The following is a 72,089-nucleotide window of genomic DNA, read 5'->3' on the forward strand; positions in this document are numbered from 1 at the left end:
CATGGACGTTATATTTACCTGCGAACAATATTGGAACAAATACAGAAACAGATGTCCCATTTTGATCATGCAGAAATCAGCATGTCAGGGAATGAATATGGATGCACTGCAAATGGGCATTTCCTGCACTAAAATGGTTGACTAAAAATAATACTTCTGTCTCACTGGACCCTGAACATAATTTTCCAACTGAGCAGTGTTGGAAAGAGATTGTTTACATAGACAACAAATTTATAGTAAAATGTCCTTTGCAGGATTTGTATCTGACATCATGACCTTCTAGGACTTATTTTTCTTTCCTCTTTCAACTAAGTGGTCCACATTTTAAACATATTACTTCGATTTTATTTTACCTTTAATGAGATTTAATGCCATCCCCTACAGCTGAGCAGCAGTAATACAACGTGAAATCAATTTATTGTTTTCTTAGGCATTTAGAACATAAAATGCCAAAGGTGTTAATGTGCTTGGAAAATGTCTTATGGTTTCACTACTAACAAAGTGCAACAATTCCTGTTTCAGTTTTTTCTCCCAAATACTCAATTTCTCATGTTATTTTTGTTCTCTTCTCCAAGAAGATGAACTTAAAAAAAAACCAAAAAAAACACAAAGCAAAAAACTAGATATTTTTTAAGGTCTTTCAAGTGCTCCGAGGATCCTGACATTTATATATTTACTTAAGAAATTAAGGCTTTTTTAGTAATTTAGCATATGTACAAAACAAAATTAGTATTAAAATCTGACAACTGTGGTGACTATTAGACTCATCTTCTCAGTGCCAAACAGAAAAACTCCACTTTTCTCTGCTGTGTTACTATGAAATCTTGTACAAAATTGAGACATATACTTGCACTGATCCCTGTGCAGTTTTCTTCCCAATCATATCTCAAACTACCAAAGGATTTGAATGTTGAAATGAGTGATAGTTAGATACCAGGGTACTTGTAGAAGGCTGGCTCTAAACACTTGGCAGTTGCAAGCCTCTACTATACAGCAACAAGGATAGATCACCTTAGCCACTATCCTCTCTGGGAGTGTTGGCATTCTGAAGTCACAAATCAGGAATCTCAGATGAGAGTGATATAAATATAGCTCTTTGTGTCAGTAACCAGGGGCTGAATTTGTAAATAAAACTTCAGAGGGTATCCTGGTCAGCAGAGAGGGATCACTGTCACTTTCTCAGCAAAAGGAAACAGATGGTTTTGTCAATAGCAAAAATAGGTACCTCACACTGAAATTATTGCTGACGAGTGATGGCAATGACATGTCTGCCTGTCTATCCAAGGAGGTAAATGCTTCAATGTGATAAACATAAGGGTAGCAAGTATGGAGACAATCTGTCTGAGATTAGACATGAATTTCCCACAAAAAAAATAGGGAGATATTAAATTGTACTGGTATTTTTTATGGACTGATGACTTTATTTTCAGTTTCCAAGTATTTGATATTACATCACCATTTTAAAAATGACAAACAGAAACTAAAAGCAATACTATCCATTCATTTGGGCTAATTTAAGTAACCTGAAATATTTTTCAAAATTGACCGATCGAGACCATTTTTCTTCCCAATGCAGAAGTATTTTAAGGGCCAGGGTTCAGAATTCTTACCATAAGCACAAAATTATCAAGCATCCAGTTTTAGGTGATCTTTTTGTCCAATAACACAGTGTATCTCAGTGGCAGATTTAGAGAAAAACATGCTGTTTTTCAGGCCAGCACTTTATTATGTGTAAGATTATGGCTTCTTTACTTGTAATTCCTGCTTCATTCTGTATGCTCCTGACACCTTTGGTGACATAGTTTCACCCCAAAGCACAGTCCAATCTAAGTGTTGAATGAAGAAGCAATCACTGCTTCTGGAAAATTAGTCTTTGAGCACATAAAAGCTGGAAGAGCATCAGATACAGTACACTTAATTTTGATTGCATTGGAAATGCATTGAGCAAACATTTCTAATTCTCAGTTCATTTAAATAGCTGTTTTTAAAGTTTCCTCTGAGACATTGTGGCTGGAACAATGTAATATGTCTAGTCTTTGTCTTTGATTTTATGTACAAATTCAGTTTTACATCTTTTCATACTCTCCTTGCAGCCGAGCAAAATTTCATTGAAGGAAGTATTTAAAAAGAAAGAGATTCTTGCCATTTCCCCCCTCCTTGTTTCCTTAGAGGGTAATTCTACTGCTAAGCAATACTTTAAATCACCTTGACTAGCAAACCAATAGATTTTTGCATGCCATAACAAAGAAGTTTTACTGTCACAAAAGAATGAGTCACAACAAGCCAAGGGGCTAAGAAGGCTGATCATGAACTCACCATAACCTTACACTCCTTTAATTGATTTAATGGAAAATGTGTAAAATATCTGTACCAGCACAGCAGGAAATACTGAGGATCATCAGTGGTGCAATTAAACAGAACAAATCACGTTAATTGATTAAACATTCATTTTTACTTGCCTAGTGTTTCAAAATAATGTTAGACTAGGTCAATCTGACACTGTTAGGTATATATAAAAGATACAGGCAATTTTTATTTTTATTCCCATTTTTGGATGAGGCAATATGTTGGCACAGAATATTAAAACTGATAAAGAATATTGATTAACCTGTAGTTTCTCAGTAGAAGCAAAGGAATTTGAATAACCAATTTCGTGTTACTTTTTTTCTCTCATAATTTATTTAAATAAAATTTTATCTAAAAATTGTCTCTGTTTTGAAAATCAGAAGTTTAGAAACAGAATAAGAATGTATTTCAATGTCGAATTTGCTTACACATGTACTAGCTGTCTGACATTCAGAATAACAGAACCTCAGAAAATTACTAATTGGAAGGCACTATTGAGTCCAACTCCTAGCCCTGCACAACATCATCTCCAAGAGCCACACCATGTGCCTGAGAACATTGCTAAACACTTCTTGAACTCTGTCAGGCTTGGTGTGACCAGCTCCCTGGGGAACCTTCTCCATCACCCAACCCCACTCCTGGTGAAGAACCTTTGCCTAAAAACCCAACTAAACCTCTCCTGACCCTTTGGGTCATTCCCGTGAATTGTGCCCCTGGGCACCACAAAGAAAAAAATCAGTGTCTGCCCCTTGTGAGGCAGCTTTAGTGTGCAAGGTCTCTCTTCAGTCTCCTCTACTCGAGGCTGAACAGACCAAGTTAAGTCATTCCTCATACAGCTTCCCCTCAAGGCCCTTCACCATATTTGCTGCCCTCCTTTGGATACTCTCTAAGAGTTTATTGTCTTTCTTATATTGTGGTGGCCAAAACTGCATAGAGGACTGAAGCTGAGGACACACCAGTGATGAGCAGAGTGGCACAAGAATCACTGTTCAATTTTTTTCCTTAATATTTTAACCCTAATGAAAATTCAGTTTCTCTCCAGCTAATGAGTGTCACAGAGGTGTGTCAAATTAACTTTTTTTTTTTTTTTTTTTTTTTTTTTTTTGGTGTGTGTGTGTGAACAGCAAATGGGAGAGAAGAGAGAGAAACAGCAGGGAGAGAAACAGCCCTGCAGACAAGATCAGTGAAGAAGGAGGTTGAGGAGCTTCTTCAGGCATGGAGCAGAGATTCCCCTGCAGCCCATGAGGCAGCCTATGGTGAGGCAGCTGTGCTTCTGCAGCCCATGGAGGTCCATGCTGCAGCATTTATCCACCTGCAGTCCAGGGACAAACCCACACTGGAACTGGTGGATGTATGAGGAAGCCAGAGATGGAGCCAGGGTCCTGGCAGGACCTGCAGCCTTGTGATGATGAGCCCACACTGGAGAAGGTTTGCTGGCAGGACCTGTGAGTAGTCATTCTGGAGCAGACTGTTCCTGAAAGGTTGTACTCCCACATGGAAGCAGTTTGTGAAGAACTGTCTCCTATGGCTGGGACCCTACACACCAGGAGGGGAAGAGTAGGAGAAGAAAGGAGTGGCTGAGAAAATATTATAAACTGACCATAGACCCTGTTCCCCATCTCTCTGCATTGTTGAGGGAGAGGAGATAGGAAATCTAGGAGAGAATTTGAGCCTGGAAAGAAGTAAAGAGAGGGAGAAGGTGTTTTTAGATTTTATGTTAGTTCTTGTTTTCATATCTTTTAAAAATGGTAATTAATTACATTAATTTTATCATACAATTATATAATTATTTGTGTTGGAAGGGACTCCTAAAATGAACAGGGTCATGTTGAATAGATCAGGTTGGTCAGAATCCTGCTCAACCTTACCTTGGTTGTTCCAAGGGGCATCCACCACCTCCCAGGGCAACCTGTTCCAGTGTTTCACTGAATTTTCTCCAAGGCAAGACTGTTTTGCTGTGGCAATAACTGGTAAGGTATCCCCCTATCCTTATCTCAACCAATGAGCTTTGCACAGCATGTTTTACTCTGTCCTATAAAGGAAGAAGAGTAATCGAGTTACTTGGTAATGTTTCACTGTAAATATTTTTATTTTTGTAAAATAAAAAGTGAGAAGGAAGAGAAGATATGGGGAGCTATGGCTTAAAACACAGAAGACTGGACTTTTCTTATGTCTGGCAAAATCAAATGTGAAGATTATTCTGTATTTTCTCTCTCTTTTTTTTTCTTCTCCCCCCACCCACCCCATTAATCAAATCCCTTTCCATCACACTTAGAAAATAATTATTTTGTAGGTGCATACATTGCAGAGAATCATTGACACCATGTTGGAACTAAGAGAGATAATACCACTAATATTTGCATTAAGAAGACATATTTTTCCATTAGAATTCACATTGGATTGTGAACTGGTCTGTAAAGACTAACTCCTCTCTCCTGTATCATGTATCCCAGACTATTTCCTGAAAATTTCAGTACTACAGGTACCACTTGCAAGAGAATTTCCAAAGCTTTGATGTTATCCAATACATTCAGGACAAGCTTTTCCACTTTCTCTTCATTCATATTTGATAGTCTTAACCATAACAAATAAAGTCTTCCTTGGTTTCAGCAAATGGATTTTGCCCACCAAGGTAACAGATGGGGATATTAGCATACCCAACACATAAATACATAATGACTCATGTTTATTGTTGGCCTTTTGTCTTTGCAAACCCTATATGGCCTATCTGACAAAACTCACAAAGGCAACAGAGCTTAGAGGAGATACTTTATTTTAATTAAATCATTCTACAAAAGGTTTTGCAGCCCATGTGGCCTTCTGCTCTTTTTCATATGTTATGGAGAAAGACTTGTGTTTTTATTTCCCTATTTTTCAGGTTTTAAATTAACCCCATAGTGTTACATTTTTTCCTCCATTTCTTTCCTGTGATTCTTAAAGTATGTGAGAGACAACCAGCTGCCTGAGATTGTGGATTCATACAATCTGCCAAGAGCAGAGAAAACTGCCCATGGTGAACATTCACTTCCTGCTGGTTTGAATCCTGATTTCAACTGGGAAATATACTGCATAAGCAAACAGCTGCTTTTTAAGGGGAAAATAAGTGCATCACTTTACATACTGATTGTGTCATTACATCTATTTGTACAATATCATAGAACTTAGTGGCATATACACTGTTGGTTTGTATTTTTTCTCTTCTAGTCACTTTAATTAAAACTAAATCTCTCTATTCCTTTCCTTTCCTTTCCTTTCCTTTCCTTTCCTTTCCTTTCCTTTCCTTTCCTTTCCTTTCCTTTCCTTTCCTTTCCTTTCCTTTCCTTTCCTTTCCTTTCCTTTCCTTTCCTTTCCTTTCCTTTCCTTTCCTTTCCTTTCCTTTCCTTTCCTTTCCTTTCCTTTCCTTTCCTTTCCTTTCCTTTCCTTTCCTTTCCTTTCCTTTCCTTTCCTTTCCTTTCCTTTCCTTTCCTTTCCCTTTCCCTTCCCCTTCCCCTTCCCCTTCCCCTTCCCCTTCCCCTTCCCCTTCCCCTTCCCCTTCCCCTTCCCCTTCCCCTTCCCCTTCCCCTTCCCCTTCCCCTTCCCCTTCCCCTTCCCCTTCCCCTTCCCCTTCCCCTTCCCCTTCCCCTTCCTCTTCCCCTTCCCCTATTTTTTGAAGTCTGTTTCATAAATCATATGTATATATTTTTGAAGACTGTGAAAAATCACTTGGCAAAGGCCTGCAGAATCTGTTGGATAGCACTGTGTCTCAGAATAAATGTTCTGATGTCTATCCTAATGTATACTGACGGTGATGTACTTAAAATTTTATGTTTCAACTCATGGCTCTAGATGGTACAAATTTGTGGCAGGTGTCATGATACATAATTGCCTTTCACTAGTGTTCTGTGTTATGGACATTAGCTTAGCTTATGCTATTACTTCATAGGTGATAACAGAGCCTCTACATTTCTAATTAACTCCTGGACTCTGAACTGCAGTCATTAGCGAAGCAGCAGAATGGAAACGACTGGTGACAGACAACAGTCATTTCCTGACCAGGTTCTCGCTCTCTGTTGCACTCCTGTTGTCATACTCTGCTGGAGCAAGGATGTGGGAGCAGTGTCAACAGAGATGGCCTGTTCTAGTTAACTGCAGCTGCTGCAGAGCAGGGTAAGGATTGGAGAGCTCAGGAAGCACTCTGGGTTTCAACTCAGAACATTTTTTTAAACACAGTTTGGGAACATTCTATAAAACAGAGAAGCAAATAGAAGCTGAAAATCTCATTAAGTTTGAAAGATGAAAATGGAAACTGTCTGCTAACGAATTGTTCTGTGGCCAGAATTTCTTACTGCAAACTGGTATGGATGTTTCAATGAGATCGGATGAGCAGCTCCTGCTCCATAACTTTTTTAACAGAACAGATAAGACAAAGCATTTACAGAAGGGATTAAATGTTGTTCTCTACTTTCTTCTGAAAATGGATAACTTACTAGGGAGAGTGGGAGGAATGGAAGAACCCTGAAATTGACAGTTGATTATGTTAATACCCTTAATACTATGGACATATTTTCTAAAAGAGGGTTAAACTTTAAAACATTGCTTTACATTTGTACTCAATCTTTACATTGATCTCAGTGTGAAGTTTTGAATGCTCAGCAGGCATGTAACTCTGAATTTAGTGGTCTGAATTTGAGTGCAAATGTGACACTTTTGTCCTTTATTTTTATCTCAGCTTTTGCTCCATTTGACTCCAATTTCAACATTTATGTCCTTTCATTTCATCCATTTATGATCAGTTAGAGCTTTCAAGCCCCCAACTGTAATGAAGAACTCTGAACCCTTGGTCTGTGATATTCATAAACATTTCTTAATCTTGTTCCATTTTTCACTCACAGTACACAGCATGAGAATACAAAAATCTGCAAGGTAGAAAGAGTCAATAATACCTAGCTGCAAAAGTGACTTTTGTTTGACAATTTTCCTGAAGACTGGAGTGATATATAAATATACAGCAGACAAATGGGATCTACAGGGACCCCTTTAAGATCTTTATGAATATTTGAAAGGGCACCTGGAGCCATGGCTACACAGGGCAATCAATTGCTATGAATTTTTATTTCCTCAAGTACTCAAAGGGCCTGACAGGTATATGTACTATCAGTAAGATTAATTTAAAGAAATATGGGGCTTATTTTGATAGGATCAAGGGGGAAAAAACATCATTCATAACTAATCTCCTTTAGATTGAGGTTGGCAAAGCTTATTACTTAATTATTGGAATTATTGTAAAACTGAATGCTTCCTATTCTTTTCAGATGCTGCATAGTCTTTTTTGAATTCTAGTACTGCTTCCTTAGAAATTTCAAAAGCAATCTCAGGAGCCTGCCAAAATTAATAATGAAAAGAAGCACTTTTTTTTTTTAATAAGAATTGAAAATCAAATTAGAAGTTGGAATTTTTGAAAGTGTCTGTCTTTCCTTTCTCTTTAGAGACTACTTTTCAAAAAATCTTCTCCTCCTTCTGAAGGAGAAGAGCTCAAACCTTTAAGCTTATATTTACAGTCATTAAAGTATTTTAAAATTGCATATTTTATCAGAAACAATTAGAAAACTATTGTGTCACTGGAAATTCCATTGTTACTGTCATTTATGTATGTCTTTTGTGATGCACATATGAAATAAGAAAAATAATTATTCATGCTTGTATTAAAGCTGTAAGAAAAAGCATTGTATCTATTTAAACTAAACTATAGAGCCATCTATTTATGTTTGGTTTTTTTTTAGAGGTCAGGCCAAAATGTTGCTCTCAACAAAGCCCAAGTTCAAATGACGCAGAACTAACTTCAGTAAGAAAATTTTAAAAAAGAGGAGGTATACTGCAGAAATATAATACTGTACACCTGGTATAGAAATTAAGACTGTGGTTTGCTAGTGTGCATACTCAACCAAATGTGTAATCATAAAAGTGATGGGTAGGCACCTTGCTTCTTTGAGATCCTAAATTCATTCTCAGAAATCTAGCTATTTAAACTTCCATTACATTACTGGCTCCTGAAATTATTTGCGGAAAAAACAATTTGAAGGAATTGAGGCAGAAGGTGTCACTTATTTTAAGTTACTCTAAGACACGTGCTCCTTAGTTTTGACATTTTTCAGTTAGCTCAAACTTTTAGGAAGAATAAAATACAAATCAGGTTGCTATAGTGTAAGTTGCACACAGTAGAAAATAGTTGGTAAATTCTAAGAAGCGTGTGGGCAGGGATTAATACATGAAATAAAATATTTTCTTGGTGATTATTCAGGGTCCTCAGGGCATAAACTTTTTTTCAAAAAATCTATCTGAAAGAGAACTGTTTTCTCTTTACAGTATTTCATATCCAGAGGCCGCTGGCCATAAAAGGTGTTGAATCCATTATAAGCTTGCAGAATTTCTGAAAATCATGTCACAGCTGAGTTTTTTGCCATTTCCTCAGATCAATTCCATAAGTACTAGTTCTGTAAAAGTAATTTTTTTTAATGCCTAAAGCTAAAACACAGCTATTATATACATAGATCAGTGATCATTGTTTAATGGGAGAAGAAGATTCAGTTGTGTGGTTGTTTTTGAATATGGTGTACTGAAGTGTCAGCTCAAGCTGCTTCTGATCTACAGGTAGCCATTGACCTGTGTACACATGAAAACCTTGTTCAATATTCAGGTATATGACTGAGTCAGAGGTCCTCATGATTAAATAACAAATGAACTAAAAAAACCCTCAATATCAACTACAGAAACTTTTAAACACCTATTCTCTTTCCCCTGCAGGCAACACAGCCATTTAAACAGGAACTTGGCAACCAACCTTGTTACTCTAATGTCTCTACACTCCTTACTGTAGGTGAAAACTGTATTTTTCAGCTTGTATTTGTCCTTATTTTCAGATCCTTGCTTTCTTCTTCCTATTCTACATTTAGCCTGTTATTAGAAACATATTTAACTCTCCATTTCAATTATATTGATATATGCTAATTAGTCAAATAGCCATATTGCAATTACACTGCATGGCAGTATTTCTTTTCATGGCTTCAATTAAATCTTATGCTATAGAGCTGAACAAGCAATTTTCTTCATTTCAATGTATGTAGGGAACAGCTACAGATAACAGTGATTGATTCATATTGTTCTCTGGAGGCTAAATGTGTATAAGATTCAGGCCTTAGGACATTGTTCTCAGTTAAGGGCATGGAAACAAAAGGGTGTTAAGATTAACATAAACAGAACAAGTAAAAGTGCTAAAATGCCAAACTTTCTGAAAGTTTGAACAGCAGAAAAAAGATGTTCATAATGGTCTCATCATTTCAGGCAGTCAAAACCAACCCATAGGCCCATAGACTAAAAGCAGACTCAAGATGTTTCTGCCATGGAACGCTGAAGGCAAGACTGGAGATGCCTTTCCAGGGCCCTTTATCTCACTGGTTTTGCTCTAGGCTCTCTGTTCTAGTTTCATGCAAGATGTCACTGATTTACCAACCTTTCTGAATTCTCAGCATTTAGTCAGCTTCCCAATCCCTTCATTGCTCTGTCTTTTCTGATAGAAGTTTTCTTAATCCTCTCTTCCAAATGAGAACATGAACAATAGAATGCTGCTCTTGTCTGGAGGATTTGACTAGAAGGTTCCCTGTGAAAATATACTTGAATATAGCAGATTTTTTTCCCTTAATTTAAAACACCAATAGAATACAAAACAATGGGGTAAAGACACTGGAGTGACATTTTCACTATCTAAAGTCAAATCAATTGACATTTTAGAAATGAGCAATACCTAAGTAAATATATCAGAAGTTTTCCTGGCTCATACTAAAATCTGTGATTTGCTGTAACTGACTGAGAAACTCAGACAAAAAAAAAAAAAAAAAACTCACAAGGATAAAGAAACCATAGTGATACAGGTGAGTGATCACTCCTCCTTTTAAGGATGCTGTTCTGGCTAGAGGTAAACATGCAGAAATTTTATGAGTTTACTTCTCATACCCAAGTGCACATATACTAATAGAAAATTACTACATGGTCTGGTTCCTCCTTAAAAAAAATCTCAGCTTTTATAATTGTGATGTAGCTTCATTTGGTGAAGGCAGTTATCTGAAAGCCACAGTAAAATACTTGTTGTGGGACTGTAATAACACTGCTTCTTCATTTATTTAAGTAAGACAAAGGATCTCTACTATACAGTTGTGTAATTAAGGACATCAGTAAATAGGATCCACCTGTCTTAACAACAGGCATTCTAGAAGAAATTAGTTTAGGAGCTGAAACACAGCCAAGAGGCTCAAATGGAAAAACAATACATTTAAATAAATTTGCAATCCAGAAAATACTAAGAAGAATAAATTCCACCTTATTTCCAGGGAGAAGTTCCTCAAAAATGGATAGGAATGCAGTTTACTTGCTAGTTATACAAGTGGACTGTTTTTTACACACATGAGGGGATAATGTAGCATGCCTTGCCAGAATACAGACGGGCTTTTCATTAGATTTTGCCTTGCTCATCAAGTGGACATGTCGTGTCTTTTTGTTAGACTAAACACAGGGAAATGTTGTACTGATATGGCTGTAATACTGAGTAGCGCTGACTGGCAGGAAGATAAAGATCCTCGGATTTTTGTTTTTCAGTCTGCATTTCATTGTTGCATTTGAATGTTCCTGAAAGCGTGTCTGGTCTTTCAAGGCCCTGAAAATCCCTCTTCTGCAAATCACCAGTCTTTTCATACTGTGAAGTTTTATGCTCTGGCTTCAAGATTGTTTTCATTGTCCCTTTTTTCTCTAAAATAGTTAATGCGAATCTATGCTGTATGCGATCTGACTGTTAATAAACTCTCTGGAGTGAAGAGAGGAAAAGAAAGAATTCATTTGCCCTGCTGAGGAACCATCTTCTGCCTCCGAGTTCCTTCTGTTAAAGCATACAGCTTTCTGCTGTCAGCCCTATGCAGTCCTCATCACTCCCTCCTGGTTTTCATCTTAAAAAAGGAGTAGCAGAGAAGTGCTGCACCAGTCAGGTGCAAATGTCAGGAAGGATCTGCGACAAACCATATACGTAAACTCCATACACACAAAGTCTGCGGTTCAGGAGTGTGTCTGTGTCAATGTATAAATGCACACATATCATATTCATGCACACAAAAAGATAGGATGGTAGAAATGAAGAACAAGAAACAGGAAAAAACCCTTAGGATCTACACACAATAAACACAATACATCACTAATTTCTTTGCTTTACATATCCTGGCAAGAGCAGCCAAGTCACCACATTGACACTACACTATAGAAATCAGTGAAGATTTAGATAATCATTACCACAAGCTATGTTTTAGGGTTTTTTTAGTCCACAAAAAATGGTATTTTTTGTGTATTTATTAACACTTCTATTGTATCAGTTATTTTTAATTTATAGTTAGTCTCCAATAAATGATTTATTCTAACAGGAAATAATTAGCTGTGTTACAAACCATCAATTTCCATGTACAAAATCTACAGAATCTACATGAATAATTTACAAGTCTAATGCAAGTTCTAGATTTGTTTTCTCTATCACCCTGCCCTGTTTCTGTCTTATTTACAAGCATTTTGCTTGAATTAATAAATAAACAATAGCTGAAATCTTTCATATTAATTAGCATAAAATGGCATTTGTTATAGCAATATTTAGCAAAACAATCTGATGCAGAGGATTAGCACTGAAACTAAGATGTGAATAAATACATGGTAATTGAAACCAAATTCACTAACCACACATAGGATCACACTTTTGGATAAAGGTCTTGCATTTAATATGAGATAGTATAACCCTGCTGTGTGGACTATGATAAATTGCTCAGTTCATGTCTGCTGGGACGTGAGACGACAGGACATTATTCTTAACCCCAGAACTGTCAAACACGATTATTTCCACAGAAGCTTGACAGCACTGGGAGTGATAAAAGGAAGTCTCTGTAGGGAAGAGGGCAGGAAGGAGCCTAGAGGAACATTCTGCAGGTGTTTTTCATTGAATCATAGAATCGTTAAAATTGGAAAAGACCTATTGAGATCGTCAACTCCAACTGTTAACACTGTCAAGTCCATCACTAAAACCAAGTCCCTAAGTGTCACATCTGCGTGTTTTGAATACCTTTGTTTCAACCACTTCCCTGGGCAGTTGGTTCCAATGTCTGACTACCTTTTAGGCATAGAAATCTTTCCTAAAACCTTCCCAGTGCAACTTGAAGGCATTTCCTCTTATCATATCACCTATTATTTCGGAGAAGAGACAAACCCCCACCTCATTACAATCTCCTTTAGGTAACTGTAGAAAGTGAGAAGTCTCACCCTGAACCTCCTTTACTCCAAGCTAATCAACCCCAGCTTTTTCAGCTTCTCCTTATCCAACTTGTTCTCCTGATCCCCCACCAGCTTCATTGCCCTCTGGACATGCTCCAGCACCTCAATGTCTTTCTTAAAGTGAAGCACAAAAAACTGAACACAGGATTTGAGGTATGGCCTCACCAGTGCTGAGTACAGAGGGACAATCCTTGTTCTGACCATACTATTGCTGAAAGAATCCAGGATGCTTGGGCTTCCTGGGCCCACTGCTGGCTCATGTTCAGCCCTGCCAACCAACATCCCAGATCCTTTTCTGCTGGGCAGCTTTCCAGCTACTCTGTTCCCAGCCTGTTGTACTGCATGACGTTGTTATGACCCAAGAACCAGGCACTTTGCCTTGTTGAAACACATGCAATTCACCTCAGCCCATTGATCCAGGTTGTCCAGATCCCTCTTTTGAGCCTTCCTACCCTCCAAGAAGATCAACACTCCCTCGCAGTTTGCAAACTTACTGCAGGTATCCTCGATCCCCTGGTAAAAGATATTCAGCAGGGATGAGACTCCAACAGTGAGATGTAGGTACACAACTTGCATGAATGACTGTTGTCAGAAAGAGAGAAACCTTAATTTCTGCGGGACAATTCACAGGCAGTGAATTGCACATAAAAAACCCTTGCATCTTTGCTGCCACATGAATCTTTATCCCCTAATTCCATTGAGACACATTCTTGTTGAAAAGAATGCACAGCCTGTAATAATATTGGCTTGATTTATTCTGGGTTTTTTTTGCTCATAGTAAACAAATTCAGAAAAAATGGTATTGTCTACAGAAAGTGGCTTTTACTATTAACAACCATCCTGCAAAAGTGAAGAAAAAAGAAGTAAATTCATAGCAGAGCTAATACAAAAAGCCCTTACATATAGACCACTTGTGATCTCAACAGATTTGTCACTGCCAAACACCATGTCTGTGAGGTCCCTGCAGTAGAGCTTGTCTTACAGTGGCTGCACTTGCTCATGTTGAAACTGAGTGCACTGCTTTGCTCTTGGATGTTGAATATTGAGCAGGCTTTTCAGGAGCTTTCTGCCAAGTGGGCAAAGGGGTGCTTTTTGGCTGCTGGGAGAACTGGGAGTGTCCAGCTGCCAGGCTCTTGGAGGGGATGAAGTGGGTGGAAGGTGGGGGCAATCTAGTCTCAGACCCAGTAGCTACAACAAAGATAGACCTTGAAGGATTTTTGACATTCTTGCTGTGTCACATATGAAAAGAAATGTACAAAATGTTATGGGAAAAGCATGCACATGCCATGTCTCTATTAGGCTGGCTGAGAACATTTTAATATAATAAGTGAGTGGGTGTCTGTTTGCCATGGTCCACCCTAGAAGACAAAGGTAATTCAGGTTCTTGTAAATATATCCTTTGGGGCGGATGAAAGTGAAACAACACAGAAGTTGTTTCAGTGTTTATAAATATTTCAGTGTTTCTAAATGAATAAATAAATTAATTTATATATGTAGGTTTTATTTTAGAACAATTGGATTGCAATGCAAAGCAGGTATGAGACCTTTTTTGGGTTTTATTGTTAATCCTACGTGTGAACATGAATGTCCTGATGTCCGGTGTGAATGTGACCTTCCCAGGGGGTGGGGTGTAAGGGAGGACATTTGGCATGATTAAAAGCACTATCCTGTCTCCTCAGGATCTGCTTCTTATCTGTATCTAAGCCTGGCTTGTGTCACTCTGTCTTATAAACATCAGAGGTTTCGCCACCACACACCTAAAATCTCACCTCCTCCCCCTTGGAGCAAACCTGAAATTTCTGTTTTTACAAATTGACAAATTTACAAATTGACTCCTGGAAAGTCAATGCCAGCATTTTACCTTTTACTTTTCTGGCCTTATTCATTGTGTTTTTGTCAAGAAAGCTAACTTCTGTACTGCTCTTTGCTTCTTGTTGGAATTTTGTTGGCTCTTGTAGTTGTCAGGAAAATGAAAGGTCACTGAGGACATTCTGTGCTGTGTGCCAAAGTACACCAGAAATTTAAATTCACTATTTAGTGAAACTCAGTGAAGGTTTAACAGAGAAGCAAGCAGCAGGACCTTCAGAGGCATACAACAAAACTGGGAAAGGGCTCTTAATTAGGGCTTTATCAAGTAGTACAGAAATAAGAGTATATGAGCCTGAATATTAGCAACATTCTTTGAAACTAGTTGAAGATTAGTAAAAGGGAAGTGCATCATCCATAGGATGCCTGTCTCAATTGTATTGTCACACTAGGAGATAAGAATTATTCAAGTCTACATTTTGTCCTCAGAAGCATTAGGGATTGGTGAAATTTTTGATAATTTTTTTTGCTTTTCAGAAGCAGCTCACCACCAATTAATTACTTTATTCTCTTGCTGCAGCTACCTGTCATTACATAGAAATAGTCTTGTGAAAGTTTTTGTTGTAAATTAAGTAAAATGTAGAGAGAAATCAAATTTCCTCAAAATTGAATGATTTCCAATTGCTAGACATTGGAGAAAACACTTCTTCTCTCTGATAAAGCTAAATAAAGACTTCTTTTATTTTTGATGTGCAAGAATTACAGTAAAATTGAGCTATTTTGTTCTCTTTCCTCTAGGGCTTCCTAAGCAGATAGAACAACCCAAACACTGTTGTAAAATAGTATAAGAATAAATGAGATGGAATGAATAAACCCAGCATGATTTAGAGGAAAACCTGTGGGAGAAAAGTAAAGATGCAGTGGAAATGCTATGACTATGAACTGGTGAAGGGGATGCCAGGTAACATCTTTTATATTGCATGTCTGCTCTGGTCCAGGGAAGTCTGTCTGTACAAGAGAAGTAGAGTCTGAAGAGAAATACATCCAATAAAGGAGAAGAGATGCATAAAGAATGCAGCCACAGTAATACACCAGGAAACATATTTGATGAGTGATATTTCATTTTTTCACTGAAAGATTAATTTAAACTTTAATAAGGAAAGACATATACTATTTTTTATGCATTTATATGTTAGAGTATACCATGGAGAGAGCAATATAACACCTTTATTTCCTCTGTTCTTTTAATACTGAAATACCTAGGCCGATTATGTGTCTTTAACTTTGGATAGAGATACCCTGCCTGAAGAAATCTCTGCTCTTGCCTTCTACAGTACCTCTAGTTTTACTACCTAACTTAAAAATTTTTTTTTTTTTTTTTCTGCAGAAAGAGGAAATTTATGAGGAAGATGCACTGCTCTTGATTTTAGAGTTCAAGCAACAAGGAATCAGTCAGATAGATACCTGAACAGATTCCTTCATTGCAAATCGAAACTCAGCAAAAAGTCATGCTCTGTTTCCTAGCTTTGATGGGATCAGCTTTAATGGTGGCCTAGCTTTAGTTTTTCATCTGTTTGTAAAATTATGCTTGTGTGGCGCTTGCACAAGATGATGGAGGCTCCTGCAAATGTAGACAATCATTAAATACACTTATATTCCCTTCACTTGGCAGGAAGTCTAGCTGTCTATTTACTCTTGCAAGAATATAAATATTTTTTCAGCTTTGTTTTAAACAGCTCTTCAACTAGGAAGCTGGGAAGCAGAAAAATATATTTTGACATTACACTGTTGGTTTGGATTTTTGTTTTTCTGGAGAAAAAGCGCCTTTCAATTTTTTTAAATGAGAACTGATATATCAAAGAAGGAATGTCAAATATTTCTTAGCTATTATGTGTAAATAATATGTGTAATATATATGTAGAATTATTTAATGAATCCTGAGGACTATGAGTATTATAATTGGTATGAAGTTTAAAACATGTAAATATGTATGTGCCTTCAGGCTAATTTAGATGAATAAAATACTTATGATGATTAAGTCTTGAGTTTCTGTGAATCTTATCTTTATTTGTGGTGTGCTTTACAGAGAATGGAGCAAATTATTTGGTGCATCCTCTTTTTTTTTGTTGTGACTTTTTTTTACATCATGGTAATTGCTGAACTATTTCAGATTGCAGAAAGCCGACTGAAAAAGTCCTAAAACTTTGCAAAATAATTCCACCACATCACATTTCTCTATTTCCAAATGCCACATTGTAATAGTAGATTGTAGAAATTTAACCAGGAAATTTTGATACTACTTGGGATGAAGAGCTGGCCAATCCATAGAATCAAAGGCAGGGATAAAAGGACAACTGTCATTCCTACGAAATTTGGGTCAGCTAATGTGTAATTGAAAAAAAAAAGAAAAGTAGCACCAATACTGAGACACTGTTTTCCCTAAAATTCAGTTAGTTTCACTTTTCATTTGAAAATTGGAATATAATTTCATTAAAACTATCCTGCTTGGGGAAAAAAAAAAAAAAAAGGCAGAGAAATCTTTCAAGCACCTTCATTTGTGTTATAATGATACACTGGTTCAAGATGGCTGCTTTTATTGCAGCTTTCTATTTTATTGTTTGAATCCCTCATTGCTCTTGAAAGGATTGTAACATAAATCCTGTGAAGGTTGACAGCAAATAGAAATCTGGAGTGCCAGATTTAGAGTTGTGTGTAGGGACCACGCACTTCAGAGCTAAGCTTCTAGATCCCTTAAACTTTAGAAGTTGAGAACTGTTTAGAACCAGATTTGACTTCTAGATTTTTTTAGAGATGTCAAAAACTTAGACTCAGATGTAAAGGAGCCTTTGACTATGTTATGAAGGTTATCATAGCTTCCTTATTCTTCTTTCACTTATTCTTTCAGTTTTTCACCCTTTTGCTCTCTTGTTTTTTTCTATTCAGACTTCCTTGTTTTAAGTATTCCTGGATTCAAATAGAAGAGTGTGACTACAAAATATACAGATATTTTGCTGAAATTTTGAAAGTGTGGAAGGGAATTATCTCTGCTGCACCATCAGTATTGACGCATGAAGATATGAAATGGCTGAGATAAATTAAGTTAATGAAAAATTAAGGAGCAAAATATAATATCATGTTTTAAATAAAATAAATGTTGTAAAGATAATTTGGTATCTTTATTGTAGGAATTCAAATAGCTTGATGATGAAACACTGATGATAACAAACTGTTATTAGACACGCCTCTGCTAATATTTGTGATGCACAACAATCTTGAGTTGGAATACTGAATGAAACAGTATCACAGAGTCACATAGATGTTAATGGACTAAAAAAGTGTTAAAAACACTTGTAAGTTTTTTCTGGAAAAGATACACTCTATCTAATCCATGTCCATTGGAATTGCACTAGGAACTAATTTAGGAATAGTTCAGATAATAAAAGTTTTTAAAATCTGAGGATGTTCATTTTTGAATCACCTCATATTATAGAAGCCTGCATTTTAAAATCTATCTTTTGAAGAGTTAGAGGGTTTTATCTTCAGAAAACCTTTTGAAGTCTGATCATCATCTATCTTCTGAAACAAATGCAGCATTTCCTTGATGTCATTGAATAATGACTTCCTTTGAGCTTCCCAATGACAATATTTTTTATGATTTTGCTCCTGCTTTTTGTCCTCTATGGAAAATTTCAAAAGTGGGCTGCCTTCTCTATGAAAGTTTCAAAACTTTGAAGGGAAAGGTAATTTGAAGGTTGACTTAATAAAATGTATGAAAGCATCTGACAAAAGTGTCCAAGATGAAGGAAACAGCTGCATCTTCAAAAATGAAGCTAAAAAGCTTCAACGTACACAAAGAGGAAAAAGGTTCCCTTAATCTGTCATAAAGCATCTTTTGTAGCAGGAAGCAATATGAAGAACAAGACTGAGAACTAACCATTAACACAGAGTATACTCACATTTCTGAATCACTGGAAGCTCGCTGCAATTGAACTGAAAAAAACTTGTCTTTGGGCAGCCACACTGTCCAACACAAGAAGGTTAAAACAAGCAACAAGCAAACCAAAACGTACCCACACATAAAGAGAAAACCAAAGAAGTTATGTCAAAGACAAATTATATTTTGGTGTAGCTTTGTATTCTTACCTGTGAAAATTAAAACACATCATGTATCCTGTTCGTCAAGTAAGCTAATGTAGTTCAAGGTGAAATGAAGACGGCAAATTTGACCTGATTCTCTGAACATCTAGTCAGAATGACTATCCACTATATTTAGTTATAAAAAAACTACTTAAAAATTGACCAGGTGTTAGAAGAAATGATAAAATAGAAAGAAAATTGAGAAAGAGAATTTGAAAGAGCTCTCAACAAAGTTATAATGTTTTAAAACTCTTCTAAAACCTATAAAAAAGTGCTGCTGTTAAACATGTAGTGAACACTGATCACATAGTGAATTTATTAAATGTCAATGGTAATTTCAGGTAATTCCCATATCATGAGTAACTCAGCTATTAATTAAAAAAACCAAACATTTGAAGCAAAATCCAGCCTGTTGTTCATGTCCAGCTGGTTGTTTCACAAACACAAACTTGTCTTTCTCTTCCTGTGATGTAAGGACATAGCACTTGCAATGAACATCTTGGTCTACAGAGAAGATTCTGATGAATCCTATTGTATCTTTTGGTACCACTGTATCTCATTGGTTATTTTTAAAATAAGCAATTAGAATAATTTATTTTAATAAAATGAACCTATTTTCTACTTGGACTAGAGTTTTCTCATGAACATCCTGCTCTCTTAATGGTGTTTTTGTTTGTTTCTGTAGCCTTCTAACAATGTTACTTTTATTTTTTGGTAGAGTCTTTACATATACAGTGAGATTTAATGTATTAGGAATTAATGTAATGAAGCTGTGCTTGAATATCAAAATCTGAAGCCAAATGGCAAATTGAGTTTTTTGTAACTGGCCTGGGACAAGTGGGTAAATGTGTTCTTTATTAAGGCATGTACATTTTCTTGCTTTGCAGCGCTAATTATGGGCATTTTTTGTAGTCCTAGCAGGGGTAGAAATAAACCCGCCCATAAAGCCACCAGTTAATGCGCCAGCATGACCTTGGTGACTTTGCAAAACTAATTTTGTAAGGAGCTTTGTGCTTAGAGTTCCCAAGAAAGAATCCTCTTAAAAACAGTTTAGGGTACAGCTAAAGTATAGCCAGAAAAAGAGAAACCACAGCATTTTTGTATTACCAAATGAGGAGATAATATATTCTGAAAATGTCTTTCAGTTTTATTGAGTATTCTTGGTTAATGGCTCGACAATGGAATAGGGTGGAATGGGGTGTAGCCTCATAAAATTAGCTGATGATTCTCTTGTGGTATGAGCCACACTTGCCTTGAAGGTCAGTGTGAGAACATAGTAGAAGAAAACAAGTTTCTTAGTTATACACCTAATTCCCTTGTTCATATAAGTGTCCTACTCTAGATGGTTTGCTGTTCTTGGGTGAGAGAAAAGACAAATTCCTGATATTTCTTTAACTTTTCTGACCATAATGGTAAGCAAAGTGCTCTCCAGCTCTCAAGTATGTAAAAATATTTGTAATTTAGAATACACCAGATACTGGATGGGTAAGCTTTTAGAGACCTACATTTTTATTAGAATTATAAAATGTTATTAATGATCATTTTAGATACATACTTAGGTTTCTCCTTCATCCTTAATAATGAATGTTATAGTACTTCAGTTTAGTAAATCTATACCTGCTGACTTTTTTCCCTTCCTTTTCACCTTAGTTATGTTACCATAATGAATTGTTTTCTTTTTTATATTGTAAATTTGACTGCAGTGAAACAAACTCTACATCATAGTCACATCTTCAAGAAAAACCTCCCTTAAAAATTAATGGGAGAGAATGCTTCAGAATAGGGAACGTAATCTGATATTTTAGGAAACCTTTTAGTATAAATAATTTGAATGTGTATTCATGCACATCATTGTGGCAAACTGAGGAAAGGGTGTAATCTGAAATAATTTTCTCTAGTCCATAAATTTTAATAGTGCTGAAACCAAGTGCCTTAGAGAAGATGAAGTATCTAAGCAAAAGATGCAAGAAAAAGAGTAGTCAGGGTGCACATATTAGGGAGACAGATAAATGAGGGGAAATTGATCACAGAGAATTATTATCCACATAAAGTAAAAAGTGATTGGAACACTCTGCTCCATTTATCACGTGCTAAATCTGTAGGCAGGATTTTGCTAAAATTCTTGTACTTATTCTCTGATGAGAGGGTTTAAATTTAAATTCTCAGGTCAATAGTTTTGCAGCATAAAATTTGCCTTCAGCTAAATTAAACAAGTTATATTTTCAATTTCATTTAGAAGGTAAGGATGGAAAGTCTATAGATACAAATGGCAGGAATATAGCTAGAGGCTCTAAGGACCAATTCAAATAGGTTAGCCCCAAAGTGGATTTTTTATTACATTACTCCCATGAGAACATGCAATAAAAGCCACTTCTCTAGTATATGTCAGGAAAGAGAATGACACAAAACTACAATTTTTACATGTGATGAGGATGAGTGAATGAGACCAATTCAAAGAAAGCAGCTACATGAAAGAGACAAGGGCGAGCAAAAAACCCAAGTTTGATCTCCTAGAAAAGTATTCATGTCATTAATGTGCTTTTTAAGAACAGCTGAATGATCTAGAGAAGCACTGAGATAAGATCTGAATGGGCTTGGCCAAACTGAAGAAGAAAGCAAAGATATTTTTAAGTTAAGCCTCAAGTATAAGGAACATAGAGAGCAACCATCAATAATAGCCTCTCCTTACACTGTGGTGATCAGACACGGAGATAAAAGAAAGTCCTCTAATCAGGATTTGCAGCCACTCTCAAGTCTTATGTTTTTCCAGGAGCCTTTAGCCTTTAAGGGTATGCATCCCAAAGCACATGACCAGGTGCAATATTTTTGACGTAATATCCAGAACTTTCCTTACGGACATTGATATTATGGATTTAGGCTTAAAAACGCCCACAACCTGTAAATTTCTGAGAAAGTCATCCAAATTCTAAGCATCTTGTCCACCTCATTAATGTGTATGTATGATTAATGACTTCAATAATGGGAATCCACCATTCAAACTCCTAGAAACAATGCAATTTTTTCAGGATGCTGAGCAACAAAGCTTATATTACTTTCCCTACACAAAGACCTATTGCTTATTACTCTGATGTTTGATCAAGATGACAGGATTAGACTGTCCTAAGAAAGAGATTTGGTAAATTAGACAGTATAACCAATGCACAAATGGTATTATGTACTCTTATTTTAATAGGTTGTAATTAAAATATGAATTTTAGTAGTAGAATAATTTAGGAATTTAGGAAATAGTTAAGAATTTTCAGTTTCCTGAATGTAAACTAGGCAATACTATAAAGGGCTGTTTTGGCTGTTTTATTATCATTACTTTTATTTTTTTTTCTTTTTTGGCATTATGTAGTGAAATGTTACTTTCTTTCATGATGCATGGGGTATATCATGATGGGGTTAGTGCAGTAAATACTGCTCTTGACTAGACTAGAGCATAGTGCAGCAGAGATGTCTAGGTGGCTGTTAAGATGAAAGAATGATTGAATTGATGAAAGAATGAGTGTCTGACATGCTGTTCCTGGTTCATAGGACTCAGAAAAGGGTACATAACACTTGAGGTGTTTCTTTTCCCTTAGTATAATTTATTTAGTGGTTTTCAGAGCAAGCTGTGGAAATGGAGAAATGGACAGGCAGCACAACCTAAACCCTATGCTGTCAAGAAAAGCATGAGCTCCTCAAGGGTTGTTTGTGGCTCTTTAGTTCAGGGAGAGAATGGCAATAATCAGAAGAGCAGCAGGCACAAGTAAAATGTTGTTGTTGAGTGCTTCATAATAACAATTTCAATGAAGCAACCTTAACATAAGTCCCTGATGAGTTACAGAAGCTTAATAGTTGCTCTAAATTATCTGCAAACACATAAATGGTTCTGAAGTTACTATATTTTAAATCTGGAAATGAAAGTCTCTTTGCAATTGCTTAGGGTTTTTTCCTAAATATGGCACACCAGGGATTTGACTTTTTTTTTTTTGTCATCCTTCAAAAGTGAGACCTGCCTGAAGAGGCTAAATTATTACCTTGACTCAAAAAATCAATTAAGAAGCTTTTCTTTTTGTCAAAAGCTACACTGCATATCACAGATTTAGAAAAACCTCTCAGGTTTCTATTTCCCTATTGCTAAACATAATTATAAACAATCCAATTCATTATGAAATCTTCCTGTCTTCAAGAGTTATGCTTTACTCCATTTAGTATTTCTGAAATTTTGTATTTCTGAAGTATCTTCTTCTCTTCTTCCTGAAATATCAGACTAAACAAGCCACAAACATGCTGCAGACCTAAGAATTGCTAAAAGTCTGTATGAGGAATGGGGTGGAAAGCAGAACAAAAATATTCAGTTTTGCCTACCTATACATGCTTTGGTCCCTGTTCTAATTTGATGTCTACTAAATTTTACAGTATGCAGAGCACAAGAAAATTTCTAATCCATTTGTAAGGATAATTCATCTATGAGTACATGTTTTAATGTTGTATTGCAACAACAGCATTAGGGACATTGACAATCTTGAGAAGGAAGCCTGTGCAAGCCTCAACAAATTCGAGGTCCTGCACCTGGATGCAAAACCCAAATACCAAAAGAGGCTGGGCAGAGAAGGGATTGAGAGCAGCTCTGAGGAGAAGGAAGTGTTGGCTGATGAGAAGCTCAACATGGCCCAGCCAGTGGTGTCCTGGCTGCACCAAAAGCACTGTGGCCAGCAGAGTGAGCGAGGGGATTCTGCCCCTCTGGTCTACTGTGCTCTGCTGAGATCCCACCTGGAGTGTTGCACCAAGCTCTGGGGTCCCCATCACAGGAAGGACATGGACCTATTGGAGTCAGTATAGATAAGCCCAGAAAGAAGATCAGAAGGATGGAGTACTTCTGCCTTGAAGACAGGCTGAGAGAGCTGGGGTTGTTCAGCCTGCAGAAGAGAAGACTTTTGGAACACCTTATAGCAGCCTTCCAGAACCTGAAGGGCACCTACAAGAAAGGTGGAGAAGGACCTTTTACAAGGGCATGAAGTGATGGGAATGGCTTTAAGCTGAAAGAGGGTAGATTTTTATGAGATATCAAAAGGAAATTCTTTACTGTGGCAGCAGTGAAGTATTGGAATACGTTGCCCAGAGAAGTTGTTGATGTCCCATCTCTGAACGTGTTCAAAGCCAGGTTGGATGGCTTTGAGCAACTTTGAGCAAATAATAGGTGTCCCTTGTCCTTGACAGGGGGGGTTAAAACAAGGCAATTTTTAAAGTTCCTTTCCAACCAAAACCATCTTGTAATTCTATGAATTGATGCTAACCTTTTATGTTCCAGGGACTCTATCAGACATGGGAGGTAGTTTTCATTTGCCACTGATGTCAAGTCATTTTCTACTACTCTGCCTTGAAATCACTCCTCAACAAGAAATAACTTGATGGTATTTCCTCTAATTGACACTGGTTGTCAAAAAGTAGCATTGTAATTTTCTGTCCAGAAAACTTCATTGTTATTTTAAATAGCCTGATATTCATTCTATGGTTAGTTTACGAAGTCCTGTTGTTTCTAAGTGTAAAGAAATTCAGAAGTAATACAGCAGGCCAGGACATGCACTTTTCTGACAAATCTAGAAAATATGATTAGATAATATTAAATAACAGAAGGACAATAAAGACAGTCCACTGGCAAACTGAAGAGAAGGTTAAAGTACATCAACATATTGTATTACATACAACAAGGGAAATAGAAAAACATCAACCATAAAGAAATTATTTACTGACTCTGGCATCTTCAGAGTTCTGAATTCTCATTTTTGTTAGCCATTTTTTAATTCACTATAAATTCATTATTTCCTGCATAATGCACACTCTATTTTGATTTCATCTGGGATGTAGATCCTTTGGATTTAGTGATTCTGCATTTATCTACACCCAAATGACCTGTAAAATAATGGTTCAAAAACTGGATTTAAACATATATTTTAACTACAGTGCTCTTAAATTTCAAAGAAACTGCTCATATGAAAAAAGGTAAAGATGTAAACATGCAGTTAATGTAGCCAAAAATAATTAAAGTGCATTCTGTTTTGTTGTGGGTTTTTTTTGGTTTTTTTTTTTTTTTTTTTTTTTTGTTTTTGTTTTGTGGGGTTTTTTTTTTTCCTCTAAGGCTGCATTTATAAAGGTAAAAAGGCTCATATCTTTAGGGAGAAAAACCTTTTATCTGTAGCTGGGTTCAAGCTGTTTAAATTTTTATCCAGTAGGTGCTTCCACTGGCTTATTTAGGTTTTATTATATTTGCAATAAGCACACATTTACTTATGGAAACTTTATGGAAAAGGCAATCTATAAATTACCTCTTCCTATGGTTAATCTGCCCCCTACAGATATCCCTGCTTTGTATCAGCCTTTGAATAGCTCTTATATTAAATTACAGATAAATTCTGCATAACAGGCAATTTGTGAGGATGAGTGAGACTTTTCAATTGAATGATCTCTTTTGTCCTAAGATTCTTGAGTTGAGCAGTATTTACAGGTGGATGAGCATTTGCATGGTTTGTTTTGGAATGATTAAAGTGATGTCATAAAGTACAACAAGGTATTGTACTTAATGGAATTTTACTTGTGAATTTTGTTGCAGTTCATTTGAACCAATATTTGAACAGCCAAATTTATGACAACATTGAATAAAATGAAATCAAAACCATACAAAATAAAATCAAAACCATACACATTAAGAGACATTAAGTCTCTTAATGTGTATGGTTTTGATTTTATTTTGCCTTTTTTCATATACAAGACAGCTCTTGAACTACTAAGCCCACATGTGATTTATGAAGAAATTGGAAACTTAGTAAATAAAATAGTGAGAAGATGTCAGTGTTAATGAAAGCGTTCTTACTTGCACCTCCTTCCATCTGTCAATATTTCTTTAGGCATGTGTTTAATAACAAAATAAGTACATTTCTTTTGGGAAAAAAAAAACCCAAACCTTTGAAATCAAAAAATAAAAATACAGTTTTAAAAAAATTTTGTAGAAAACATGAACATAATTTATTATGATTCAGACAACAATCTTCTTCACATAAAAGAAAATATTTTGATGGAACGAGATCTAAATAAGGAGCCCATAAAATATTTCTGATATATTCAATAATGTGGTAGTTGTGTTATCATTATTTCATTTGCATTGCATACTCCAATTTTTCAAAGGGTCTTTCAGACTACTTAGCATTCTTCTCATGAGACAGAACATTAACTGGAGAGACAAAGGTTTATGGGAGGAGTACTTGTACCTTGGCCACACTTGGGTGTTCAGGACGCTAGCCTCATTATGTGTAAAGACCTCATAAATGCCTCTAACAGCATGGAAGACAGACAAACACTTCTTTGTGTTCCTGAACATCAGCGAATTTCATTAGTGTAACCTAGTCTTTCAGTCCTTGGCACAGACAACTTGAGAAGAGCTGCTGCTGTTGAACGTAGAAACTCTTTTAAAATGGACGCCTACTTCTAATGTCTTATTTTGAAGGATGAGTTGTATGTGCATTTCACCAATCACATCTCCCATCACTCCTAAAAATCCTTCACACAGTATGTCTCTCAGAACCCAGAATGGTGCTTCTGAGTGATAAATCGCCCCTTAACAGAGCAGTGAGTATTTTCAATGCAAAATTATGCAACACATCAAAAGTAAGGGTTTGGGGACAGTCTTTAGTAAGCAGAATTTAATAAGAAATTAAATCAAGTGCTGTGCTGATTATGTTACTCATTTGCATATATAATTCAGTAAGTGTCTTTCACTTTTAGTGTACTAGAGCTCAAGAATTTTCATCTTCCTCCAGTGACATACAGCACAAGGGCTGATTATTGGCTTACTCCAGTCAACTACCTGTCAAGCCCATCACTTACACCATCATGTATTCCAGCTATGGCTTGTTTTGCAAAGAAAGGAAATGAATGACTTGGAAAATATTTAATAGATGGGAAAAAATGCTACGGTTTATAGGGAAGAGTTAGATTTTTTATTTTAGTCTGTTCACTTGCAAACATCAATTTTTGAAACACCACACAGGTTGACGGATGAAAAATAATTCATTTGAGATGCTATTCTGATGGCTTTGCCAGCCAAACCAAGCCTCAGGACTCTTAATCTTATATTCAACAAGGCTTAAAGACTCTAAATAATATTTATGAGTTTCTGTAAGCTTTGTTGCCACAATGATTTGTTGTAGATTGGATTTACTTACCAGATTTTTGGAATGTATGTTGATATATGCTTTTATCTAACTCCAGGTGAAGTAAGAGTCCTCAGCTAGGAAAAAGGAAATTTAACTATCATTCTGTCTTCTGTTAAAGAACAGACTATATCTTCAAAGTGATTTTACTGACCTGTAGAATTATTCTAGCTATTTCAATGACTATGGATATATTTTATATGTAAAGGAATATTTTTTTAAACAGAAAGCTGTCTGTGAAGCTCAGTTGAAGGTATTTATCATGACCAGTGAATAGACTTTTGTATTGCACATGTGATAGGAACAGCCTAGAACAATTTACATTGACCATGCATTTATTTTCACTTTAATTCTGCACAGTAGGCCACCTGCTGAAGAGCGGGTAGTAGAGAAACTTGTCTCATCATCCTTGATTTAAATTTTCTCTTTGGCATAGTCTTGGGTGATTATCTTAACTAATGGTCGATAACAATTTATCACTAAGAAGAGAACTGGTACATTATTGGATGAAGCAGAGGTTGTTTCTTCTACAAAAATCTGTGTGTTTTTCATTCCCCACTGAATTTCCAAGTGTATTTGTTGTACTTGTTTAGATTTTTCATGTCATATGAAATGTTTCTTTCTGACAAAAAATCACTAAGGGAAGAAATGTTTCCACCAGGATAAGCTACATATAATTTGATTTATGTCATCATTCTGTGTTTGGTTGCATGGCAGTCTTTTTGCTTTTTTGTTTGTTTTTTGTATGTGTTTTTTGTTTTGCTTTAGTGTAGTTTCAGAAGGTAGATTGAAAATCATCTGAATTTTTCCTATCTAGTATTCTTCTCACATAAGGCTAGGGATGGAGAGGAAGTTTTCGTGCACAGGAATACCTCTCCAAAAGACTTTTTTCAGGCTTGTTAGAAAGTTCACATAAACTAGACATAGCTCTAAGGAGATGGATTTGTGGGCAGAGTGAAGGTTAGGAGACATACATGATGAGCACAATTTGTCTCATGGCTGTCTTTCTCATGGATGCATACAACAAAATGTATTCACTGAGCATAATAAAACGCAGTCACCTTTGCAACATTCCTTATGCAACAGCTGTTTAATTGTGCACAACAACATAGCAGTAATGCACAGCCACTTTAGTGGCAAAATATTCCCTTCACTATTAGACAATTATGCAGAGAGTTAATAACGAGGGGCACAATGCAATTAGGAACATTCTATTTGAGTGCATGAAGCACAGAGCATCCAACTGAAAATATGCATTGGGACATATAACGACCATAATGGCCAGGGCATCAATTTGTCTGAAAGAGCAGCCCTTAATGTGGTTTTCTTAGGTAGCGTGAAGAACTCTTAAAAAGGGTGTAATTCAGAGCACAAACACCCACACATTAGAAAAATGGCCAAAATGTTACAACGGGAAATGTAGACCTTTACCATATTTTTATATGTATGCAGTTTGGAAAAAAAGCATTTTTAAACATGCACTTTTATGTGACATTTTAGTTATATAAAAAGAAGTAGAATCTTCCAAGTCCCAGTGTAAAGCAGCTAAAAAAGATCAAAGTATTTGAGGTTATGCAACAGTGAGGTTTGCAAAATTAAGTAGCAGTTTGAACTTTGACAGCTTAATTTTTCAAATCAGCCTAAACTTCAAAGGATTTATCTTCTTTTAGAAATATATTTGAGGGAAAAAAAAAAGGCACAGCCTGACATCTACTTATTGTCCCTATATTGGAAATTCCTTTTCTTTGACATGCCTTGTCTCTGAGGCTTGGATTTACAAGCAACTAGACACTGCTACACAGCAATTTTCAAACCCATAAAACTTCCTGTGAGGGGAAACAAATATGTTAGCCTAAGGTTTGTGCTTTCAAATGGACTTTCATCCTCAGCTGTTTCTTTTCATTATTTGAGGGTTAGTGCTTGACCTTGCTTTTCTGAAATGTGAATTAGGACTAAAATGATACAAATTGTTCAGGAGGTAATTGTCCAATTCATTGTTAAGAACACAATTATAAAATAAAACTGCTGTCTAAGAGTGTAAAATAAGGAGGTGTTATCAATGTTAAAAGTCAATGAGGATAGAAATTACTTTGCATTTGTATCACTGTGAAAAACCAGGCATCTGGGAAAAAAGTATTCTCATATAATTCCACAGAGCATCTTGTAAGCACAAAACCTAGAGGGAAAAAAGTTTTGGCAAATGCTAAATAAAGGCTTCAAGCAGGCAGAAGGCACTTGATAAAGCTGAAAATTATTATTTATATTTATTTGCAAAAAGTAAACTGAAATGTTGTACATATAGTGTTTCCAGCTTTAAGGGGCTGGTGTCACCTCTTTACTCAGATACCACTTCATCTTGACTTTTACATTTTTAGCATTCTGAAAGCATTATCTTTTTATGGGTTTGGGTTTTGTTTTTTTTAAAACTTGACTAGAAGTAAGTAACAAAAAATATGCTGATTAAGCTTTCAAAAGGAGAAGTAATTGAAAGACTGGAGATTTCTGGCTGTGGAAAAGTTGGTGATCACTTAGGCTTAATGCCAAAATCAAAATTGTGTGTTTATGTGGTGTCAGTGCACATTTATTTTTGTTTGCTACTCTCTGTAATCTCTAAGCTTGAATTTTTGAATTCAGTGTTAGTAAGAAGCTAAAAACCTTAGGTAATTCTGATGGCATCAAGAAAAGACAGGATCCAGTATTAGTGCCATGGTCTAGTTGACATTGGTGGTTGTATTAGGTCATAGCTTGGACTTTATCTCAAAGGTTTTTTTCAGCCTAATTGATTCTGTAATCTGTGATAATAGAGGGCTGAGGTGACACCGGGTTCATAAGAATGAAAGAAAGGGATATTTCTGACTCTGACTGCATCCTTTTAATAAAAATTGGAGAGAAACAGGAGCAAAGCTGCAGAGTGAAGCTGTTGGTGTTGAGGATCCAAAATCCACAGTGTCTGTTGGAACTGTTTGATTTACCAGGAGTTGAAGCACAATAAATTAATTTCTATAGTGTATCTTCTTGTTTAGTTTCCTCTGAAAAGAAACCTGTTAATATGTATCAGTTTGCACGATGTGAACCACAGAAAATGAATAGGAAAATTCACAATTCAAGAAAAAATAATTCAAATTTGAACTGGAAATTGTGTCTCTCTTTCACATTAGTTGAGTGCTGTTCCTTAAATTTATAATATAGGCATTTCAGAGTTTTAAAATTCAGATTGGTTTTAGTTTAAATATCTTTTTGCATGTACAGTCTATTAAGATGGATTCCTGCAGTGCATCTTCCAGTTTCATTTTATCCATAAGGAGTCACAAATCAATGGACATCAAGTCAGAGATATTTGCAAAACAAGATTCAAAAGTGCAGCCCACCAAGAACACCAATGGAGTAGCCTCTCTTATATGCACTAATCTGCTAAAGAAACCCAAATATAATTCCTGTCTGTAAATAAATTTCAAGTCTATATTGAATAAATAAAACTAAGTGCATTAAATGAATTACTTAAGTCTTGGACATATGATTCTTGGCATTTGTTTCCCATACATGTTGCTGTATTTTCTAAAATGTCACATTTGAAATATTGGCTAACAGTCTTATCCTGATTGTAAAATGATAACAATTACAATAGCCTTAATATAATAACTTTATCAGATAAAATCAAGTCAGAACTGGGTATGCTGGTTTAAACCTGAGAGGAATGCTGGAAAAATAAGAATATTTTTGAGGGTGTCTCCTCCCAGCAGAAGCTTTATTTCAGTGGATTTCTCTTTTCATTGTGTGAGCAAATTTTATGGCTTTCATTCTCTATGGTGAAAGCACCAAGGTTGAAAACCAGAACTGACTTTTATAATCTCTATAAATTTTCAATTCTGTAATATTGTCATGCATGATTTAGCAATTTATAAATTCCAATTTGCAACAAGAAGTAGATTTCTTATATAAATATACAAGTAGGATTTCAGTAAGTTTGTACAGAATTATTATATGCTTCCACTAACTCAACTGCAAAACGTAGATACTTAAATATATATATACATATGTATATATATATAAATTTTCCTTTATTAACCTCTAAATTTTTAAAAATATTTTAATCTTGTTTTCATCAGGAAACAATAGTTTGTTACTTATTTTTAATTCCTAAAGAAGAAAACAGGTTTCTCTTATAGATATCAAATGTGTTTTTCACCTTGTAAATTGATTGCATGGATGTATTTTTAGCTTTAATTTCAAACATCTCTCATCTCAGAAAAATTATGACAGTTTTTTTTCAGGTGGTTAGCCTGGACCAACTTGCTTTTCATTTCAACTCTCAGTTAACATGTGGGACCTGATCATAATGTTCTCTAGCTGATTTCCAGACATTAGATGGAAATTCTGTTCATCCCAAGTAAATTTTCACATCAGCTTTGCCTGAGGACTTTGATACAGCAGTACTAAAGATAGATTTCTAAATAAAGCACTATTATAATGATGAAAGGCTCTTGTATCTGATTTTAGCCTGTATTCAGTTTCTACTATTCATTAATAAACTTAGATCGATTAAAAGTATTTCTTAGATAAGAAACTAAACCAAAAATTTAGAATATAAAAATATAATGTGTTGATGATAGTCAATGTGATTGCTTTTTAAACAGAATATTCATGTTAAAAAACAGATTACACCAAAATCTGAACTCTTTTCTTTTGACTGTTCACACAAGGAAGTTTGATAATTTTTGTTGTGTGGTTTAATATTTCAATTTTATATTAAACATGAACATTCTAGACATAAACCTTAAGGCAATACTAAAATAGAATACATTCTGATTTACATTTCTCTAAAATCTGATTTCATATGGCTTTTTTGTCATACTTTCTCATTATCCTTATCACTTTCTAAGACTGAAATTCTCTCTCAGAAGTCTCCAGAGCTTTGCTGTAGACAATTTCCCCTTCATTAAAATATTCCAGAATATTTAGAGTCATCTTCTTAGATTAGACCTGGCAGAAGAATGTCCAGATTTAATTTAGGAAAATGTTTATTTGAGGCTTGAAATAGTCTAATAAAAGAGAGAAAATAAACTTTTCTGGTTTTTTGGTTTTTTGGGTTTTTTTTTTACGTGCTGATATAGCCCTGCGGTAAATATTTGAGTGCCAGTTACTGTGTTTGCCTAGAGAAAAAAAAAAAAAAAAGAATGTGTAGACAAAACCTCTCTTTGTCACTGATATAATTTTTATTTTATTTTCCTTTCTTCATTTTTTTAGGGCCCTTCTTTGCAATATTTCTTTTTCTTTCAAATGGTGCTGTTTTTATTTAAATATAATAATTTCTATTTCTAAGAGGTATTGCAGAACAGATTTTATGAAAAACTTTATTTGGTTTTGAAAGATGCAGCTTTCTGTTGGAGATTCCACTCTTGGCTAGAATATGACCTTGGAAAAATTGAGCCATGCCTTGTGTATAACATCTCAGAATTTGTCTGCAGTTTGTCCTAGCAAATCCTAGAGCTAAGATGTGATTATAAACTTGCATGAACTTTGGGACTGCACTGTAGTGAGATAAAATACTGGAGGGAAGAGTTGAGAAGAACAGTAATGATTCAGCCTGTTATTCTGTGACAAATATTTTAAGACCCCTCTCTTAATCATTTCTGAAATTGCCTACTGATGGAATTACTCAGAAGGAGTAGCAGTGAAATTCTAACTTACTTGTATATCAGCCAAGCTACTTAAACATGGCAAGATTTTCTTCTTTGATTAGCTTATTTGATGTGTCAATCAGTGGTTTTCCTCTGGAAGAAAATAGAAAATGTTAATGTAGATTTTAAAAAAATCCAGAAAGGAAAAATAGGTCATTCATCACAAAAAAGACCCTTACTGATTATTTGGCATTAAAGTATATGAAAGTAAACAAGTCAGAATTTTTAGAATATTTTAAAATAAATGCTTCTTTTTAAATGAGAAAATGCCATTGAAAATAGAATCTCACCTAATTATGAACAATCTTATCTAAGTGCTCACAGTGAGACATACCCCTTATTAGTTCCTCTGTATGTGACACTGCTGATCATGCTAATGTGGATATCAGTCCTACTCTGTGACACTGCCTGGATCTTCACCAATCAGCATGATATTGCCAGTCAACCTGATAGTGTTTTTTAATATATAAAAAGCTCATTAAAACATTAAAATTGACCATTGCTTATTAAAAAATTTGTACCATTAGCAGCCATCTTATCTCTCTTTTGACTATAATTTGAAATCTAATGATGATGAGAGATGATAGATTTATAGCTTCGTGTTGCAGCTTCTTGCTCTGGTACTGAATAACCAAAATGAAATCTTTTAAATTCTGGTCTTTATATAAGCTTATCACAAAAATTATACATTGCTATTTGCATTTCTCATCAAGATAGCAGGAAAATAATTTTCTCTCAGCATGAATTTTATACAATGAATATTAAATAGTATATTTTTTGTATAAGTGAGTTAGATAGAGCAGTCTATCTTACATGCAATCATTTTTGTTTAAATTCAGGCTCAGATTGCATCTTCAAGGTTAGGTCTTGTCCAAATGTTCTGGAATGGATAAAAAAGCTGAAAAATGGCTATATATGGCCCTAAAGAAGTGCAAATAAAACACACTAGTGGTCTCAGTTCAGAGTGACCATTGTGAGACACTACAGTTTAGTCATTCAAATTTTGTTAATTGCTTCAGACAGATGTGCTGTTGTGTTGAAAAAATACTATTTTTTTTCCTAACAAGGAAGAATATTATTGCTGGCATAAAAAATTCTTTTTCCATCTATGTCATACGAAGGACAAAACATAAAAGTATAAAGGGGTTGCATGATGATCTGTTTCCAACATTCCCTCAAGCAAACACACTTTTCCATATACAGTATCTTACTCTGACATTGAAGATGTCTGTAGACAAGGGAAATTACCTGTGAGCACTGAGTAGTAAATAAATTCCTATTTCTTCTGGCAGAAGATGTTAAAAATACTATTATGTTTCTGCATATTTGCACTTAAAGCTCATTATGTAATCAAAGAAAAGCAGCCAGGGACATTAACTTTGTCAGAGTTGCTATTGTGAGGCTAAGTGTTTTCCAGATCATATTTTTATTGTAAGAAAAATTCATCTGCACTTTTGCTGTCATTAAAGGGTTGTGCGTCTTTTATTTTTTTAGGGGGAATTGATTTCATGTAATGCATAAAAAGAGAATACCAGAGACATGCAGTAATTCTGGTCCTCCTTTCAAATCCACACTGTACTTACACATTAATCTTCCTTAGTTTTACATTTATGGTCGGTCTTTTTTCACTAAAATATGGATATTAAATACAGATGAAATGATAACGCAATTGTATTTTTGCAGTCTTAGAATCATATCCATCCATTCAGTTAATGAATAATTTAATGTCCTTATCTTACTAGCATTTGAATATCTTCTGCAACATTAGCAAAACATAAAATTGTAATGTTTTCCTTTTCTTATGAAATGTTTTCTCATTTTTAAAGTATTGCATTGTATGAAGCTTTAAACTATTCCCAGGCATTTTTCATTATGAACTGGAAGATTGACCTCTAGAGGATGTAGAATTCTAGGCTTCTAGCCAATTGAAAGTACTTTTCCAATATACTAATATACTTCCTGAATACTTTTCAGTTTCTCATACATTGTGTGGGAAATGGGAAATCAGAACAATCAGGCCCGAATCTGATTGACTGAAGAATTTCCAGCAGCAAAGCACCTTGTTTTTCTTCCATAACACAGGTTCAGTAATAACCTTGCTCTAATTTTATTATAAAAACTTAAAGGAGCTTAAGATTCTCTTTGCATAACATAACTCTATCTTCAGAATTTGCACATGAGCCTCAGAAAAATTTCTACTACCAGGAGGTTGAAGTAATGTACTATATATTTTAGTTCCTATATATTTTCCATCATAGAGGGAAAAATAAATAACAGAGAAGCTCCAAGATACTATTTGTGTGATGAAATCTTTATTGTGTTGCTTTAAGTGTGTTTTGAAACAACTTTAAGAAATTATTTGAAAATACTTTACTTTTTATCTCTAAATTTTTGAGAGGAGAGAATTTTCCGAATATTTTACCACTATTATCAAAAAATATGGGGAAAATTTTGTGTAGTTTTACCTCAGAGATACTATTTCATTTTCCAATTAAGACTACGATTTTCCTTTCCCCAAATCTATCTTTGTATTTTATTGAGATTATGGAATCAAGTAGGCTTTTAAGACAGTGATTGCTTAGTTTAAAATACATGTTTTAATAAGGGGACTACCAGCCCATAATAAGTAAAAAATGCATACATTAAAAAAATATATTTAATTAAATTATCCCATTATTGGGTTTGTGTTGCAAAGTTATGGTAGTGGGGAAGAGTGGCTTCTGTGAGAAGCTGCCAAAAACTTCCTTCCTGTCCAACAGAACCAAAGCCAAGTGGCTCCAAGATGGACAAACCACCGGCCAAGGCCAAACCCATCAGTAACAGTGGCAATAGTTCTGGGATGATCTATTTAAGAAGGGGAAAAACCTGTTGTGCAAGAGTAAAAACCTCTGGTGAATACAGAGAGGAGTGAGAATATGTGGGAGAAGCAGGTCTGCAGAGACACCAGGGTCTGTGAAGGAGGAGAGGCAGGAGGGCTCCAGGAGCCAGAGCAGAGATTCCCCTGCAGCTGTGAAGCAGCTGTGTCCCTGCAGCTCGTAGAAATACACAGAGGAGCAAAGATCCACCTACATCCTGTGGAGGACCCCCTCTGGAGCAGGTAGATGCTTGATGGTGTCTATAACCCATGGGAAGCCTGCCCTGGAATAGGATCCTGGCAGGACCTGGGGCTCTGTAGAGAGAAGACCCTGTGCCTGAGTAGGATCCTGGCAGGACTTGTGACCCCCATGGAAGGGCCCACTGATTTGTCAACTGCATCCTATGGAAACCACTCACATGGAGAAGCTCATGGAAGGCTGTCTTCTGTAGGAGGAGCCCCATACTGAAGCAGGGGAATAATCGGACATTGCCTGTGCCTTGTAAGTGTCCCTCTGGAATCAGTTTCCAGAACCCAAGCAGTGACATCAGGGCATCATAATATAAATATGCAAACAAATATGTACATATCAAGGAGGAATCTTCAGCATTCTGGACTGGAATCACTTGTGAATACAGAAGCATTTAAGAATGTACAGAAGACAGGATCTATATATTTTGCCTATTTACTACACAATAATGACTTAAATTGCCCCTTCTGGCACCCCATGCAATATGCAATTATCATTCATTGATGAGCTGTCAAATGAAAACTGTGTCCTGGAGAGAAGAAGGCAGGTGAATTTCTTGGTGAGGAGATTTCATACATTTAATAAGACTCAGTGGAAAATTTATTGTAAATGGAGGAAGAAAAACATCTGACGGAACCAGCAGCTGGAACAATTGGAAGTCCTGGGGTTTGCTTTCAACTAAGGTTGATTTACAGCATGAATCTGGCTTCTGACTGTTATTACAAAAATAAAAAATTAATTATGTTCTTAATTTTTTTCCCCACAAAACTAGTTCTAGGGCTTTTTTTCTTCATAAATCATATTAGATTCTTCCAATCATGTGAAGTACCTAAATGGAAGAAGAGATAGATGGAAAGATGATCTGTTAAGAGGAATTTATTTTTCTGGCTTTCAGAGTCTTGTAAGCAATATGCAGTCAATCCATGCATCCAATCGTGGATTCATATTTTCAAGGTCAAATAAACAGTAAATTTAAAGGAGTGCTTGATGGAATGAAGATCCCCAACATGCAGGGAAAATGTAGAATTCATCTTCCTCTAAAGGGTTGTTTGAGGAAAATAGCATCTGCAGCAACTGGATTTTCAGGCAATAAAGACAAAAGGGACAGATAGCACTGTTTGATATTGCACAATGCTGTCAGAGCATTTCAATCCAAAGTTTGTATTTTGACCTATGCCTTAAAAAGGCCTTTTTGACATGATCAAAATGCTGATTTCATCATTAACACATGACAGACATCTCAAGTGCTTTATTAGCAAAAACTAACAGTAAAATGAAAAAAAAAAAGTGAGCTAAGCCTAGATCCAATAATGGCTGATGTCCAGGAGCAAAGTATTACAATAAATAAGTTTTTGAGATTTTATTTCTACATAGGGTACCTCAGCTTCTTAAGTAGTTTGGTTGACTCAGAATGTTGAGCTGAGCAGTAAAAAAGCATTCAGTAGAAAATGTGAACAGGCTTATATCCTGAGATTCATCCTTCTCTAAAGTTTAGATGCTTAAAGGATTTCAGAAAATACTTTCATCCATTCGAGATCCTGACCTGAATGCAGTACGTTACAGTATTTGAGAAAGTGAGCAAACATCACTGCACTCAAAGAGGGTGAAAAATGGAACTCTGGGGCAGGAAATAGAATATTTTAAAATCTTTCTTTGTCTTGAAGGAGTTTGCACTCTGTGCTGGTTATGATTTGGACAGAATTAATTTTTTTCTTAATAGGTCATATGGGGCTGTGTTTTGTGTTTGTGCTGAAAACAGTGCTGATAACACAGGAATGTTTTCATTATTGCTGAGCAGTTTTTACACAGTCATGGCCTTTTCTGCTCCTCATCACCCCTGACCAGCAAGGAGGCTGGGAGAGGACACAGCCAGGACAGCTGATCCCAACTGAGCACAAGGACACTCCATACCACATGGTGTCATGCTCAGCGGTGGGAAGAAGAAGGAAGGAGCAACTTTTGGAGTGACAGCATTTGTCTTCCTAAGTCACTGCTACACATGACAGAGCCCTGCTGTCCTGGAGGTGGCCAAACACCTGCCTGGCAATGGGAAGTGGTGAATGAATTCCTTGTATTGCTTTGTTTGTGTGTGTGGCTTTTGCTTTATTGATTAAACTGTCTTTATCTCAACCCAGGAATTTTGCTATTTTTGTCAATTCTTCCTCCTATCCCAGTGGGGGTGGTGAGTGAGTGAGCAGCTGTGTTGTGCCAGGTTGCTGACTGGGGTTCAACCATGACACTCATGTCTGCTATATATCAGGGTTCTGAGGAAGACAGGCTAAAACATAACTATAGCTGATGAGATACTAATTGCTTTAATAATAGGTCCTGAAATAGTCACATGCTGATCTATCCCTTTATCTACTAAGTTACTGATCTGCGGAATCACACTATTCCCTGTATTGCTTTAATCGTTTAATATCTGAGTTTTCTGGCTGAAAAAGAGTTAGGGTTTGGAACAGATTAAATCGCAGTTTGTCCTGATGGTCACTTTCTAAATATTTCTAGTATTTATATTATTTTTACATTTCTAATAATTCTATAAATATTAACCATTAAAAGTTTGAGGCACTTCTTAAGGAAGTTGCAATGATACACAAGGAATTTTTCAGCTGGAAAGTGAATCTTTGTGAATTTATATTGTTGTAATTACTTTAATAGAGAGATAATCTACTTTCAAAACCATATATTAATTTCATCTCCCAAAGCATGAGAAAATTTTCAAATTTCAAATTGAGAAGACAATGTATATACCACCTTTCCTTAATTAATTTAGTAGGATAGGGAGGGTTTAACATTTTATAACAGTTCTCCATGAATTGCTTCTATGTGAGTCCATCCCATAGGCAACAGTTCTTCAAAAACTACTGCAATTTGGGTCATCTTCCACAAGGTGCAGCCTTTCAGGCTGCTCTGATGAGGGTTCCTTACAGGATCACAATTCCTACCAGGAAACCTGCTCCGGAGAGACTCCTCTCTCCATGGGTCCACAGGTCACTGCCAGGATCCCTCTCCAGGACAGACCTTCCAGAGGATCACAGACTCTTCTCAGAAATCCACCTGCTTCAGTGTAGGGCTCCTCTGAGGGATGCAGGTGGATCTTTGCATCCCAGTGGTCCTTCATGGCCTGCAGGGTCACAACTGCTTCACCATGAGCTGCACCATGGGCTGCAGGGGTGTGGCTGCAGCTCTCTTCCCAGAGAGCAGCAGGGACAAGTTTCCCAAGGATTTTTCCTGGGGAAGACACTGAGAAGCTCAGAGGAGAGAAAATAATTCTTGTCTCTATTCACTATTTCTGTTGTTTTGCACTTGTGGATTGTTTTATGGAGATTGTTTACCCAAAGTAATTTGTTAATTGGACACCAGTGAAGGTTGTTTTGTTTCCTCTGCCAATTGGGTCAAAGCTGTGTCCTGACTGTCTCCAGACAGTCACGGGGTTTTTTTTTAGTATCTTTGTAGTATTGTATCTTTTTAGTATGCAATTTAAAGTAGTATTAGCGTAATTAGTATAGCTTAATAAAGCAATTGTTCAGCCTTCTGATTCATGGAGTCAGAGCACAATACTCCTTCCTCAGGAGCATCCTGTTTCTACCATAGAGGGGAATATCAGCTCCAGTGCCTGAAGCACCTCCTCCCTTTCTTTTCCAGTGACCTTGGTGTCTGCAGAGTTGTTTCTCCTATTTATTTTCACCCTGTTCTTTGGCTGCAACTACATCTGTGCAATTCATTTTTAAATTTTTTTTTTGTTTCCTTCTTAAATATATTATCACAGACATTACCATAACTTCTTATTGTCTCAGCCTTGGCCAGTGACATGTCCGTCTTTGAGCTGGCTGGCACTGGCTCTGCTGGGCATGGAGGAAGCTTCTGGCGCCTTCTCACAGAAGCCACCCCTATAGCAGCCAGGCTACCAAAACCTGGCTATGTGTCCTGGGTTTGCCTTAATTGAATTGTTTGCTATGAACATAGCAAAAGGAAAAGGTCAGAGAATTCACAAAACACAGTACACCATTAAATACAAGGATGAAAGTATTAAATTTCACTGTAAATATACTCCCTTTCTCTAAAATGCTGGTAAGGTCTCATTTCTTTATTATTGCATTGTTTTTATGGTGTTGCTTAGAAAAAATAGTGCCATGATGTTTACTCTGTTTTCTCACTAGGCGACCTGGGTGATACTAGGAGACCCCATTTTCCTACTGTGGGGAACTGACTGTACATATATATTTTATTTTCAAACTTTGCCCAAGCTACAATTCTAGACAATCTTGCAAATAAGGATATTCACTAACTCTTCTGCTTTAGCTATGTGACTGTAGAGAAAAGGATTTAATGGTCAATGGGCAAAGTGAGTAGCTGATCTTTAGTTAGGTTGTTTGCCTGGACCCAACAAACCTGAATTGTCTTTGCACTGCTGGCTTCCTTACTTTTGATTTGGGTTTGATTTGAATGTCCTGCAGGGAGACTATAACTGCAGTTGTCCCCACTTCTCCTGACTCCACTGTATTCCCCAGACATTCCCTTGGGAAAGGGAGAGGGAGAGAATGCTTCCCTCTGAGACAAAGAGCTTTCCCAAGCCTGTGGGACGTACCAGCTTGATCCACAGTTTCTAAAGTATTCTCCCAAAGGTAACTTAATGGACACTGAAGGGCAAAAAATACTTATTGATACACTTGGGGGCACTTTCAACTGGAGCATGGGTGATCCAGTGATGTCTACATGCATACATACATGTACAATCTGTTGTACTAGCATGTTTCTCAGTAAGGTTATGAGCTTAACTTCATCATGCCATAACTTTCATTTGTTTTATGGTATAAGCCTTTAGATTTCAATACTGTAATATTTGAGTTTCCTCCTTGAAAGGATAATCAGCACACAGACATACTCTAAGATTATGTGACATTGAAGTTAGGAGAAGACTCAAAGAAACAGCTGCTTTACAGACACCCAAATAATGAAAGAACTTTCTAAATCATGAACATGCTATTTTTGCTGTACTCTCTTAATAAATGTAGTAAATTCATAGTATTGTACAAGTGTAATATGATGCTTCATACTCTATATAGCAAAGAAGTAGTAGTCATTTCATGCTATTTTCTTGTTACTTGAAAACATTTAGGGAGCTAAACCACCTTGAAATACAAGAAGTGTTCATTTTATGAAAAGAGAAAAAAAGTTCTTAAAAAAATGCTTAATTATTCTCAGGTTGAAGCATCAGTCTGTGCAGAGGTTTTTGTTTAATAAGTGAAACCTCTATAGCACTTAATACATGTGTATGACTGCCGAGTTGCTGTCCGAGGTTTTTTCTCTACTCCCCCGGGCGGGGGAGGAGGCTGCACCGGCCGAGCTGTGGCACAGCAACTGACAGCCGGGGGGCACTGCCCAGATGCGCCGGGGGCGTCCGGGCAGCGCCTCAGCAGGAGGCAGCAGTGATCAGCAAGAAGGCGAAGGAGAAAAGAGGGACCCGAGTCAGGGCAAAGTCCAGAGTGCTTTAATGTCTCCAGGGAACGCCAGCCGAGTCGGGACCACGAGGCAGGGGTACAGCCGATTATAAAGGGACGGAACATAGAACATTTCAACCAATGAGAGAGAACTTGGGACGGAACAAACTCGTGACAAACATGCCGGCTCGCCAATAGGGAATGTGACAGGGAGGGACCCTTGTTCCTGATCCAGTCACCCACCGAGGAGGGGAGAACTTTCTGGAAATAGGGAAGGGGACAGTGGCTGATGGACAGGAACTCAGGGAGGGATTGGCAGAGGGTAACCAGGGGAACAAGGGTGGAGACAAAAAACTGATACTCTCAAAAGGAGGGGTTGCCAGGGGAGGTGGGGGGGGGGAACCCTAGGACCGAACCATTATAACTTTAGGGGGAAACGGAAGAAACCAAATGAACCCTGCACCACAACATCTCCCTCTTCTTTGTTTAAAATAAAAATAAAACTGAAATTGTCCTTAAACTGGTGTAGTAACTGAAAACCATAGGGAGGATTGAGGGGCTTGCTCCCAATGCGTCTTTTCACAGGAAAGTTCTTCAGGGATGGGAGCAGGGTCAGCAGGAGCCTCAACATGGTTGATTTGGGGGGTTGAGGCAAACAAAATTCTGGTCAGTAACTTATAGATTATGCAGAAACCAAAAATTAAACAGAGCAAAACGAAGATAATAACTAAAATGGTACGAATGATGGAGCCCACCCAGCCTGTCACTCCCATTTTGGATAGCCAGTCCCCCAACCAGTCCGAGGTCTGTTGTCGGATGTTGTTGACGTCCTCGGACATCTGGCGGATGGTGTGTCTGGCGTCCTCGGCTCGTGACGACAGGTTCATGCAGCAGAGCCCCGCGAACTCCTCACAGTGATGGTTGTGGAGTAACAAAAGGAAATCGATTGCCGCCCTATTTTGGAGGGTCGCTTTCCTCGTTGTTTCCTCGTCAGCTAGGAGGTCCGCTAGGGCAGTTGAGGTCAAATTCGCTTGCTTTGCCACCCAGCACTCGAGGTTGCCCAATTCCCCTAGTGCTTTAGCTGCGGCCACCCACGGCAAAAATACCGAAACCGCAATATTTCTGGGTCTAGACCAATGAACAATTTCGGTGTCACATTCTGGGTCAATTTTGTGGGTGTCTCTCTTAACTCTGGCCAAATCTTGTGTGACATTTTTCCTTTTCCAATTGAGAATTTGAGTATAGTTGGGGGTAAGCAGCGTCAACCGCCCAAAAGTGCAGGGCCCTCCGGACAGGCGAGGGGGAATTCCAGCCCACGCTCGGTTACCGCAAATTAGGAACGCGCCTTTAGGGAGGAGTGCGGGTTTCAAATAAAAGGTATTGGGAACATAAACGGTGGTGGTGAAATTGCACCAGTTCTTTGTTTGATATCTCTCATTCTTAAAGTGTACTACCCGGTCTGGGATCGCACCTTGGTGAGGGAGGAAATGGAGGCAGAGGGAGGCGCGTGCGGAGCCGAGCAGCTCGAATTCCGTGGGCTCATCAGTGGTATAATTAAGAAGTTTCATGATTTTTTCCCACCAGTAACTGGGATTGATGGAACCAACAGGGTCGAACTCCGGAAACAGGTGCTTTAGGTGGGGGAGTAAGGGAGGGGGAAAATCATCCAACCCAAATGGAATTCCCACAAGACAAGTCGAGAGGGGGTCTGCTGCAGAAGCTGTTGATAGGCACAGGTGGTCTTGCCCCATCGCTTGAGCCAAGGTTCGCCAGACATTCGCCTTTGGTTGGGGAACGATCCAGGGGTCGGCTGGGTGGATCATCAACAGGAGCGAAATCATGATGAAGAAGGGTCCAACTGAAACAAACGAAGGAAATAGGTTAATACAGAGGGTTCAGCTGGTGGCGGTTCAGCCTGGGGGGTACCGGACCTACAGACTTCTTTTCTTCGTCGTCTCCAAGTTGCCTCCTCCACCTGTGCTGCAGAGCCGATGTTACGGGCTCTTCCTGGAAGGTAGGGCTTCACCCACTTGGAAGGGACCCACCTCAACCCTGTGGGGGTGGACACGCAGGCGTATCCACGACCCCACGTAACCAGGTCAAAGGGGCCCTCCACCTTCCAGGTTTCAGGGTCTTTCACCAGCACAGGGGGTTTCGCCCTCAGGTGCATGTCCTGATAGGTATTAAAGTGTCTTGCGATGGGCGGGTTCAGGCAGTCAAAACTACAGTTAAGGAAGTTAATGGTGAATAAGGCCCTGGCCAGCCGGATCTGAGGGGACTCCACCTTCATAGCACCTTTTTGATGTTCTAATGTACGCTTGATGCTCTGGTGGGCCCGCTCAACCATCGCCTGTCCTGTGGGAGAGTAAGGGATGCCGGTTTTGTGGCTTACCCCCCACTCCTGCAGGAAGCTCCGGAATTCCCTGGATTTATATCCTGGCCCGTTATCAGTTTTTATCTCCTTGGGGATGCCCAGCACAGAGAAGGCATGTAACAGATGCTTTTTAACATCTGTTGTCTTCTCCCCTGTGTGGGCAGAGGCATAGATGGCCCCAGAAAAGGTGTCCACAGAGACGTGTACGCACTGGAACTTGCCGAATTCTGGGATGTGTGTAACATCCGTCTGCCAGATCTCGCAACTTTTGAGTCCCCGCGGGTTGGCCCCGGTAGCCACTACGGGCAGTTGGAACGCCTGGCACTGTGGGCATGTGGCCACAATTGCTCTCGCCTGGTCCCTCGTCAGGTGGAATTGACGGACCAGGCCAGGAGCATTTTGATGGAATCGTTGGTGGCTGAGTTTCGCCTGTTGAAAGGCGTCTGGGAGTGGGGCCATCTCAACTGGGGCGGCTAGGGCATCGGCACGCCGGTTGCCCTCCGCGATGAACCCCGGTAGGTCGGTGTGTGACCTCACATGCATAACATAGAAGGGTTGCTCTCGGTGGGAGACCAGATCTATCAGTCTCGAGAGCAAACTGAACAGGTCCATGTTGGAAACCTCCTGAAGAATTGCACTCTCCGCTCTGGAAACGACACCGGCGACATATGCAGAGTCAGTTACTAGATTAAAAGGCTGAGAGAACCTTTCAAAGACTCTGACCACTGCGGCCAACTCGGCAATTTGAGGTGAACCCTCAACCTTTTCAATGTCTGTCTTCCACCGCCGAGTTTGAGGATCCCGCCAAGTCACCACAGACTTGTGGGATGCTCCGGACGCGTCTGTGAAAATTGTCAGAGCTTTCAAAGGCTTCCGACTCTGAACTGTCTTTAACGACAGTTTGAAATTCATCCCTGAATTAAACAATTTGTGGGCCGGTTTGTGAATCGAAATTTGCCCAGTGAACGAGTCTAGAGCAAATTGGAGAGCTTCATTTTCCAGGAGTAGATGTTCCAGCATGGCCTTGGTTAACTGGCCCGAGTTCAAATTAATTGGAACATGAATGCATGCAAAGTCAACACCGGCTAACTCGCGGATCCGGAGGCGAGCCTTCCGGATCAACTCAGCTACCAACTCTTGTGGCCTTGTCATCCTCTTGGACCTATGATGGCTGAGGAAAACCCACTCTATAATCAAGAGAGGGTCCCTCGAACCCTGGTCCTTAGATGTTTTGGTGGATGACTCCCACTGAAAAATCAACCCATGCGGGTGTGGCAGCTTTCCCAGTATGATAAAATTGAACGGCAAGTCTGGGTTGTACCGATGTGCCTGTCTCTGCGATAAGATGTTTTGCACCTTTTCCAAGGCTGTGGCGGCCTCCTGGGTAAGGGTCCTGGGAGAACTAAGCTCCTCTCCCCCTTTCAAAAGATTGAAAAGGGGGGCTAGGTCTTCCGTAGGAATACCCAGCCAAGGTCTTACCCAATTCAAAGACCCACACAGCTGGTGAACATCAGCCAAGGTTTCAATTTTGGTGTTAAAGGCCAATTTCTGCGGAACAATGGTCCGCTTGGTGATCTCCAGGCCAAGATACTTCCAGGGTGGCATCCTTTGAATTTTTTCTTCCTGGAGCTCGAACCCTGCAGAAGTCAATGCATTGATTGTCAGGAAAAGCGAGTGGGTAAGTGTGCTGTCATCAGGTGCACACACCAGGATGTCATCCATGTAATGTAGAATGATGGCATCTTTTGCTGCCTCTCGAACAGGGGACAGCAAGGAAGAGACGTACCACTGGCAGATCACAGGACTCGCCTTCATTCCTTGTGGTAGGACTTTCCAATGATACCTCTTCCTTGGGGCTTCTCGGTTGATGGTGGGAACCGAGAAGGCAAAGCGTGGGGCATCGTCAGGGTGTAGAGGAATTTGAAAGAAACAGTCCTTTATATCCAATACAGCCAACTTCCAATTTTGAGGGAGCATGGTTGGGGACGGCATCCCTGGTTGGAGAGCGCCCATATCTTCAATAACATTATTAATTTGGCGAAGGTCATGCAGGAGCCGCCATTTGTCCTTGTTTGGTTTTTTAATAACAAAGACAGGGGAGTTCCATGGTGAATTGGACTCCACGATGTTGCCTTTGTCCAGCTGCTCCTGTACGAGCTCCGTGAGCGCCTTTAACTTTTGTTTGTTGAGCGGCCACTGCTCTACCCATATCGGAGAATTTGATTTCCAGGTTAATTTTTGGGTAGGGCGCTCTTCAGTGGCCGCTACTGAAAAACCTGAGGAGCCGTTGGCAGGTCAATTGTGGCTCCCCATTGGGCTAAAACATCTCTCCCCCACAGGGGTTCCGCATAGTCCATTACAAATGGGCGAATAGAAGCCAATTGCCCATTTGGCCCCGTAATTTGTACCACGCTCTTAGACTGCTTAGCCAATTGTATGCCCCCTACACCTTGAACGCGTTCAGCCGCGCGTTGCAACTCCCAATGTGGCGGCCATTCCTCACTAGGAATGATCGTCACATCCGCCCCTGTGTCGAGCATGCCACTGATTCTGGTTAATTGACCATCCCTGCTCACACTACACGTTAGTCGGGGTTTCCCCTTTCCAATTGCATGAGTCCAGTTTACGCACAATGTTGGTGTTGTAGCATGTGTTGAAGGTGGTATTGTGTTTTCTACTGATTCAAATAACTCCACAGGGATGGCCTGGGCTATAATTTGGCCTTTTTGCAATGTAACCGGTGGGCGTATGCAAAAAAATCCCACTGCAAATGAATCAATGGCATGTGGTAATAAACCCGGAATGATGGTGATTTCCGGTGGTGTGCACTTAGTGTCACCAATGACAACGCACTCACTCTTGATCCGGTTCCAGGTACCTGGTGCCTGAGGTGCGACCATCGCAAGATGGCACTGGGAGTCCATGATCTTAACTGACTCGACTAACTGCAACCTGTAGGGCGAAACCAAAGAGGAGGTGGTTAGAGATGTAAGAATCGGTGTTTTGCAAGAAGTCAAGTCCGGTAAATTGTGTTGAAGAGTTGGGTGGGTAAATTGGGATCTCCTCCCCAAATCCCCTTTCTTAGATGTTGAGTCACCCGCCCCATTTTTGTCCTCGCGCAGGGAGGGGCTGCGCTTCTGCCTTAGTTTTTTTGATCTTTTTTAAAACCCTCCTGGGATGCCGTCTGCTTCCTCCTGAACTCATAAAACTCAGTTCGGAGTGGGCAGTCCGGCATCCAGTGTTCGGTGTTGCCACAGAGGTGGCACTGTCCACGCGGCGGCGGCCTTGGCAGGGTAGGAGTCCATTGTGGCTGTGCGGGCATTGCTTCAAAGAAGTTCCTTGGTTCGGCGAAGGACATCCGGCGGGGCGATGGCTTGGTGTCAGTGTCCTGCCGAGCGATGACCGGAACCTTCGTCTGGCAAACCTCTATCATTGCCTGGATGGTGGGAGGCGGGTCCAAGGGCAGGCTGAGGATGGCTGCCTTGCAGGCGGTGTTTGCATTGGCGGCAGCCATCTCGAGCAGGACGCTCGGTCGAGCGCTCTCGCTGTGGACTTGCTGTTCTATAGCCCTGCGGAGACGCTCGACAAAGATTATAAAAGGCTCCTCACTGCCCTGGATTATTTTAGAAAATGTAAGAGATGGTACTGCAGTCTTCAATGATAGGAAAGCCCGCTCCGCTACCTTGGCACTTTCCCGGAGCACAGCACGGGGGATATCCCTTGCTTGGATCGCCCCGTCGGCCCAGTTTCCGGTACCGATAAGGTGCTCGGTACACACCGCTTCACCACCACGGATTGTGCTAGTTTGGGTATCTGCCCATAAGTCTGGGAGAATGTCCCTTATTCCCTTTTTCCATGCCTCTTCCCATACCCCGAATTCAGTGGGGTTGAGAAGACATGAAAAAAGTGTCCGCAAATCAGCAGGAACAACATTAGTTTCTAATAAAGAGGCTCGAAGGAGTCCCCGGAAATATTCACTCTCCCAGGAGAACTCCTTTTGAGCCTTGCACAGCTCCTTGATGGTGGAGTGGGGGAATGGGGTCCACTGTGCTTTGACCGGTCCCTGTCCCTCCTGCTGGTATGTGACAGGGGCTGCAGTGATCACTGGTGCAAGCCCTGTGTTCCGGTTCTCCAACCCTGCCCCCCCCCCGGGAACCGGGTTGTGGGAACCAGGAGGTGGGGCGTGGGAACCAGAGCAGGGGAGGGAGGGGCATTGCGTGGGAACCTGGGTGGGGCTGGGAGCCTGGGCGGAGTCGAGAGCTGGGACATGCTCCGCCTGTGGGTGGTAACTTGGGGGCAGGGCTAGGAGAGGGGGAGGAGGAAAGGGCGTGGAAGAGGGTGGAGGAACAAAGGGTGGAGCGAAACAGGGGTGGGCAGGGTTTTGTAGGGGAGGGGAGGGGACAACGGGCTTGGAGGGAAAAAGAAAAGGATTGTGGGAAGAAGACAGGGTTTTGGAGGGAAAAGCCATGTGGCCACCTCCATCTTGAGCTCCATGGGAGCCATTTTGAGACAGAGTCTGAGAGTAGTCACCCTCTGGAACTAAGAACTCAGCTTTGGGCTTGACAACCGGGAACTTCAGGCTGGGGGAAACAGGGTTCGGGGAAGAATCCCCCGAAGTCTGGCCAGGACTTCGGAGGTGGGGGGTTGGAGGACCCTGAGGAAAACCCGGGGGATGGCAAGAACCCGGCACTGTGCCTGTGTGAGCTGTTTCCCTCAGGATTCCCTTATTCTGAGGTACAGAGGAGGTGGAACAAGGATCTAGGACTTGGGGACAGGGTGAACATGAACCAGGGGATAGTTGTTTCCTCAGTTTCCCTTGTTCTTTTAAAGCTGTAATAATTTGGAAGCTCCAATAAACTAATTTTTTACTCTTTGATTCCCCCTCAGAATCCAATTGAGATAATTTTGTTCCAACCGAATTCCAAAAATCTATCCTATGAACCATTTCAGGGGTAATCTGAGGAAACTGAGTAAACAACCACATTATCAACTGTTTTAACTCCCTCTTAATTAACTTAATATTTCTCCCAGCAAGGATAGTTATAACTTGGAGATAAACTCTTTTCTGCTGTGTCGACAGTTTAGCACCCATGCCGACACAGAAAACCCACCCTTGGAGTAAAAATAAATATAACAAGAACAGAAAAAAACCCTCAGCCACCAGCCCTAACCCCACCGGGTCTGGGACGAAACCACTGACCCGACCAGACGAAACCGGGGGGGGGTTAAGCGAGGGGGACCACCCGAAGATGGGGAGCTGGGGGTACTCACCCTCTGACCAGCGCCGACTGGGATAAAACTCCAAGGGAAGGGACTTCGCCGGGGACCGACTCCGGGGTGCAGAAGCTGCCGATCCCGTCCCGGTCCGGAGCCACGCCTCTACAACGAGGTCTGCTCACAGACAGGGTAGTCTTGACGTCCACGGAGCAACCGATGAACCATGCAGGAAGGGCAAAACCTGCCTGCTGGCCACTAACCTCCTGCCGCGGGGTCCGGGGCTGTCCAGTGCCCCACGTTGGGCGCCAAAACTGCCGAGTTGCTGTCCGAGGTTTTTTCTCTACTCCCCCGGGCGGGGGAGGAGGCTGCACCGGCCGAGCTGTGGCACAGCAACTGACAGCCGGGGGGCACTGCCCAGATGCGCCGGGGGCGTCCGGGCAGCGCCTCAGCAGGAGGCAGCAGTGATCAGCAAGAAGGCGAAGGAGAAAAGAGGGACCCGAGTCAGGGCAAAGTCCAGAGTGCTTTAATGTCTCCAGGGAACGCCAGCCGAGTCGGGACCACGAGGCAGGGGTACAGCCGATTATAAAGGGACGGAACATAGAACATTTCAACCAATGAGAGAGAACTTGGGACGGAACAAACTCGTGACAAACATGCCGGCTCGCCAATAGGGAATGTGACAGGGAGGGACCCTTGTTCCTGATCCAGTCACCCACCGAGGAGGGGAGAACTTTCTGGAAATAGGGAAGGGGACAGTGGCTGATGGACAGGAACTCAGGGAGGGATTGACAGAGGGTAACCAGGGGAACAAGGGTGGAGACAAAAAACTGATACTCTCAAAAGGAGGGGTTGCCAGGGGAGGTGGGGGGGGGGAACCCTAGGACCGAACCATTATAACTTTAGGGGGAAACGGAAGAAACCAAATGAACCCTGCACCACAACATATGACAAGTTGGTTTGTTTGGTTTTTCTTTTTTTTTGTTTTCTCCTCTTTTTCATAGGAACAATTTCAATCTCTAGTCAGGTACTTTAGAAAAATGTTTACTTCTCCCTATGATTTTTTCATACTAGTTTTGTTTCAAGTCCATAAAGTATTGTTGCAAGTTGTGACTTTCCTGTGCAGAAGTTCATTGCTTCATTGGCAGGTTTCTGCTGTAAATCACTTCCATCTGAATGGATGGTCCCCAAAGTAATTTTGCTTAGATTTGTTTAGAGGCATCTGACTGGAATGATTTTCAGTTTTCATAAAAGCAGGAATCCATTGCCACTATTGCCATTACTTGCTATATAGAGATCCAACATAAACACACTGATGATAAAAAAGGCTCCAGGGACCATTCTGAAAATTGAAGAGCCTGAATAAAAAAACAAGTTTGGGGTTTGGAGTTGGTTTTTTGCTTATCTCTGTGACTATTTTTAAAGTTGAATTTGAACACTTTTGGAAACTATGTTTCATTGTCATCTCTCATTCAAAAATATAAACCTAAAGTTTAATGTAATCCTTTAGATAATCCTGTATAGTCTTTATATAGTTACTCTACAGGCTTTAATAAAATCTGCAGAAGATTGAAAGTGAAAAGTTAGGATACATTAGGAGTGCAGCAGATATCTATGCAAGCTTAACACTTTATATTTGATAGGAATATTTTATTAAATACCTTAAAGCTTTCTGTTGAAATTTTAGTTGAAGAATTTTCCAAGAGAACAGCTGATACAAAAATGTCATCCTTAACAAATTAGTTAGTTTATATTTTGGTGAGGTATCTATTTGAAGAAACTGCATAACTTAAATAAAATATTTCAATTTTCCATTTGAAATTACTTTTGGCAGCTGCAAAAAATGATCATTTTACAAGAATGTAAAAGGACATTCTTGTTTCACTGAAGGTTTTATTCACTGAAGGTTTTTAAAATGCATCTTCCAGCATAAAGGCCTCAATAACTTTTTTTTTTTTTTTTCAAAATTAGAATAGAACAACTTTGATACGGAAGCTCTTTGAAAAACAGAACTTTTGATCTCATTAATTTGTTTAGGAATTCTTAATTATTTTAAAGTTTTATCTAAAACAATACAAAATATCACTTTCAGGGATAAGGAAATCTAAAAGATATCTTCTAATATCCTACTTAATTCTTCCTTCATATAGGAATTAGAAGACACTAGATTTTATTCAGATTTACATTATATTCTGTGAGATTAAGAGAAGTGTATAAATCCTTACAGCATAAATTTCACAACTCCAAAAATAGGTTTGTGGTAGATTCAGTGATTTCAAACCCCATCCAGAAATTCTTCATCATAATCAACATGACTGTTGGCTTCCTTTTAATTGCAGGGTACTAGAACTTTGAGATTTCCCCTCTGTTAACAATTCTTCGCTTCTGTAATGAAAAAAAATTATCTTTGCCTCAAAGAGCATAACAGAGTCACATAAATATAGTGCAAAAACTGTTGAAGGGGAATGCAGAGAAACCCTGGGACCACACTGGTCAGCACAGTCTTCAGTATCATCCTGGCGTAACCACGGCTGTAGAATATGATCACTTTTTTAAAGCACTGCTTCAAGGAGAGGAACAAAGAAACGAGAAAACAAAACATTTTAAACTGGTATCTCTTGGTTAAAGCATACAGCAGGATGAAAACAGAAATCTGGTCATAAATTCTATGGTATGGTAAAATTCACTGTGTATGGAATGGCTGTGTTTTCCTACAGCTTTTGATTATCTTGTAACAAAATGAAGCCCTTTCTGCGGCATTCCAGTACAGTAAAATTAAACTAATACAAAGCATTATTACACTAGATTTCCTTTGAGGTATTATCCCAGTTTTGTTTGTTTGGTTGGTTGGTTGTTTTTTTCAATAATTTCTTAGAATAAAAATAAATGTCAGGTAGTTCAATTATAGCAAAAGGGAAATTTTCTAGGTTGTGGTTTTAATGTCATAAACCCTAAAACTTTCCTGGATGACTCACATAGTATAGTGCAGGATTTTTTGGACATGTAACCTCTACAAGAATTAGTTATTTCTTTGACAAAAATGGCAAATAAGAGTGTGATTCTTGCTATATTATCCAGTTAAGATGCTTGCAAGTGTAAACAGGCATAAAGAAACTTATAAAAGAAGCATTTAGTCATGCAGGAAAGTTTAATGATCAGAAAAGTTTTGAGTGTCTGAAGCATCAGAATAAATATACTTCAGAACTAAGCATCCAAGCTTCACCAAACTTTTGCTCCACAATTTAAGTTCTTTTAGGTCTGCACATACTAGAAATGTCTGTGGGAACCGAAAGGTTTCCTTTCATCCCCTAAATCTTGGTAAAATTACAGCCTCTATCCATCACATGACTGCTGATTTAATTGATCAGCAGGGCTGATGGCTGGCCCATCTTTCACATGACCGCTGTTCAAAGCTGGGTGTGAGACAACAGAGAGAGGATTTAAAAGTTCATTTCTGACTCTGTTGTGACATGAATGATTTATAACCATGAGTATTTTAATGATTCAGTTTCTGGTGAAGCCACCTAAATAAATAGTTGCATTGGCACAATAAGAAGAGATTGGCTGAAGGCAAGAAGAGAAATGGGAGTGAATGTTTGGGAGTGGTTGCCAAACCAGCTTTTTCACAGAACAGAAAGTTCATGTAGCAGCTTGAGTTTTTCAGTACTCACAGGCTCAATAAAGTTTTTATTTTGCACATGTGAAAGAAAATGTCAGCCTGGAAATGAGAAGACTCCAGGATGACCTAATTTCAGCCTTTTAGTACCTGAAGGGAGCCTACAAGAAGGCTGGAGAGACATTTTTTACAAGAGCGTGTAGTGACAGGACAAGAGGGAATGGCTTCAAACTGAGAATTGGTTTAGATTTGATATTAGGAAGAAATTCTTTATTGTGAGGGTGGTGAGGCACAGGGACAGGTTACCCAGACAAGCTGTGGGTGCCCTATCTCTGGAAATATTCAAGGAAGGTTAGATGGAGCTCTGAATTACATGTTCAACAGGAAGGTGTCCCTGCCCACGGCAGAAGGGTTGAAACAAGATGATCTTTAAAGTCCTTTTCATCCCAGGCTATTCTATGTTTCTATGTCTGTTATGAAAAGTAGGACTTACAGGTAGAATTTAGGCCTTGAACTTTGAAGTAAAGGAAATTACTAGCATGTGAATTAATATCAATACTTCACAATGAAAATAAAAAACATTTCATCTTTCCCAAGAGAAATTTGCATATTTCAGTTGAGTCTGATGCTTTGGACATTCAGGATGGGTTTCTTTTAATTTCTTTTCTGTAGAATTTTTTTTGTCCCAGGTGGTCTGGGCTTTACCCATTGTGAAATTCACATCTAACTTTAATATTTTATTTAAAAAGGCAAATAAACAAACCAATGAAAACAGAAACCAACCAAACAAAACAAACAAACAAAAACCAAAAGAAACCCCACAACCCACTATGTAATCTTTGTGGGTTTTTTTTTGTTTGTTTGTTTGGGTTTTTTTTAATCTTTATTATATTCCAGAATTGAGAGCAGCTCTAATCCAATCACTGCCCTACCAGCAAGCATCTTAAACCAAGTATTTCTGTTTGATATTTTTATTGGCTTTATTGCTGGGGGCCTTTTAGAACTGAATAGACTATGACTCATTTGGTGCAGTATAACATCAATAAGAACACATTCATCATTAGTCTGAAAGAAATTGTTAGAGAATGAGTTCTCAGACCAAGGTGAGCAAGATATCATTCTTCACAAGTCAACTGAAATTTCCTTTGAAAAAGGAATGCACCATTTACTCTTCCTTTTTTTTTTCATTTCTTTCTTTCTTAATATAGCTTTTATATATTTTGTCTTTCCAAAAACTTAAATTAATATTGGAAGAGTAAAATTAGAAATGAACAACTTTGTAAGGAATGGTAACTACAATATAACTGAAGGCAAATTCATGACCGTAGAACAAAAAACAAAGGAAAAACACCCCACCAAAATAATTCCACTCCCTCCTGAGAGGAAAGTTTTGCTCTGAGGATAGGGGTGCTAATGTGAAGTCAAGAGGCATAATTTTAAAAAGATAGTTTTTGTGTAAAGAGGGCTAGGTTTGTTTATTGATAATTTTCTGTTTTGAATGTGCCTGAAACCAAACTGCATATACCATACACTAGCATATGCTAGTTGTAAAATGATGTCTGATGTATTCTGGTAATGAAAAGGCTTTGTTCCACACCAATTAGGCATGCCTGGTTAAAGATATGCATGCAGTAAAACTTATAATGGGTTCACAACAAAGACTGCTGTGATCATGCAAATCAGACACCTGAAGTTCAAGGAGCTAGTAGAATAGCTACTCTAAGTAGAGCTTAGAGAAAAGAGGTGGAGGAATCAAAGAAAAACTGTTATAATGGGACAGTAATTATATTGCATCTCTGTGATCTGGCTGAGACATGGTTTCAGGATGAGGTAGCAAAATGTCATACATAGTATGGGATGGAATATGCAGCTGAAAATTAATAGGAGGAAAAAAAGATATGTACTGAATATTTGACCTGGAAACATATGAAAGCACAGGGTTTAAAGAGAAATAAATGCTAAAACATCTGCTGTCTTTGTAATTTTGTAGATACTTTTGTTTTGCAGATCATTCAAATTCTTTCTGATTATTTTAGTCTTCTCTAATGTACAGCAGTAGCTGAAATGGTGAATAAATGTTTGTAAAATGTCAGCTTGTTTTCTATTTAAAAGAAGAATCCTTTTATGTTTCCTCAGCAGCTGCTACGTTTAATAACTCTACCAGATGTCACATTTAAATTGTGTTTTACATTTACAGCTTTGAAAAGCACTGGAACAGAGAGAGCCTTTAAAATTTCAGCAGCTATACCACAGTTTCTTAGAGTTATCCAGCTCTGTAATTATAGAAAAAAAACCTTTTTGATGGTGAAAAAAATGTAAGGCTTAAATAAAATGTATATATGCAACAGCATACTACAGATATGTTATAAGGTGTATTTTAGTTGAATCAAGTTTTCTGAACAGCAGAATTCCCATTTTCTCTGGAACTTTGATAATGGCAGCAAGACGAAATACTATTTAAAAATTGACTAGTGTAAGGGATTGGTAGTATTCAGAGGATCTTTTTATGAAAAGGCATCACTTACAGAGTCAATCCCAGCTGGCTACCGTTTAAAGACCCGCTGGATACAATGAGTAATGGATCAGAACACCACCTCATCCCACCTAATTTTATTAAATAAAGTCAGTGGACTTCAAACTTTTTAACTAATACCATGAAAAAATAGTATTCTTAATCTTGATTTGAGACATTTGGTACTGCGTTTTTTTGGGTTAATTTTGTACATTCACATGTATTAAAAAAATACACACTCAGTCCTGAAATTTACTGCCTGTTTTTGTCACATATCAATATACTGTTGAAATATTTTATGATTGTGGATTTCTTTTGTGGTGGCGAGTTTTTTGGTGTGTGTGGTTGGTTTTTTTTTGTTTTTTTTTTTTTTTTTTTTTTGTTTGTTTGTTTGTTTGTTTTTTCTTTGTTTGGTTTGGGTTTTTTGGTTTTGTTTGTTTGGGTTTGGTTTGTTTTTATTTGGTTGGTTTTGGGTTTTTGAGGCTTTTTTGGGTTTTTTTGTTTGTTTGTTTTTTGGGGTTTTTTTGCCATTCATTTGGTTTCTAAGGCATCACCTGTCAACATCAGGTATTGAAACCTCAATTAGGGTTACAATAGACTTGCACTGTTTGTGTTAACATTTTAAAAAGTTATAAACAGCAATTTCATCTCCTGTTGTCAAGCAATAAAATCAAAGCAGCAAATTCTTATCTGCTAGGGAGTGATTGAATCCTAAAATGCCTCTGATATCATCATGCATATATGACTCTGTGTTAGTCTTCTCATTATAATAATAGAGCAAGCAAAACTATGAGGTAAAAAGATAATTTTCAAATTTCTGATTTTAAAACAGTAAAGGAAGTATTTTATTTGATATTAAAATACTTCTGATTAAAGTATTTTTAGTTACACAGACTACTCTTTGTTGGGAGAAAATGAATGATTATGACAGAAATTTGGTATCAAGCTGGAAGTATTTGTTAGTTATTATACTTTTAGTACAATTTTAGTTGCATGTGTCCCTGCAGGGACCATTGCAGGAAAGACTTTTGAAGGGAGAAAAGAAACAGTATAAATTCACATATTCTTAATTTGACCTCTGATTTTTGTTTTCTTCTATTCTTTGCTCATGCACTCAATTTTTCTTCAATGTAGTGGTACTCCATGGTTGGTGATGGGAATACTTCTCCAAGTGTGAAAGAAGGGTATCACAGTGTTAGAAGTGGAATGTTTACTGTTTATTGTATGTGGCTCCCAAGCTGATGTTAATATTTGTATGAGATCTCATTGTGATAGAAGTATGAGGTTCATTTCTTGCAGCCTGGCTCTTTGTTATCTCCTGTCACACTCTACTGGCTGAGTAAACAAGCTGAGCCTATTGAAAGCTTTATAAATGTATTTATATACGTAAAATATATAAATATGGCTATTTTACATGTGTGTGTGTGTGTGTTGAATTACAATTCAATGAGTGACCTCATCTCATCTACACCTGTGATGTCGCAGTCCCCAGTACTGAAGTTAAAGGAGGGTGGCCTGTCCTTCAGGTCCTCTTGATGGTCTGCAGTCAGTGTTGGCCAAGAGCGAGACTGTACCACAAGGGGAAAGAAGATGACTGTATGAAAAGAAGTGAGAAAAATGCTCATTTTGTTTCTCAGCACTATAAATGAACTTTGTGCCAGAGCAGAGATGAATACTAAGTTCTTTAATCCATGTTCTGAATAAGCTGTCTGAAAGACTTCTTTGCGGATGTCCATTAAACTGCCAAAGCTATGAATAGATGCCTAATTCAGTCTATGAAGTTCTGGGTCCAGAAATACCATTTAATATTTAAAATACATCAAATGATATACCTGGAGCATGAAATTCTGGTTACATTTTACTTGAACTTTACCACTACCATCAGCAAAGAAAGGATATTGTCCTGGTTTTTTGTTTTTAAACGGCTTCTTGTTTATTGGCAAAACCTAAATCTACCATGAGACAGTATTTATTTGTAAGATTGGCCAGAGGGTACGAGGCTGTCTCTGGTTATTTTGAAGACCAGAACATCTTGAATTTCCCACACAAATTCAGAGTTAGGAGAGAATTTCTACATCATGTGTTTGGTTTATTTCTCTCTGGTTAAATAGATGTTTACTTTGCAGAGTACAGTTCTGGATCTAGTAATGAAAAACTACTTTTATGAATCAGAGGAGGCTAGTCTGGTTGCATCATCCTAATGCAGAACATAAAGACGAGACAATATAGTTATGCTCTGAAAGTTATAAGATAGAAGAACCTGGGGAAATTACTTCATACAAATACCTGTGCTTTATATATCTTAAGTTAGAAGACATTAATACACTCATTAAAAAGAAAAGCTTTCCTTTAATGCAGTACAAAATGTTTTAAAAGTGTTCATAAGATTTGAAGCGTTGTAATATATTTAAATTTAAGATGACTGTTCAGAATGCTTATATTGAGAAACAAGCCCCTCCTCCCCCAATCCCCTTTATTTTCTCCTCAGTAGTAATAAATATAAAATTAATTTACAATTATTATTATTAATTTGAATGTCCTTTATAGTACATGCTTTCACACTTGTGGAAAAAAATATGTGCATATTTTTCTCCAGCTGGAGTTTATGGTTTTTAACACTTCTCCACATGGTGGCCAAAAAGAAAGTGTTTTAAGACTACTGCTGCTAGTTCCTAATCTCTACTGTCAAGATGCTATTTTGCCTTTACCTAAGAAATTGTATATGTATACCAAAAATGTTCTGGAAGATAACAACTATAGACTGGATATGGGAAAATGCATTTAATCAAATCAGTTACTCTGGTGTATGAGCACCAAGCTAGTCAGGTTCTGGCAGCTGCCATGGTTTTGGAAGACAATAGACAATATGAAATCTCACAAACTTTGAGACTTCAGAATATTTTTCATGATAGAGTATTGAAATATTAGTTTTCATTCATTTACTTCATTCTGTAATTTCAGGATTGATCTGAAAACAAATAATAAAATTAGCAGCCTATGCACTTAGTTGGATTTTTTAATCCTTGCAGATGTTGGAAAACCACTTCAAATATTCCTCTTCTAATAAGAGAGTAGGCAATGTATTGTATTTAATATCATGTAAAGAAAATACTAGTTTTAGTTTGTTTATTGCAAGTGAAAGTGTTAGCATTGGAGGCTTGGAGGTATTTTCCTTGACAAGGAGGTAGTTCATTCTTATAAGTTCAATACTAACAGTAATTTCAATAGAAATTCCGTTTTGCTAAAGCTGTGATTTTTTTCCCTAGCTATGTTTCTGTTGGTGAAAAGATATTGCTTTATACATATTCCAAAGACCTTCTGAAGAGTCATAAAAAATACTTTATACTCGAAGTACAAGCCAAGACAGAATGATCCCATCTGTGTTCTGCCTCTGTGCATGGGAAAAGTAAAAATTACTGGAAGAAATGCCATTGGAGGAAAAGCTGGGAAATTGAATTCTTCAAAGTGTATGGCACAGAAGACATGCCAGCTAGGACCCTTATGACATTTCTGTGTGTTCTGTTGCCTTTACAGATTAAGTCTGGGCTTCTCCAATCTCTTAATAGTGGTAAATCTCAACCACATACAGATTTTTGTCAACTACATCTCTACCCATGCAGAGTGCCACTTTCTAAGGGCTAAACCATAAAGGGGGAATAGCAACAGGTCTTATTAGATGATTAATCAGTAAAAACTAACTATAGATGTCTCTGTAAAAGTTAACAGTGAGAAAGTCCATCAGGAAAGTCCTTCTTCTGCTGCTGTTATTCTTACTAGAGAAAACAGTGCAATCAGACTTGTCTGGGTTTTTTGAAAATTATGAGTTTGGTGCCTAGCTTCACTTTAAGTTCGGTTTGGTTTCTTGCATACTTAACAAGAAAAATTAAGTCACAAGAACAACAATAATTGCTTAAGGAGATAAATAAGCAAATGAATGTGAGTTGAAGAGAAGAAACAGATATTCATTGGATATTTATAGTTGCACACACTAGCAATGTACTCCAGTCATGAACACATCAGCACTGCTGCAGTACTCCAAGAAACAGACTTGATGTTATATAACTCACAGTTTCTAGAAAGAAATCTCATATTAGCCAGCCACATGCTGATATCCTTAGAATTTTCCTTGTTCTTATAATAATCATGGGAAGCATCCTGTTTATCTGAGTTATGTGGTCTCTAAAATTTCAGGTTGTTGCAAATCTGTCAAGAACTTCTGAGCCACCAAATAATGCAGTACTGCTTGATAGGTCTGGTTTGCAATCCAACAAGCTGCTTAAAATGAAGAATTGTGTCTGGGGAGCTGTCATTGTAACAGTATCTGAAACATTACACACTATTCCTCAACATATGCATAGAACATAGGTCATAAATTTATATGTAACTTAGAGAATGAAGCATGTATTTTATTGGAAGCATTTTATATAATTTTAGTAGATGATTTTAAAATTGTTTATTTTTCAAATTCTCACCATGTGCTGCAACTACACAGATAATAAAACAGATACCATATTCTATATATGTACTTATTTGGATTTAACTGCTTCAATAGATAATTTTTTAGGAGCTTGTACTTAACATTGTTCGACTTGCAGAATCTACATGGGTGTTTTCCACACATAGGAGCAAAGTGAGTGGATTTTTTTTTTCTCCTTGGTGTTTTCATAATTCCATGTCTTTAACTGCTCTTATAGTGTGCATAAAATTAAAAACACACAGAACACATCATATAGAGTTTATACATATTGCTTAGGACAGCTGAAGAAACTTCTAACATTCACTTCCTAAATGCTAGTGCTTATGATTACAGAAAAGCCAGAAGCCTCAAAAGTACTGTGGAGAGAACATGAAGATAGCTGAGCTTTTAAAGGACAAAAAAAAAAAAAAAAAGAATAAAAAAAAAAGGGAAAGATGTATTAGTAGTAAATGGAGGGCAGTTCAATACCTTTTTTTTTTTTTTTTGAGATGTCCTTTGCCTAAATGTAGCCATATGTTTTTCCCTCTTGGCTTGTAGTTGAGAGATGAACTTTCTGGATAGGAATGTACTTAGGCAGTGTATATCACAACACACTTAGTATTCTCAAATGGAACTACTGCTGCTGGTGCCAAGTTATTAGTATAGCTTTAAGACCTGGGTGGTAAAATAAATCAACATATTATTATTGCATCCACAAACAGAGGAAAACCGTCAGCAAAAACTAGCATGAGGCATAACACCCCATTTTGTGCTGGTACCTTGTATCCATGAAAAGAAACCTCTTGAAGGTGGCCTCTAGCAAATGTGATATCTATGAGAATCTTCCTCCTCAGCTTTCAAATGTGTACTAGAACAATGGTGTAAACTGCCCACCTGCTGTGCTGTTCACTGCACTGATTATCCAATCCTGGCATTGATTCATTGACTTCAGTCACTTCCATTTTTGTGTAGTCTGGAAAGGAGATTATGAAATTTTCTTGTACAATATTTCAGCTACTTAAGCATTTTTTTTCCTGTAAATTGGGACATAGCAAGAAAATAAACAGCAAAGTTACGAAAATTATCAAATATAATTTTTACTTTTAAAATGAAAAGGGGACTACAAAACTAAGAAAAAGTCTTTTAAAATAAAGATTTTTTTTCAGAATTAACCAAAAGAGGTTATAGAGCCATATTTAAAGGAGAATGAAAGATATATAGGCAAGAAAATATAAATATCCTTAAAACTAAAAGGTATTCTTTAAAATGATGTTACTCATAAAAATGTATTCCAATTATTATCTGAAGAGAAACTATTCTGGAAGAATCAGGAACCTTAGTTACATGGGTGTTTGTCTTATGGAAGGTTTGAAGCTAATGACAGCATCTGTGATATAAATTAAATCAGGGTAGATTAAATTAGGGTTTTAGTATCCCATTTATAAAACTACAAGAAAAAAATCCTCACACAGACATGGTCTTCCCTTGTGACAATGGTTCTTGGTGATGGTATATTTTATAAATAGTTCCCTGAGCACTCAATGAATCTTTGTGTTGCCTTTCATTCTCTGTATTTTTAACCTGTTTGTCCACCAGTAATATAGAAAAATAAAATTAAATATAAAGCTGAATAGAAGTAGAGGAAGACTTCTCTTTTCAATTTAGAAGCCTTTAAAAATTTTCATAACATCCCTTCCATGTTAAACACATTTAAAATTTGCCAACACAGCTCCATACTGAGCTAATCCATGTAACATTTTCATTGATATTTTGTCTGCTTTATGTGTATTTAAAACACTGGAGATTTTGTGGCTGAACATTCCCAGACCATCTCTGCAGTAGTTCTTTAATTTTTCACTTTTGTAATCCATTTTCTGAAATTTGCGTCTGGTTCCATCTGTCACTCTTGGCAATTGAAGTTCTCTTGCAAGAAAGCACATTCAAAGTGATATTCTGACTGTGATTACAGTATTCCCATTTAATTTTTAAAGACAAACTTTAAATTTGAGTAATATTTTTAAAAATATCCTCTTTCTGCTTTGGATAAACCATTTTTGAGTTTGGTAAAGAAACAACTTGGCAATTCCCAGTGCCTATTGTTATAGTTATTCTGTATTGCAGCTGTATTGTTGTTTTTAATTAGTAACTAATTTAGCAACATCACTGTAATTTTACATGGTAATTTTTTATCATTAACGTTAGGGAGTTATTATATTGCAAATTTTCATTTAGATAAAATATGTCCAATTACATCTTTACCAGATGAGAAATATTCTGAAATTGTATCGCTGAACTGAAAAATGAGTGGCATAGGTTATGGTATCTGTAGTTTAATTAAAGTTTTTAGTAGCAATGGTGCTGTAGGCATAGCAATGAAATACAGCTAGGCTTTTGAGAAGCCTAGCAAAAATCTCTGCTTCTTTGTGTCTACTTTAACCAGTAATGGCATCACTATTTAAGTTGTTACAGAAAAAGGACCCATCTCTATTTAAGTTTATAGTCTTATTTCTGTATCAATAGAAGCATTTAATGTAATAAAATCACAATTAATATAGAAATAAGCACATTTGTATTTAATGTTGTGTACTTTGGGGAAGGGTTTGAGGAGAATTTTTTGGATTCTTGGGGGCTTGGTTCATTTTTCTGCCTAGACCATCCTTAAGCAAAAAGGATTTCTTCTTGAGAAATTGTTTTGAGAATTTGCATAGAGGAATTGGAAACTCACATTTAGTGATCACATCTAATACATAGAATTACTGATATTAATTTATTTGGTTCTTGACTCAATGGAAGTGATTTTTTTTCCCCCTTTGTCCCCTGTGCACCTTTTAGCAGATTTTTAGTATTCAGGTACTACTAATAATGGACAAATGACCTTGTCAGTATTTTGAAGACACCCAAGAAGCAAGTCACCCCTCCAGCCTCTCTTCCTCTCCTTCTGTGACAGTGAAATAGTGCTTGATGCCCACCATTCTTCTCTCACAAGCTTCATTACAAGGTGTAAAACACTTTGACATCTTAATGGATGCTGAAAAAAATGTTAAGATAAATGTGAAATATCCCAAATGTTTGACATTGTTGCCTTGTTATGACTGATCAAAAAAAGGATCACACTTTCTGACTGGATTTATGTCTTATTTCTTTTCCATTTGCATTCCAATTTGATTGTAACTCAGTTGCAAAATCAAATTCACCTTTAATTCACCCTTCTACAAACCTTTGTCTCAGACAACTTGGGTGCTTGACTGACTATGTTTTGAATTTTATAGTTACTTTCTGCCTTGAATAAGTTTATTTAATTCAGGTTAATTTATCTTTTATATTTTGTGTTGTCACTTCAATTTCCTTCCTTTACTTTTCCCAGCTGTTTTATTAACTTTATTCCATTGCTCCCCAAACCTCAAAACAAATGCACAGTACTGAATGTGTTACAAATTCAATAATGTAGACTGAAGTGGTGTAAATCAAGCAATAAATGAACAGATTATCTCTCCTTACTAGGAGAAGAAATACATTATCAACTATAGGAAATAGATAGTTCTCCTAATAATTCTATATTAGGAGAGGAAAAAAAAGGAAAAAAAACCAACAAAAAAACAAACCACAAAACCCACTCTACCAAATAATGAAATAAATTTTTTAACTTTGTTACAGAAACATCACATTTTGTGGTGTGGTGTTACATGGTGCATCCTACAGTGCAATGTCATAGTTAAATAATGACTTGAACAAAAATGAAGTGTCTTTTCCAGATGACATCTACTACTCTGACCTAATCTTATACTTAGCAGGTGCTTCCCATAAATGTGTAAGGAATATGTATTTGCCCATGTCTGTTTTTCAGACAGACACATATAAAAGAATGATTACATTAGGAGCATTTGTACTGGTTTATCACAAAATGTTACAGCTGCTTCTGTGTTGTGAGTGAAGAAAGTATTTCAGAAAAATTCTGCATATGCATTGCCTCTGAATAATGTGAACAATCTGTAGGAAACTCATGAAGAGAGAGAGGAGAGAAAGGAGTTTCACTAGGAGAGGGCAGCAAAGAATAACAGCTGTAAGATGGTGTGGTGCAGTGTTTCCAAGACAGCAGTGTATTTTGGTGTTTTTTTTTTCTGTATTTGTAAGATTTATTTTTAATTAGATTTTATTTCTGTCATCATGGTTGGAGATGTATGTTAGTGAAATGCTCACAAAGTGAGGTTCCTTTAAAAAATAATTTAACCTAGGATACGATTCTCGTGTTCAAAGTATTTACCCTGGCATTACCTGGTTTAGAGTTATATTACTTCTTAGCATTAAAGTAAAAATTGTTTTTCATAATATGCCCCCCCTGCAAAAAAATCACTAATTTTTTGCACCGGGTGCACCTTCTGACTGGATTAATTTACAATCAGTGCTGATCATTCACCTCACAGTCATCTATGTCATTATCAGAAGTTAAATTTGATAATGTACTCAGAAGGCTTTGACTTGTGTTTTCACTGCCTCCTTAGACTACATCTGAGACAGATTTTATGTCATGTCTTTTCTTTTGGCCACACACAGCTCCCTAAATCTTTTTTCAACTCAAATAGCACGAATCCTGCTTCTGTGCTGAAGGTTTGCAGCTTAGAGCCCAGCAGGAGCAGATATTTCTCCTTTTAACCAAATTGGAGGTTTCAATTGCCTCTGAGTTGAGTTTGGTAGAGTTTAGCAGCTCAAGTACCTGCTGAAAAGGCAGACGTGCCAAGCATTCACTAAACTGAAAAATGTACCTTGCTGTTTGTAAAGGAGTGAGGAAAGGCATACGGGCATCATAACCTTCAAACTGAGGAAATGGCAAGAGGAATACAGTGCTGGCAGCTCACCTAGACTCTCTTAACTTGTCAGTGTCACTCGCTGGAGGCAGAGATCTCTGCTGGAACAAGTTTTCTGACAGAAGTGCAGAAAACTGTTCTGCCCTTCTAAGGCGGGATGTTTCACGTGTCCATGTCCTCATCAGCATTTCAGGGGAGCCAGAAGTGTCAACAAAACTGTTGTCTGTGACCAAAGGCTTTGTATTCACAAGTCTAAAAAACAAAAACTTTAAGAAAACCTTTAGATAACATTGCTTGACATGCAAGAAAGCTTCTTTTCTTAGTGTTTATCTGCAAAGTGCTGCTTCTGAGTATGCTTGTCTTATGTTCAACGAGTCAGATAATCTCTCGAGTAACTTCAATGATAATAAAATCAGTAACACATTACATTAGAGGTGAATTTGACTCTGAAGAACACAGAGCAGCCTGTCCTGAAGCTGCATTCTCTAATTATATTTTGCTTTCCTTGTATGGCTATTGCTCAGTAAGCAGTTCATAAGATAACATGATCTTACAGCTCTGTGTATCTCACAGTCCTTTCCATTTGCACATCATAGATGAATATGCAGTCAAAATATTGGATAAACATTGTAACAAAACATTAATATTTTTGAGTATTTTTCTAAAAAACATAAAACATGAAAATATAAAGATTTTATTGGAATGGAACACAATGTAACACTAAGTATTAATCTAATGAATATATTTAAATCAATCCAAATGTGACAGTACATGACAGTGCTAATCTAATTTTAACACTGCTGCATGCTGGAGGTGATCGGGATATCTCTAAAGCAGTTACTAATTCCCCAATTTATTTTGTTTCAGGTTTGATTTTTTTTTTTGTTTGTTTGTTTGTTTGGTTTTTTTTTTAGATGGGAAGGACATTGGCTTTCTTTGTTTTATGTGCTCTGTGCAAAGAATATGAAAAATAAATAGCAGGAGAAAAAAAAGTCTCAGTATAAGCACTTAAAACTTCCTCAGGTCTCACATTCAATCCACCCTGAACGATGACACAATAGGGGGCGTAAGAATATGCATATATTTTATTGTAAGATTGTTTAATATTAATCCTTATTAATCCTCTCCCTCTATTAGACACACCTCCCTCCATCTCTGATGGTATGGGTACTTCAGTGTTGATGCAGAAATGGACGCTGCTGGTGTGTGTGAAATGACACTTCTTGTCTCTCAGATCGTGTTTCTGTTTCACAATCTACGTCAGGTTCTCCTCTGAGATATTTACGATTCTTTATCCCTACATAGAGTGCTTTTATAGCAGTTATTCTCTACTTGACCACTGTGCAATATTGTACTTAAAATAAAAGCTTTGATTAATATTGGCATTATTTTTTCTCTTGAGTTTATAAATTGAATGCACCATGTATTTATTTTATCATGAAATGAACTACACTTTCATTTTAATACAGTTGGATCCAAATATATATTTGCAATGTCTTTGGTAATCCATTTCAGCCTCTTGACCAGTTGCTGCTTCCTTTTCTGCTCATCTTCCATGTTTGTTTCCCTCTTCTTTAGGACTGAGTTTCCATTGCTGTCTTTTGCTCAGGAATTTCAACTTCTTACCACCAAATAGGCTTGCTAATGGTTTATCCCAGGATTCTTCAAACGCAAATCTTTATGGTTCTTTGTATGTCTCTCATCACTTTCTGTTCCTTAGCTCTGCTCTGCCCAGATCAGACACATTTTGTGCTGTATCCTGGCAGCTTGAATCAGGTCTGGATTTAGTTTAGCAAAAAATTTAGTTACAGATGGGTGTTGAAAGGCATCCATTCTGCTTATTTTTCTTCCTCTGAGGAGAAGATATTTGATCTACTGGTGGAACAGGTGATATGAACTGCTTTCCAAGATTCCCCACCTGGTGGTCCTGGTTGGTTTTTATTTTGCCATCTTTCTTACCCCAATATTTGAAGTTACTGAAAGCTAAGGGGAAGCACAGAATACTATATTTTTATATATATCATTGTATCATACAATTTTGAATATGTTTTTTATATACGTGACTGGGCATTAAATATATAGATAGGCTTCTGAGTAGAACAAATGGCTGTGGGGTTTACTACAGTAAGATATAATGAGGGAGTGCTGCATGTATAATCTTCCTAGCTAATCTCCATGACTGTGGGGTTCACAGTCAATAATTCAAGTAGCCAAATATAATTTTTACCATTTCTTGAATGTCTAGAGCCTTACATAAAATGAAAACTTCTATGAACTATACTTATAAGTTACTAAATTACCTAAAATATATACTATGTATTATTATATAAACAATTCAGCTTTAATATACAATGATAGATTATTATAATGTAGCACACACAGTTCTGCAGTTACAATGCCCTGTGAACATAATGTGTCTCTTAAATAGATTTCTAAAGTCATTAATATTTTAAGCCATCTGAAACTTTGAAACCTATATGCAAATAAAGCCTTGCTTTACAGAGTGACCTAGATTTCTGTTTGCATAAAGAAACCAAACACCTTGCTTATTCAGATAGTCTTTTTGGAGAATTTATCTTTCTTGTTTTGGTTTTTTTTTTACTTTTCTTCTTCCATTCAACTTGGATGATACAGGGAAGGAGAATTTACGGAATATGATGAAGTGTTGATAGGATAATTTTTATGTTACTTTCCAGGACAGCATTTAGTAACGTAGCATACACTGAACACAGCTAAGAGTGTGTGTGCCTTTGTTTTGCTTTTGTCCTCATCATACATGTGACCTCTTTCTCTGTTTTGAAGATTTTATGTCACAGCTTTCAGAATTGCAAATTCTTAGTCCTTCATGTGAATAGGAATGTTTTGTCTTATGATAGCATAAATGGGAAATGTAACAAAACTCAGCAGCTTTCCTTTCTGTTTTTAAAATAGAGAAGTTTATTCTAATTTCTTATATCACTTACATTTCCATCTTTGTGTGTGGTTTTATAGCAACCTTTTAATTTCTCTTTTATCAAAACAAATTAGCTTATGCTCTTCTGCATTTGGCATGTCCTCATTCAGTTCAAAATTAATGCTCTGAAGGGCTTTAAGTAAAACCATTAGTATATTCCTCATTAAGGTTATGCTCACATCTGGCACACTGGTTGTGTTGTGTCTAGTGAAGGCATAAAATATGTAATAGTTTTTTCAGTGAAAATGTTTGTCTTTAAAATGTAAAGAGATTCTCGCGACTGTGATTTTTAAAAAATTCTGTATATATGTGTTTTGTGAATCAGAATACATTGACCTTTCCAGCATGCTGTGCACATTTCTGCACTTGATATTAGAGAAAACTAGAGAGAAGGAAACAGATATCAAAATTGTCAAGGCACAAAAAGTTCCTTTATTTAGTAGGTTTCTCAAAAAGCCAGTAATGGTAGTTAAGATATCTTTGTTTTAAAAACCCAGACCTCAAAACCCAGAGACATTATGCTCTCTGTGTATTTTTTCCTAAAGAGTAAATCTTGCTTTTCATGGTTTATTTTTCTTTCCTTAGATGAGTGAAAAAAGAATTAAATCCCAGAATATGGGATTGGAAAGGATTTCCCAGGAGCTATAGTATAGCCACGGGTGCTCATAAGAAGCACCTTGGGTAACACACAGCATTGCTTTATAAAGTTCCATTTAGAAGTACAGTTTTTTATTGTACTCTTACCATCTCTTCTGTCTTTTGTAAGCCTGTAAGAGGTTTGTTGTCAGTTTAAATTTATTTATGGTCAATCTGTACATATTTGTTTCTGTGCCAGTATTGTTGTTTAGTTAAATAGTTTATCTCCCCTGCAGCCCTTGTGTGTTCTCAGCTGAAGCACTTATAAAACCATAATCATATTCCCTCTCATTCATCTTTTTGCTGAACTAAACAAGAGCTTTTAGTACATTGAGAAAGGAGGTTCCTGGCTCTTCTTATCATGGTTAACCCTTCACTGCTGTTTAAAAAAAAAATAAAATTATATAACCATATTCAAAAGGGGTTATTCTGATTTTATTACATGGGATAGAGCAATAATATTGCACAGGATAGTGAACTGTGAAAGTGAAAAGTGCATTTGGATTACAATCACTATGCACAGATATTTCATTGGGATGTTTGAGGAGATAAGGACACCTGCTTATTTGTTTGCATTTTCCTTCTCTTAGGTTTCCCTTTCCTTTTGTAGCTGTTTAGATTCTCTAAATGGCACCACAGTGCAGTTCTATAAGGATTCCAGAATCCCAGCCCCCTAATAACCTTTTTCCCCTCTTTTCAGAAATATGATCACTGATGGAATGCTGGTCAACACTCATAGTTTTCCCTTTTCCTGCTTCTAAGGCATACTAAAAGCTTGTTACCAGTATATACCAAAAATTTGTTGTTGTAATACTTTTGTTGTATTTGTTGTAATACTTTTACCTTTTTTTTTTTTTTTTCTTTAAGGAGGTGGAATAGAGTTATCAGGAAGGTACTTCTTGTTTTGTCATTGATTTTTTGGGTTTTCATTATTTTCTTTTTTTTTTTTTTTTTTCCTCAAGCATGTAATAGTGGAAGGCTAAATGAAATGTAAACTATTATTTTATTTTATGTCAGCTTTTGTTTTGAAAATAAACTTTCTAGTTTTCACTACAAACCACAAAGCTGCATGTCTGGTAAAGTACGGAAATAGATATAGTGAAGGAACCTAAAGGAAAATTTTAATATTTTAGTGCAATATCTTTTTTGGATATAAATAAGATGTCCTGGTAGATAAGTATCACAAACCTGGTCTTGTGAGATTTCTTTTGATGGTCCCTGCTGGTTTATAATTATACAGTCTGAAGTTAATGCAAGAATGTGCCATAATAGCACATTTTATCAAGGAAAGGAGGAAGCTGAGCAGCAAAATATGCAGAATAAAGATTTTTTCCAACCAGCAGGATATTTATATTCATGACTAAATTAGTTCCTAATAAATTATGCATAGCCTTTATAAAGTTAAATGAAATCCCGAACCATACTGCTATAGATATGTTACCAGAACCAGCTGCTTTGCAACAGTTTCCACAAACCACAATTTTTGTTTCCTTTGATACCGTTAATATAAGCATTTATTTGTATTCTAAATGCTCTCTTTCTCAATTTTACCTTAATATTTTTAATATCCTAATTCAAATGCTTTACATTCCTTTATTTTCTTTCCATTTGAGAGTAAGACTTTCACATATTCAAGTTCCAAGATGGTGTTTAATACACCTTATAAATTATTTTTATGAGCTTTTTAAATAAAAACAGCAAACCAACCAAATTAGGTTATAACTTAATTACTTTTAAAAGTCAAAAGAGCCAGGGGAAAGAGAGCCAAAAGCCCTGTATGCTCTTATACTACAAGTAGGTTTTATTTTGTTTAAAGTTACATTTTTTTCTCTTTAGAGTTTACTAATAATTTATTCATTAATTAGATACTGCTGTCTATTCTTCATATAACTAAATTAGAGCATATCTATCCCCTTTAATTACCTCAGTGGCATGCAAAAACCCAATTACATTCTGCACAGGTATCCCCTGGATGGTCCCAAAGTTTTATGGGGAAATATTTGTGGCTTTATCCGCTAATGGCTTTTGACCTTTTTACAGCACGACCACTACTTGAGTAATGAGAATGACTCCAAGTACTGTGTTCTTATGTTTATATTTTTAAAGAAACACTTCTTCTAATTTCAATCATTCTAACAAGATATTATTTTCCATCATGTGCTTTTCCTTTCAAAGAAAATATTTTTATAGAACTTTAATAGAGAAGTAATGCACTCTTGATTATAATAATTCAGCTTTGAATAGTATGTCTCAGGCAAAGGTATGAAATATTGTTGAGACTATTTCGTATTTTTTGTTGGCGTTTTTTTTTAATTTTTTGGGGTTTTTTGTTGGATTTTGCATTTGTTTTTCTCTGCTTCTTTAATTTCTTATTTGTTTGCAACTGATGGTAATATTTCAAAATCAGTTTTTTCACAGGTTTAAATTTGCTAGGACAGAAGACACCTCTCTTGGAGTCAGTTTTGGTTCTTGAAACTGAATACAGAGAATCTTCTCTCTTGCAACAAAGCAGCTCATGTTGGCTTGTGGAGATGACATTGATGCATATGGATGGTACGCACAAAAAGTGAGAAAATTACTTCAATAATGACACCAGGCCACGTCCTCTGTTCTAAATTTTTGCTTCTTTTTGTTAGTGTTTGCACCGAGCTGATATTCCTAACATAGAGGGGATCTTCCTAGCATTGTAACTTCATTATTACTTAAAAGCTGTATGAAATAGGACTTTGCAATAAGATTTATGTTTTATCACTTTATTTTAAAAGAAAAGTTTGCATTTTGTGGTAATTTTTTAAAAATAGTGTTTATGTTGTAAAGAGAAGCACTAATTTAGATACTAAAGTGAGGGGGTTTGGGACTTCTATTGAATTTTGAGAATTCATTCTGTACTAATTCTTATAATTTTTTTTAAATATGTGAGAAGATTCTAGGGATAAAATTACTTCCTCCTCAGAATTTTATATTGAATTAGCTCCCTTGTTGCTGTTGCTATGTAATGCTGCACTTTCAATTAAAACACAAATAAATACCAGTTATATAAGCGAACATAAAAATGAGAGATATACTGAACAATGACTTTTGTTAAACACTGCAGGGAATAAAAGGAGAAGGAACTTGGGGAGGTAAGGGAAAGACTTACTAATCAAGACTTCCATGGAATTTTTAACCAATATATTTTAGTAAGAAAAATATCAGTGAGGGGGAGAGCACTGCCAACATTTGTCACACTGAAGGGACTGTAGAATGCTCACCCTGATTTTGCAGCAAGGCTTTAGACTGAACATTATGCAGCACATAACTCCGTCTGTTTTAATGTGGTTGATCTTTGACACTTTCAGTGATAATGTTGCTAGCTCAAAATAGCCACACTGCACTGCCTTCTCTAACAGCAGTTCCAGCAGATTATAGAGCATGTTTCACAGAAAAAACAGAACCATGATTTCCCTCAAGCAGAAACAATACTTGCAGGTAACCCCCTTTTTTGCAAAGAAGATACTCTGTTAAACTTCATACTTGTTCTTGCTTTCACTCCATTATTTAAAGTGATGTTAAGAAAAATATGTAAGATGTATTATTCCTTGCAGCTAGAGGTCTAGTGAGGCAAAGTTAATGAGAGATTAAGAATTCAGGGTTTGGTTTGGAATGGATAAAATGTTCTAATTTTAGTGAAAGAGGGAATAAATTTAAGAAGTATCATAGAATCAATATCAGAAGAGTTATGCTTTTTCCTATGTAAAGTTAAGTAAATTTACAAGTGATGTAGTTTAAAGCAGAAATGAGAGTAAATACTGTGATCATTTCAAGACAGTATTTTTCAATTTATTTATTTTAATATATCTCTATTACTCTTCTACTGCTTCCAGGAAACCTTCATGTACACTTGTAAAATGGGATACTAATGTATAAAAACCAGATTTCTAACCTTGATCATTTACGCATTTTAGTGTTTTAGTGAAAAAAAAGAAATTTAGCCTGAAAGCAGTCCTGGTGTGTCTGGGCATAACTGAGACAAATTAGATATATCTAGTGAAATAGGATTCACATAAGAGCAATTTATGAATTTTCAGTTTCTGAATATTTGACTCAGGCCCAGTCAAGGAAAAATGCTTTCAGGACATAAGTAAGTACTGTTTGATTCATACTTCCTTTTCAGTTTCTCAGATCTAATCTCTGAAATTAATATAACAATATTTTCAAGATACTAGGAGGAAAAAGTGATATGATGATGGTGATGATGATGGTGATGATGATGAAATGCTGTACAGAGTGATTTTTTCTTCTCCCCCCTGAAGAACATTTGCTATTTTGTTCTACTCTTGCTCTGGTAATTAGCTGAACTAATGCAACGTACACTCTCTATGTAGACTGAAACACCTATAATGAGCCTTCTAGTTATGAGATGTAAAGTCTGTACCTCACTTGATTAAAAAGAATATGAATTGTTCTTGTGCAAAAAGTGGTGCTCCTATGTACACAAATGGGTGCACACAACA

General features: G+C 37.3%; 1 protein-coding gene and 1 long non-coding RNA gene across 3 annotated transcripts; both read right to left on the reverse strand.

Moving 5' to 3' along the window:
• Positions 1-26,815: 26,815 nt before the first annotated feature.
• LOC135289114 (uncharacterized) lies at positions 26,816-35,848 on the reverse strand. The gene is made up of 3 exons (XR_010351909.1): positions 35,759-35,848; positions 32,496-32,578; positions 26,816-26,884 (listed from the first exon to the last, which is right to left on the reverse strand). It is a non-coding gene; the product is annotated as an uncharacterized LOC135289114 (long non-coding RNA).
• A 5,213-nt stretch (positions 35,849-41,061) lies between these two features.
• LOC135307972 (uncharacterized) lies at positions 41,062-49,428 on the reverse strand. 2 transcript variants are annotated; one of them, XM_064432656.1, is made up of 3 exons: positions 48,679-49,428; positions 46,286-46,359; positions 41,062-42,891 (listed from the first exon to the last, which is right to left on the reverse strand). In XM_064432656.1, exons 1-3 carry the CDS (start codon positions 49,221-49,223, stop codon positions 41,549-41,551), a joined length of 1,962 nt encoding a protein of 653 aa, XP_064288726.1. In that variant the 5' UTR covers positions 49,224-49,428; the 3' UTR covers positions 41,062-41,548. The 2 variants fall into 2 exon arrangements, with proteins under 2 accessions (XP_064288726.1, XP_064288717.1); XM_064432647.1 differs by having other exon boundaries at positions 46,265-46,359.
• Between the last annotated feature and the right edge of the window lie 22,661 nt (positions 49,429-72,089).

Source organism: Passer domesticus, chromosome 1 (genome assembly GCF_036417665.1).
Source record: "Passer domesticus isolate bPasDom1 chromosome 1, bPasDom1.hap1, whole genome shotgun sequence".
Lineage (NCBI taxonomy): Eukaryota > Metazoa > Chordata > Aves > Passeriformes > Passeridae > Passer > Passer domesticus.

Excerpts from the sequence above, each read along its gene's own strand:
- LOC135307972 (XM_064432647.1), bottom strand. The coding sequence starts at position 49,223 with ATGTTCCGTCCCTTTATAATCGGCTGTACCCCTGCCTCGTGGTCCCGA. Across the intron at positions 46,360-48,678 it reads CAGTCGGCGCTGGTCAGAGG|GTTGCAGTTAGTCGAGTCAG; the intron begins GTGAGTACCCCC and ends TTCGCCCTACAG. Across the intron at positions 42,892-46,264 it reads TACCTGGAACCGGATCAAGA|TTGGACCCTTCTTCATCATG; the intron begins GTGAGTGCGTTG and ends CGTTTGTTTCAG.